The sequence below is a fragment of the Benincasa hispida genome, chromosome 1 (assembly GCF_009727055.1).
Source record: "Benincasa hispida cultivar B227 chromosome 1, ASM972705v1, whole genome shotgun sequence".
NCBI lineage: Eukaryota > Viridiplantae > Streptophyta > Magnoliopsida > Cucurbitales > Cucurbitaceae > Benincasa > Benincasa hispida.
Window position 1 is genome coordinate 26,532,042 of NC_052349.1, and position 62,864 is coordinate 26,594,905.

Genomic DNA, 62,864 nt, shown 5'->3' on the forward strand with positions numbered 1-62,864 from the left:
GGCAAGTACTCCGTTTGTTCGCTATCTCGCATGCCCCAGTGAGCGTATCATGGGATTAGCCAGTCCACTCGTGTCTCACCATGATTGTCATGATCTTTGATCCGTGACATATGTCTTACCTTCTCATGTAGGATCAAGTCTATTTGGAGACCAGTCAACAAGGTTTTGGGTTGTTTGAGCAAGTTCTAATATGTAAGAATGCTCTAAATACTGTTTCAGTCTAGTTTAAGATCATTTAGATTTGTCTCTAATGTTTGGAAGTCATCATTTTTAGATTTGGCATAGTTTCGGGATTGTTCGGATATTTTGAAGAAAGGAACTAAGTCTGTCTTGGTGAATTTTAGGCGTTATACTTCTCTTGAGACCTTTTTGGATTAAATTTAGATGTTGTAAATTAGTTATCCACTCATAAGTGTATTTTATTTTTAATTTGAACTTGGTTCGAGACATTCAAATTTTGGCTTAAGGTTGCTTTAGGTAAGTTTGCTCATTTTGAATAATATTTGAGATGTTAACTAAGGCTTTAATTTAAGTTCTAAACTTGGGACATTGTGTCTCTTATTTTAGGAATCTTTTGGATAGTTTAGGAGTGCTTTAATACACGTAAGATATGTGAAATTCTACCGTGGAGTTTGCGTGTTGTTTGATATCATGTTGTGTGCTTTACGTGTATTATAATTTTACTTTATGATTTAAATACCTTAACTCTTTTTTTTTTTTTTTTTTTTTTTAATGTTTTGTATTCTAGATGCTTAAACATGTTGAAAATGTAGTGATGTTTATTTTATATGGTGTAAGAATAAACAATCATTAAGAACAAAACGTTGTATACTTTATAAACATGATCGAAATTTAGTTTAATTCCTACAATCTCGCACATAGAATATTTCCGTAGTCTTATGGCATAAACATTATGCATTCTAGAGGAAAAGAATAACAATTCAAGGCTAGGATTATTGAGTGCATTTGGAGTGTTCACTTTTGTGGTCACTAATACCTGATACTTTTCACACAAAGATCTCATCCAGTGTAGAGATAGACCAATAAGTTTAACTTCAGTTTGAACATTGGAGTAGTCAATTTATAAAGAATGCAAAAACTTTTCATGCAAAAGTTACCATCAATAAGAAAATAAAAACCAAATGACAACATGACAAGGTTTCTCACTTAAGAAAAGTTTATTTCTTCATAACAACATGCAACTTAATTATTAAGCCTCGGCTCACCTCTCGGGTTTCTTTTTCTGAGAGCTTTTTGTGATGACATGGAAGAAATCTCATCTCCACTAATGTATAAGTCATTTTTAACCAATTGTGAGTTCTAAAAACTTGATCATATACTTCTTATTCGATATTTTTGTTTTTCTTGTGGGGAATATTTCTAGTGTGAGTATTTAAACTTTGAAGCCATAGACTGAAGACATTTGATATGTGTTAAAAATAAAGAATAGGGAAGAGAAGAACAACAAGATTACATGGAAACCCTAGTACAGGGAGAAAAACCACGATATAAAAACTTTTCTTATTCTTTTAAATTTGATACACTGAATACATAGGGACACACTGTATAAATAGACAGTAGGAAACCCTAGGGGTCTACACAATTACATAAATTCCCCTAGATTAATTACCCTATTTTCAACACTCCCCCTCAAGTTGGAGCATAAATATCGACAAGGCCCAACTTGCTTACACAATAATTAAAATTTTGTCTCAGTAACCCTTTTGTAAGTACATCAGCAACTTATTGGTTTGAAGGAATATAAAGGATCCATATGTTTCCACTGTCCAACCTCTCCTTAATGTAGTGTCTATCTATCTCTACATGTTTAGCTCTGTCATGTTGAACTGGGTTGTTTGCAATACTGATGGTAGCTTTATTATCACAAAACAATTTCATCGGAAGCTCATTATCTTGCTGGAGATCTGACAATACTTTCTTCAACCAGATTTCTTCACAAATTCCTAGACTCATGGCCCGATACTCAGCCTCAACACTACTTCTAGCAACAACTTCTTGTTTCTTACTTCTTCAGGTGACTCGATTTTCCCAGACAAACATACAATACCCAGACATCGATTTTCTATCAACAATAGACCCTGCCCAGTCAGAATTAGTGTAGGCTTCAACAGATCGTTTATCGGTTTTCCTGAACATTAAACTTTACTAAGAGTTCCTTTCAGATACCGAAGAATAAATTCAATTGCTATCATATGATCCTCACAAGGAGCTTGCATAAACTGACTTACAGCACTTACTGCATAAGAAATATCAGGTCTTGTGTGAGATATGTATATCAACTTCCCAACTAACCGCTGATACCTTTCTTTATTAATAGGAATTCTATCATTTTTATCACCGAGTTTCACATTGTATTCTACTGGTGTGTCAACAGATTTACACCCAGTCATACCTGTTTCTTTTAGCAAGTCCAGAGTATATTTTCTTTGAGAAACTGATATACCTTCTTTTGAGCGAGCCACTTTCATTTCCAGAAAGTATTTTAGCTTCCCAAGGTCTTTAATTTCAAACTCTCTGGCCATCTCTGTTTTTAGCCTCATGACCTCTACATCATCATCCCCAGATAAAACAATATCATCAATGTAGACAATAAGAACAACTATCTTCCTTGATGTTGATCTTTTTATAAAAGGAGTGTGATCAGAATGCCCCTGAACATACCCCTGTGCTTTCACAAAAGTTGTGAACCTATCAAACCAGGCCCTTGGAGATTGTTTCAATCCATATAGTGACTTCCTCAATGTACACACCTTGTTTTTTAATTGACTCTCGAATTCGGGAGGGGGACTCAAATAGACTTCCTCCTCAAATTCCCCATTCAAAAACACATTTTTAACATCAAGTTGGTGTAGAGGCCAATCTGTATTCACAGCGACTGATAAGAGCACTCGGGTAGTGTTAAGTTTAGCCATAGGTGAAAAAGTTTCAGAATAATCTACTCCATAGATTTGAGTAAAGCCTCTTGCAACGAGTCTAGCCTTGTACCAGTCAATCGTCCCATCTGACTTGTACTTTATAGTAAACACCCATTTACATCCAACTATCTTGTGCCCTTCAGGCAAATTCACCGGTTCCCAGGTTCAATTCTTTTTTAGAGCTCTTATTTCTTCCATAACAGTAGACGGCCATTCTGGTTTTTTCATTACAACATTTATGTCATCTGGAACCACCCCAGTGTCCAAACTAGTAGTGAATGCTTTGAACTTGGATGCCAGATTACTATACGTCATGTAACTATGCATAGGGTGTTTATTATATGAACGAGTACCTTTCCTCAGAGCTATAGGAAGATCAAGTGATGCATCACGTTCTTTCACCTCTCCAGGCCCTTCACCATAATTGACTATCTGTGTATCAGAAACTTCAGTAGTATCTTCCACATCATCATTAGCAAGAATCATTTCATTCTCTGCAGTTTCCCCCTCAGTCATTCTTTTAGTATTACTGCTACCTTCTTTCTTGTCTTGCCTGCCTTCATTAGTCTCCATATATATATCAACATTATTAGGAATATACGTACCTGAACCTGATGGCAGGTCTAACTCCGGCACTGGAGCCGACAGTTCTGGTTCAACAGGTGACACTGCTTCTTTCCTGTAGTAAGTTTTCCAAGGAACTTGATTGGTAGGAAGGACCAAACTATCATGCTCAGAATTAGGGTTAGACAAGGTTTGAATGGACACTGACTCTAAAGGAATAGCATAAGATGACCAGTTAGTCTCTTTTTTTATGTTCTCCCTCTGAAGATGACTAACAGGAAAAAACGACTAATCCTCGAGGAAGATAACATCTATGGAGACATAGTATTTTCAAGACGACGGGTGATAGCACTTATATCTATGTTGATGGAATGGATATCCAACAAAGACAAAATTCTGAGCATGAGGAGTAAATTTCGTGCAGTTTGGACCATGGGAGTGAACAAAAGCAACACAACCAAAAACCCGAAGAGAAACATCAGAGATCAATCGAGTAGTTGGAAAGAACTCATTAAACAATTCTAAAGAAGTATGAAGATTAAAGATACGAGAGCACATCCGATTAATGAGGTGGGCAGCAATGAGAACTGCATCTCCTCAGAGGTACGATGGAAGAGTAGTGGATAACATAAGAGACCGGGCTACTTCAACCAGATGCCGATTTTTACGCTCAGCTACTCCATTTTGTTGCAGAGTGTAAGCATACGAGCTCTAATGGACAATACCTTTAGAAACAAGGAAATCGCTGAAGAAGTCATTAAAAAATTCTCGCCCATTATCACTTCTTAAAATCCCAATCTTTGTTTTAAATTGAGTTTCGATATTTGTATAAAACTGTTTGAAAACAGAGGACACTTCATATTTATCAGTAAGAAGAAAAATCCAGATGAGGGGGGTGTGATCATATATAAATGTAACAAACCACCGTTTTCCGGTGGAAGTAGTAACCGGTAAGGGACCCCATACATCATTATGAACAAGAGAAAATGGACTCGAGGGTTTGTAAGGCTGAGAATGGAAAGAAACACGATGTTGCTTGGCACGAATACACACATCACAATTAAAAGAAGAAGTACTAACATTACGAAATTAATGAGGAAATAAATACTTCATATATTGAAAATTCGGATGTCCTAAGCGGAAATTCCATAACATAACATCATGTTCAGAAACAGAAAAATTTAAAGACATAAACCCAGTTTGGTGATCATTCCTAGAGGAAGCTTCGTCAGAAAGAAAGTATAGTGCCCTATCGTGCCGGGCAGTGCCAATCGTCATCCCCGATTTTAGATCCTGAAACAAAATGGAATCTAGTGAGAAAATCGCCTTACACTTCAAATCTCTTGTTATTTTATTGAAAAATAACAAATTATACGATATTTTAGGCATATGTAAGGTACCACGTAGAATTAAACCATTAAACGTAGAGATATTGCCTTTTCCCGCAACATGGTAAAAAAAGCGTATGCAATTCGAATACGCTCATTACCAGCACTTGGGTTATATGACATAAATAACTCTAAGGAACTCGTAAGATGATCGGTGGCCCCTGAATCCACAATCCATGGTTTTTTACCATTTATACTAATCAGGCCAAAAGAAGGGAAATTATCTGACTGTGCAATTGCATTCACCCCAACCGTGCTCAAGTTGTGCTTACTATCACCGGAAGATTGCTTCTGAGTCTGTTCATCTACTGATGCACTTACCAGGGTACGACTAGTATTAGATTTGTCATGAGACTGTCGTCGCCTGCTGTTTGGAGGCTTCCCGTGTAATTTCCAACACTGATTCTTTGTATGCCAAAGCTTCTTACAATGTTCACAAATAGGTGAGGTTTTTTTTTATCACCATCAGCACCAGACAACTTGGCAAAAAAGGTGGCTACGTCAATAGAAGGAATGGGATTATTTATGGCACACGACCGATCCTCTTCCAGCCGTATTTCAGAGCAGACTTTTCTGAGTGAAGGAGTCGGGCGCTGGCCCAATATCCGACTACGAACACGATCAAATTTAGGGTTTAATCCAGCCAAGAACACATAAACACAATCTACCTCCTCAATCTTCAAGTATTGGGCCCCATCTTATGGACAGTTCCAGGCAATCTCTCTACACAAGTCCATCTCTTGCCACAACATTAATAGTTTGTTAAAATAAGAAGTAACATCCATGGACCCTTGTTTTCATTCATGGACCTATTTGTGGAGTGTATATAGCCGAGAGGCATTCTGTCATTTAGAGTATAGATTTTGCGCTGCCTCCCAGATATCCTTGGCGGTTACAGCATATAGCAGTTGTCTTCCTATATGGGGTTCCATACTATTTACCAAAACAGAATGTAACAACGAATCTTCTCCTTTCCAAATTTGTTTTTGTGGATCACCTGGGGCCGACTTTGGAATTTTCCCTGTCAAATATCCAAACTTGTGACGCCCTTCCAAGGCCATTCGAATTGATTGAGACTAGAAGAAATAGTTCTGGCCATTTAATTGTTTCTCTACGATAAATCCTGCAGAACTACCCATCGAACCAGATAAGTAGGAAACATTAGGCACAATAGTTAACGAGTTTACCGGATTTTCTGAATAAACCAGTTGAGAATTTGCACCAAACATTGTATCCAAATTAGAAATCTGTTGTTATAGATAAGCCAACCGTTGTCTCACATCGTCTGGGTAACGGGCTGAACTACAAGTGGCTGAAAACGGTGCTGGTCGGCTGTGCTGTTCAAGACTTCGGGGCGGTGAATGTGGAAGGATTGGACGGCAAAAAAACCATCGGATCGGAGCAAAAGTCGAAGGGTCGGGTCTGCCCATCGCTGGTCTGCCCTTGTTCAACCCGGAATGACCCGATCTACCCTTGTTCAACCCGGAACGGCTCGATTTTCTCCAGACGTACTGATTCTACTTAGATCGGATCGATGAGCTCGTTCTTCGTGTCCAAGGCTGCCGATTCTGCCCAGATCGTGGTCGATTCTCCCACCATAGGTCGTCTGTTCTTCGCGGCCAGCTCCGATCGTAATCGGACACTCCACCCGCTGGTCGATTCTTCTCAGACCGTTGTTCATCTGCTTTTCTCAGCCAGCTTCGATCGTGACCGAACGATCCACATGCGACTTCTGAGTTCGACTCGTTTCTGCATGGAGAAGCCCAATTGGCGCGATCTGATGTGGTGGCTCCCACTGACGGCGACTCTCTGATGATTTCAACTGGACAACAGAAAGTAACTCTAGTAGGGTAGCTTGAAAACACTCTTTTACAGCTGATCGGATAGTCGTTTTCATGTCAAAACTCGAAGACCCATCAGCAGAAGAAGATTGGGGTTGATTTTCTTCCATAATGGCTAGGGTTTCGTCACCTTGCTCTGATATCATGTTAAAAATAAAGAATAGGGAAGAGAAGAACAACAAGATTACGTGGAAACCCTAGTATAGGGAGAAAAACCACGATATAAAAACTTTTCTTATTTTTTTAAATCTGATACACTGAATACATAGGAACACACTGTATAAATAGACAGTAGGAAACCCTAAGGGTCTACATAATTACATAAATACCCCTAGGTTAATTACCCTATTTTCAACAATATGTAGTAAACAATTTGCTTTAGCAGGTATATGATAACTTGTAGAAATACAAGTTATTTATGCCACCTTATCTATATATTGCGGCCAAAAGTTAGTAAATATGCGTCGATTGTATGAAAATTAGCCTAGTATTACAATAATTATAAATGTTTGCAATTACACCCACTAACACCATAAAGATGGAAGACAAGCTGAATTTTACTCTGTTTTATAGGAGACCAAGTCGCCACTTGCACTCAAGGCTCACGAGAAACTGATCAACGCATATCTGTCACATTGCGCTCGTCAGTCAATAATGAAGAGACGATTACTGCAATGACGGCACAATGCGATAGTCGATCTAAAGCTGTGTTTCAACCGCATGCGGTAATAAAAACAACACCGCATGCGAATCCATGATCGAAAGATGCAGCTGAGCAATACAAAAGCGGAGGATTGAGATACGTGTACAACTAACGGTTGTGCAGAATTGACTGTCTGATGCATAACAGAAGGAAAATATCCCTCCATCTTCGAAATTACCATGACAATCAAGTGGGGACACAAGGCCGGAGTCAAAGATCTGCACCTATAAATACCCCATTGATTTTAGAGAAAAAGAATGCTACGGGATACGGGTAAATGTTGCAAAACTGTTGAGAGAAAAGGCTGAGCTGAGTGCTTGAGTGAAGAAAATCTGGGAAGAAGACGAGATAAGGTCGAGAGGTGAATCTTAGATCTAACCTGCCAAACACCGGATTGAAAGCTTTGCGCAAAAGATCCCTGCTACCGGTGGAGCAAGCCTGAGAGGAAGCTCTTCCTACCATCAAATCCATCCTATCCGGCAAGCAGATCTCCATCGAATCAGTGCCAAGACATTGGCACTTGTTTGTATCTATTCTATCTCTTTCATCGTTGTATTTCACTTTCTCATTCTTTTTTCATTCACACCATGTATCAAACGCTTAATAGACGTATTTAAATGTTTCGATAGCCTTCATTTACCATTTTTTTGTCATTTCCGTTCACCATCAATCACTTTCTTCATGATATCTTCTAATTACTTGATAAGCAATATGAATTAACTAAGTACTTAATATGTGTTAAAGATATAAAAACGTTTAGCTAAGGCATGCTAGACGACATCTTTACCTGTGAGAGCAGATGTGAAGATGCCATTCTGATCTATCGAGAGAAGGTCAGAAGAATGCGTTAACTAAAGCGAGTAGTACTTCCAGACATGGAAGCAACCTTGCGTTCATTACGTTAGTCTCTGTTTCACCACAGACATGTGGGAGCGCGGCCGATCACTGAAAGGTGTACGCCAAGAAAAGAGTGGAACAACATTTGTAGCTTCAACGCAATTGAGAACTTGCGTTGTTTATATTATTTGTCTTTCTCTTTCTATTCTGTTCATAAGACTTGCCGCTGCATTCCACGTCTTTGCACAACTTTCACAACCAGCCTTGACCCTAGCATCTTGTATATGAAGCTTGTATCTTGTATCATCTAGCTTAGGTTTATTGTATTTCATTTTATTATCGCATCTTTACCACTTTACTTTATTTTATCGCAATTTATATACCTGTACAAACACATTTTTAAAGATTGAAAACCTGGTCGCATATATCATGAACATACCACAATAACCTAAACCAGTCCCCGTGTTCGACCTTGGATCACACCGAGAAACTTGCGGTAGAATTACACTGGTTCTATCGTAAGGAAACTTGTGACAACGCATGGCATACTACGTGAACACCCATCATTAACGCATATCTAGTGGTAGTATCATATCATTTCGAGCATAGAACATCATCAATCATACCTATCAAATACTTTGTCGACAAGTTTATGGTACGGGGAACTGGTAACGAGGACATTAGCTTGTACCATCCATCCATTGTTGTAATGTGCAAAATTTTCGTCAACAAATTTATGGCGCCGTTGCCGGGGAACTGGTTACGGGAACATGGACTTGTATCATTGTATATCTTAATTTTTGTCAACAGTATACATTTAACATATGGGATGTTGGGGGCCAAAAGACGATAAGATCATATTGGACGAACTATTTTGAGCAGACGGATGGACTGTGGGTAGATGACAGTTCTGATCTTAGAAGATTGGATGATTGCAAATCAGAACTTGATAATCTTTTGAAAGAAGAGGTTTCAATGTAAATGACTTTGATATCTCTGGTACTTGTAAATCTTGTCACAAATTATTTTGTTTTCAACTTAAATGACTTTGACAAATGACATGTTTTGTTATATTTTCTTATTTATTGACTATCAGATTCAGGAATTTGATGTATGTATGTTAATATATGCTGTTGTCCTTTTTTCAGTATCTTTATATTTTAGTTTTGTTTCATGATCTGTTTTCAGTAGCTTTTAACGAGAGCCGACTTTAGTAGCTTACAAATTGTATATGTAAACAATGTTCTCTACCTTTCCATGTGTATTTGTATATAATCTCGCATTTATGATGACACAACTCACTCTATGTGAATAATCTCCTCTGTTTCTCCAATTAGTAGCTTATGAATTGTGTACTAATATCGAAGAAGATGAAGTTAGGAAGAAGAAGAATGATCACACAGTTAAGGGTTTCTCCAAAGTCTATATCTATGGTGCAAAGGGGGTAATTTTTCTTTATTGCTTGAATTTTAGAGATTACAAATTTCATACACACTCTTCATCTCACCAACTTCTTTTGTATGAAGGGAAATGAAGAAGAGGCAGCTAGCACCAAGGTTGTTGATTACAACAAAATCGATGTGTTATTTTTAACGTCCTTTGCACTAATACATGGGAGAAGGTGTTTAGATCTAATGATGATTGAATATCTAATTAAGACTAGAGCTAGTATAACATTGTCTTATATACAGTGCTTAACATCTCTGAACCTTTTGACTCATGGATATGCTTTAATTATAGTTGGATTAAAGTTTTCTTGTTTGTTTATCTTAGCTTGGTATTGTACATTTTGGATTAAATTTTGCATAGTGATTGCTGCCAATAAATAGATTCTATCACACTGGATGTGTTCTTGACAATTGAATAGGAAGGTTTTGAAGAAATTTGATTGAATAGTGGAAGTTTTTTGTTACATCATCTTGTGTGTATGTTATTGTTATGTTAGAATTGGTTGTATTCAAAGACTAAATTGGTGTATTCATATTTATTGAAGCACATTTTCATTTTTATTGTTAGGTACTAGAGTTTGAACAACTCTTTAGGAGATCAAATTAGTCGTATTCATATTGCAAATATGGTGTTCAGACAATAAAGACAAATGTGATTGGCACATTGAATATATTGGGACTTGCCAAGAAAGTTGAAGCAAGATTAGAACAATAACTTTCATGGCTTTGGATTAATCATAGTAATGAACTGCTTTAATATGTTTATATTGTCTTTTAGTGAAGGTTAGATGTTTCTGTAGCCTTAAGTTTCTATATTATAGTGAACCGAAAGAATAGAAGAAACCTCAAGTTTCAAACCTCAAAGAATCCTTTTTGTACATATTTTTTACTCTATTCAAGCTTCCATCGTGATGATGCATTTAGATTGATTGTTGTTGGCTTCTTTTTTCTTGTAGCTTGAAGTGTTTATTTACACCGTTCAATTTGAATTCAGAAGAAAGCAGCGAATGTTGGTCCTGTTTTGGTGAGCTTTAGTTGTTAAAAACTCTTTTTAGACCCTTTTGGATTAGATTTAGGTTCTCTAAATTAGTCATTAACTCATGGATATGCTTTAATTATAGTTTAGTCTTGATTCGAGGTGTATGAATTAAGGTTTAAGGTTGTATTGGGTAAGATTACCCATTCTGAATACTTCATGAGTCTCTGAATTAGGTTTTGAACTAAGTTCTAACATTGGGACTTTGGTTTTTATTATTTCAAGAGCCTTTCGATTATTTTAGAAGTGTTTTTTAGATAAGTAGAATTCTAGACTACTCAACGCATTTTAACGTGTTTTTGGAGTACTTTAAGTAGTACTTTTCTTAAAGTGTTTATAGGAAAGATTTTCACATAAAAACAATTCTTGTAGGTCATTTTAAACTCATTCGTAATTACTCTAAGGCTCACTTGTATTTTATATGCTTGAATTACATTTGATTTTGATATTTATTTTATATTACCATCATAGTTTTATATTTGACAAGCTTGCATCTATTTGTTATGTCATTAATTTTTCTATTACTCTTCATTGAGGGTAATATTATGTTCTATTTTTTTTACTTATTTGTTCAAATTGTTGTTTTATCTACTTTGTAGGTGGGAAAATAGTCTCTAGGTTCCAAAAATTGACACTAGAGAAACTTGGAAAGACATCGTTGAAAACTCCTAATTTATTTTCAGCTTATTTTTAGTCATTTTAACCACTTTTGTAATTAATTTATTTTGAATTCTATTCTTGTATGCAACTTAGCATGTATACTCTACTTGTTCAATGTAGAATATATAAGTATACTTCATGGTTGATACGTAGGAATTTGCTGTCGAAACCATATGGAGCTGATTTGGATGAAAAATATATTTTATCTTGGTTTTGGAGTTAAATTATCATCCATTTTTTTTTGTGACTTATTGAGGATTTGTGAAAGCAATTAAGATTTTATTTTGTGCATGTACAGGTAAAAGAGAAATATTATTGATTTGCACGTGCGTAAGCAATAAACACATACATACATACATACATACATACATACATACATATATATAATTTTTTTAATGACAAAACAATGATACTTTTAATATTAGACAATTACTGATAAAAAGTAGGTGAAAAATCAACATTGAAGATAATATTCAATGTCGGTTGAAAACTAATTTTTAATGTCAGTTGAAAACCGACATTGAAAATTGTATTCAATAGCGGTTGAAAACTGGTATTGAAGATAACTGGCATTGAAATCTTGATCCTCTACAATGTCAGTTTAAAATCGACATTAAAGAAAACCAACATTAAAGACCTTTTATAACACGACTTTCAATGTCGATTTTCAATCAATATTATACTCCTATAATGTCAGTTTTAAACCAACATTAAAATACAATTTTGTAGTAATGGCCTCAACACTCCCAACCTAGTGCCTATGGCCCATTTTGGTGCCCATTGACATGTTTTTTACTATTTTGGAGTTTGGTGAGCCTGTTTGGAACCCAATACCTATAATACTATTATATATATAATAGTTTATATATATATATATATATATATATATATATTCTAGACCTAAATTAATCATTTTGGATTTAAGGGTATTTTTAGATAATTATGGAATGATTTAAGGGCTACTTTGCAAAAATCTTGAATTTGGAAAAATAAGAGTTAATAAAGATATAAGGTGGATTTGGGGATAATTATGAATTAATTTAGGGTTATTTAAGCTTGGAAAAAATTATAAGGGATGATCTGATGAGCTTGAACTATTTTTCAGGTCAAATTAAGGTTGGGGAAGCTTATAACCCAAAGAGTTCTAGCGAATGAACCTTCCTGAAAGAAAACCCTATTTTGTCTATGTTTAAGAGCGTTCATGAAATTACTTGTGTTCGTGAGTTATTCCAAGGTTGATACAGATAAATATGATTTTATCATCATGCATTTAGTTACAAATTTAAATTCAACCTCTTGTTTGATTGTTCATGCAAATTTTTTTTTTGAGAAGTAATGGTTTGAAAAAGAGGTTTTCAAACAAATTGGATCTAGTACCTTCAATGAGATACTTGAGCTCTGTGTGCACATATGACAACTGCTATACGTCGAGCTGGTTCCGTAGTAGTAAAGACTGAGTGTTTTGAGTTGAGTCCACCTCAGTGACTAAGTGTGTTGAGTTGGTTCTGTTGGAATTGATGCTCTAAATCTTGTACGGTTCTATAGTTTGTAATTGTAATGTACAAACATTTTATTTATGTAATAAAATATGTGATATTTTATTTTAAAATTAGTTGTATTAACCACATATCCATAAACTAACATCCAGAGTTATCTTGTAACTTAAACATGTATGTAGAGACATACGAGTGGATCCTGTTTAAGTGATAACCTAAATGGTCTATAGTAGATAAATAAGACTAGATACATTATCCTGGTGACACTACGAGTATGAACCACTTTGTAAGTGTTACAATTGTTGTAAAGTGCTACAAATGATATGATCCTAATCATTCATGTGGAGACATGGAAGTGGGGATATTCTATATAAATAAGTTTGTATAAAACCGGACCACGAAGTGTTTAGTCTCATTATATAACATTGTTCATAATAGAGACTTATATTTCACTAGGATGACTATAGGTAACATGACTTGAATCTTGAGTGAGTTTGAACTCTTGCTTGTGCAGGCGGTCTTTTGATTTGTATGGGTGAGAAGGGCCAGATCGCCGACTCAACAAGCCTACCATTTTGGGGATTCGTCTGATTGGGGAGTTGGGAACACAACTATACAAGAAGGAATTCACTCCTTACCAATTGTTGGGGCAAATAGATAAATTGCTCTCTTAAGGGTTGATTCTAGGGCTTAAACAATGTGGCGCCAAACCCTCTCATAGTCTGAGAGGGGTATGATCATAGTTGGACTATGATTTATTATTCATTAGAGGGATCAGTGGTACTTAAGGGGTTAGATGTAACTACAGGGGCAAAATGGTAATTTTGGCCTAGCTGTACTTGCAAACAATTTGTGAAGGGTCATCGTACTGTTGATTGATTATATTCAATGGACACAAAAATATATCTGTAGTGCGAAGAGTACAACTGTTAGTCTTTAGTGAAGTGCCCGAAAATTAATGGATGGTAAATAATTTAATTAAAGAGTTTAATTAATTACTCGCATACCGTTGGAGCTTCAAATTACAGATTCATGAGGTTCTCTCAGTGGCTCAATGGGATTTAATGAGAATTAGTTTTTGGATTAATTTGAATTGTTCAAATTAATTGAGGGATATAATTAATTAATTTTAATTATATATGATATAATTACTATAACGTATTTTATACATTATAATATTAAGTATGTACGAGAGGAAATAAATGTTTGAATATGATTCAAATATTTATATGAGTTGGATTCATCTAGTTGAATATAATATAAATGTGATTTATATTAAAAGCCATTAACGAGAGAAATTAAACTATAGGTTTTATTGTATTATATACAATATTTGATATAACATATAGTTTAATATATATAATATGATAAAATTGTTATCATACACTCACACACACACACACACATATATATATATTAAAGTTTGTTATTAAAATTAAAATTAATTTATTATTTTATTTTATTTTTAATAATTATAGTTTTAGGGAGGGAGTTGAGTTGTAACTCCCTCCCTGTTTTTCTCTCAAAACGTGTAGGAGTGGAGTTGCTTCTTCAGTCTTCTTCTTCCTGTAACAAAATACATAGAATAGTTCGATGATTAAAGAGATCACAGAGGAGAAATTTTTTTCCTTCCTCCCTCTCAATCCAAAATCACCAGAGCCTATATCTCCTGGATTCTCGCTAGAGAATACCGAGGACATTCTTGTGGCGGTGCCCAATTGGCCATACAATTTGTACGAGTTTTTCATAGAGAATTGAAAAAATGTCTTCAAAGGTAAAGGTTTCTGAAACCCAAATTTATTCTTTTGTTTTTTCACTTTTTTCATGCTGTATTATTTTGAAATTAAATGCATAATTGTATATGTTTCTCTATAAAATCGAATTTTGTAAAAATAGGGTTTGGGATAATCTATTATTTCCGCTCAAGGACCCTTCATTGGGATTTTCAATTGGTACCAGAGCTAGGTTTTGATCCTAAATTCCTTTTTTTTTTATGAATTAATTTCACAGTTTTGGTGGGTTTTAGAATGTGCATTCTATGATTATTTCATGTGATGAATTAATGTTGAATGTGGTATTGTATTGATGGATGTTTTCGGGTATGGACATTAGTTTTATGGCTTTCTTTATGAATTTAGTTCTTTAAAGGCCCATGTTTTGGGGCATATGTTTTTGCTATCAAGTCTGTAATTATTTGTTGAGCCGTTCACGATGGTTCCTGACCGAAATCTGGAGAAAACGAGGCAGAAAACAGTGGTTTTTCGAAGAATATTGAAGCAGTAGTGGGTGACTGTATTGTAGTGTCGCAATATTGTGGCCTAGCATTGCGACGCTGTGATGCGGCAGACAGAAGGAAATTTTTGTAGCGTTGCAACGCTGGGCACAGTGTTGCAACGCTTCGAGATGAAAGTTTCATGCGGTTCAGCTCCGGTTCACGTGTGGTTCATGGTTTTCCGGTCCAGTTTAGTTTTTGGGTTCTTTGGTTCGAGTGTTTTAGGTTCATCTGGACTGGTTCTTGGTCCGGTTTGAGCGGTTCAAGACTCGATTCACCTATTTTTTTTTTTTTTTTTTTTTTTTGTAATAGTTAGCTTTTAAAATGCAAAATAGATGTTCAATCCTAGTCCATCAACTACTGTTTTAATGTACATGTGATGTATGTTTTATTCTTATATATATGTCAAATTGTATGTCATATAGAATTAAAACCCACCATAGGTTATGCATTTATTTTCATGCATAAGTTATATTATAAGTGTTATAATATATGTTTATGCATGATTTAATTAATATAGCATGTCCATGCATCATATAGTATAAATGTTATAATATATGCATGCATCATTAATAGCATATTCATGCATCATTTATATTATAATTGTATAATATATGGTTCAATGTATGTATGGATGTATGCTATTGTATGTTTCATTATTTTATTATATAAATGTTATATATATGTTAATAATGAAATGGAATTGCATGAAGCAGGACACTACTTTAGGTTAATTTATAAATGTTAAAATTTACTAAAGAATGTCAAAGCATGCAATATATGGTTTTAATTGTTTCATTTCTTTATAATTGTTATAACTAAATGAAATTAGAATTAAAATCAATAATTTAGAGTTGCATGCAAACCTTAGGTTAAAATCAGGTTTTAAAATTGTTTTAAAACATGATTGAGATAGACTTAAGATCACGTTTTTTAATGAGATTAGAAATTTAACTTTAATCTTTTAATTAATTTAATAGGATTAAACTGATCTTAGTTAAAAGATTAAATATTGTAACAAATGTATCTAGAAAGGACCTTTTATCTAAAGCTAATTCTGTCTAGGTTGGGGTATTTAAGTTGACGGAAACGTAACACCCCTACTTGGGAACTTACCTAGAAAGGTAAATTAGATAGATTTGTTACAAGCATGAAGGTTTGATTAAAGTTTATTAAAGAGTTTAATGGACCTTAATCAAAATTGTTTAACTATCCAAAGGAAAGTGTTGTTTTGGGGCAAATTAAACGATCACTTAGATAAAACCAGTCATTGGATTTTCCTAAGTTAATTAACCCTAGGTAAAACACTCAGTGGAGGAAAATGGGGTATATGATACATCATTTCATCATCTTCACGTTTCTTCTTAAAGTTCACACTGTGAGATCTATATTCGATCTCGAGGCCCTATGGGTGTTTCCCTATGGGTGACATTTATATAGATCAATATCAAGGTGAATGGAGAGAGTGTTTATAGTAAGTGGGAGTGGGACGTGTGACAACACATCCCCCGGTCTCTCTAATTAGTTTGAAGTAAAATTTCATGCATGACCTCGTGGCATCGTGGGTGTCCTCCTAAAAGATGACATTTTTGCATGACGTTTTATTCAAACTTCAACAATGGATAGGGTTGCTTTAGTTTCATGTCCCAATTTGTTTTCCCCTAACGATTGGCTCATTGGGACAGAACTCTAGGCCCTAAAATGAGGGGTTACACTTACAAGAATTGTTAAGCAAGTTTAATAATTTCTTAACCGAACAATGGTGATTGATCATTATAGTAACAAGGTGTTGTTTTGTCAATTAGTTGAGAATGTCTCATTTCAGTGAAAGGGCACTTGATCACTCTACGGTGACTTTTGTCCTGACTCACTGAAACATCAGTACAAAATAGATGTCTCTTAAAGTACATTAGACTATTTTGCTAAAAATGATTGGTTGTCTTGTTGGTTTAATGTAAATAAACTAATAATAAATAATTTGTATGATTTTAGCATTTTTATTTCAATATGACTTCCTCTACCTTAAATCTTCTCGTTGCTGACAAATTAACGGGCAAAAACTGTGTTTCATGGAAAAACATAATCAACACAATACTTATAATCGATGACCTTCAATTTATCCTAATGAAGGAATGTCCTCCCATTCTAGCTCCAAATGTTGCTCGAAATGTATTAGAAACATACGAGCATTGGACACGGACAAACGAAAAGGTACGAGCATATATTTTGGCAAGTCTTTTTGAATTCTTGGCCAAGAAGCATGAGCTGATGCTCACAGCTCTGAGATCATGGAGTCCCTATGGGGTATGTTCGAACAACCGTCCGCACAGTTCAGGCATGATGCTCTCAAACACATCTTCAATGTCCATATGAAAGAATGGGTGTCTTTTCAAGAAAATGTTCTCAACATGATGGTCTACTTCAACATGGCGGAGATGAATGGGTCTGTTGTTGATGAAGCCAGCCAGGTTAGCTTCATTTTGGAATCTTTATGTGAAAGTTTCCTATACTTCCATAGCAATGCATTTTTGAACAAGATTGACTATAACCTAACCACCCTCCTCAATGAGCTACAGACCTTCCAGTCCTTGATGAAAAATAAGGGACAGAAGGGTGACGCAAATGTTGTTTCATCCTCTAAGAAGTTCCACAGAGGTTCGACCTTTGGGACAAAATCTATACTTTCTTCCTCTAGTGCCAAAAAGTGGAAGAAGATGAAAGGTGGAAAGGGGAAAGCTAACCCACCAGCTACTGCTCAAAGGGTAAGAAGGCGAAGTTTGTAAAAGGAATTTATTTCCATTACAACCAAGAGGGACATTAGAAGAGGAATTGTCCCAAGTACTTGGCAGAAAAGAAGAAGGCCAAAAGCAAGGTAAATGTGATTTTCTTGTTTTGGAAACATGTTTAGTGGAGAATGATGATTCTGCCTGAATTATAGATTCTGGCGCCACTAACCACATTTATACTTCGTTTCAGGGAATTAGTTCCTGGCGGCAACTAGATACTGGTGAGATGACGATGCAGGTTGGAATTGGGCACGTCATCTCAATTGTGGCAGTGGAAGATCTCCAGTTGACTTTACAGAATAAATTCATTTTACTATAAAATGTGTATGTAGTTCTTGGTTTAAAAAGGAACCTAATTTCTATAAAGTGTTTGCTTGAATAGTCTTATTGTATCAACTTCAATGTAAATAAAGTGTTTATTTCCAAAAATGGTGTTGATATATGTTATGAAAAACTGGAAAACAACCTTTATGTGCTAAGACCGTTAACAACTAAGGCACTCTAGAACACTGAAATGTTTAAAACTACGGTAATTAAACATAAAAAAACTTAAAATTTCTCCTAAAGAAAATGTCCAACTTTGACACCTAAGATTAGGACACATCAATCTCAATAGGATTGAGAGGTTGGTGAAGAATGAACTTCTAAGTGAGTTAGAATTTTTTTTTTTACCTGTGTGTAGGTCATGTCTTGAAGGAAAAATGACTAAAAGACCCTTTACTGGAAAAGATCATAGGGCCAAAGAACCTCTAGAGTTGGTACATTCAAACCTCTATGGTTCGACGGATATTAAGGCAAGGGAGATGTTTTGAATATTTCATCACTTTTACTGATGATTATTCAAGATATGGGTATGTTTGTTTAATACAACACAAGTCTGAATCTTTTGAAAAGTTCAAAGAATTCAAGGCTGAAGTTGAAAATGTATTAAATAGAAAAATTAAGACATTTAGATCTGATCGAGGTGGAGAGTTTTTGGATCTAACATTCCAAAACCATTTGATAGAACATGGAATTGTATTCCAACTCCCAGCATCTGATACACCTCAATAAAATAGTGTATCAGAAAGGAGAAATCGGACTCTGTTGGACATGGTTTGGTCTATGATGAATTATGCTTCTTTACCTGACTTGTATTGGGGTTATGCAATAGAGACTGCAAAATATATTTTGAACTATGTTCCATTCAAAAGTGTTACTGGAACACCTTTGGAGTTATCGAATGGTCGTAAAGAAAGTTTACAACATTTCAGAACCTGGGGTTGCCCAACACATGTGCTTGAGGCAAATCCTAAGAAACTTAAACCTTGTTAAAAATTTTGCCTATTTTTAGGGTACCCTAAAAGAACGAGAGGTGGTTTCTTCTTCGATCTTAAAGAAAACAAAGTGTTTGTTTCGACAAATGCTACTTTTCTTGACGAAAACCACATAAGGGAGCACAAGCCTCGCAGTAAAGTTGTGTTGAATGAACTTTCCAAAGAAACTACTTAACCTTCAATAATAGTTGTTGATGAACCCAACACCTCAACAAGAGTTGTTGAAATAGGATCATCCAGTAGGTCAAATCCACCTCAAGTGTTTAGGGAACCTTGACGCAATGGGAGGGTTACGAACCCACCTGTTCGTTATATGGGTTTAACGAAAATCTTAGCTATGGTAGTTGACGGAGATGTTGAGGATCTATTGTCTTACAAGAAGGCAATGGAGGATGTTGTTAAAGATGAGTGGATCAAAACTATGAATCTCGAAATGGAGTCAATGTACTTCAATTCAGTATGTGATCTTGTATACCTGATGGAGTAAAACCTAGAAGTTGCAAATAGATCTACAAGAGAAAACAGGGTGATGATGGGAAGGTGCAAACCTTCAAGGCTAGACTAGTGGCAAAGGGTTATACCCAGGTTGAGGGAGCCGACTACGAGGAGACCTTCTCACCTGTTGCCATGTTAGAGTCTATCCGGATCCTCCTGTCCATTGCTCATATTATTACTATGAGATTTGGAAAATGGACGTCAAGACTGCCTTTCTAAATGGCAATCTTGATGAGACCATTTACATGGAGCAGTCCGAGGGATTCATAACCCAAGGTCAAAAGCAAAAGGTTGTAGACTTAATAGATCTATTTATGGACTGAATCGAGCTTCTCGATCTTGGAATATAAGGTTTGATAATGTGATCAAATCTTATGACTTTGATCAAAATGTTGATGAGCTTTGTGTATACAAGAAGATCGTCAGCAGTTCACTAGCTTTCTTAGTGTCATATGTAGACGATATCCTACTCATTGAAATTGATGTAGGTCTACCTGACTGAAGTTAAGAACTGGCTGGTGACCCAATTCCAAATGAAGGATTTGGGAAAGGCTTAGTTTGTTCTAGGAATTCAGATCTTTAGAGATCAAAATAACAAAATGATAGCTCTGTTCAAGCATCCTACATTGAAAAAATGCTTGTCAAGTATTCCATGCAAAACTCTAAGACAGGCTTACTATCTTTTAGGCATGGAGTGATATTTTCTAAGGAGCAATGTCCTAAGACACCTCAAGAGGTTGAGGAAATAAGATGGATCCCCTATGCATCGGCTGTTGGCAGCTTGATGTATGCAATGTTATATACGACACCTGACATCTACTATACGGTGGAGATAATCAGTAGTTATCAGTCTAATCCAGAATATGATCACTGGACCACCGTTAAGAACATCCTCAAGTATCTATAGAGAAAGAGGGATTACATACTCGTGTATGGTTCTAAGGATATGATCCTTACTAGATACATGGACTCATTTTCAGACTGATAAGGATTCTAAGAAATCTACATCAGGATCAGTGTTCACTCTTAACGGAGGAGCAGTAGTCTGGAGGAGCACCAAGTAAAGGTGCATTGCTGACTCCAATATAGAAAGAGTTCACTCTTAATGTAGCGGCTTGTGAAGCTGCTAAGGAAGCTGTTTGGCTCAAGAAATTCTTGACTGATCTGGAAGTCGTTCAAGACATGTCAAAGTCCATCACACTTTATTGTGATAATAGTGGTGCTATGGCTAATTCTTGAGAACATAGAAGTCACAAGCGTGGCAAACACATCGAGTGGAAGTATCATCTCATCCGAGAGATTGTGCAACATGATGTTGCTGATCCAATTACAAAGGCCCTCACGGCTAAGGTGTTTGAGGGTCAACTACAGAGTATAGGTCTATGGGACATGCCATGTTTAGACTAAGGCAAGTGGGAGACTTTGTAATAGGCAGTTTGTGCCCTAGTTTATTGCTTTGTGTACTTTGTATTATAGTTTGACTTTTACACTGTACACCCCACTAGCTTTTGGTCAAGTGGGAGATTGTTAGGATTGATGCCCTAAGTCTTGTAAGGTCCTATAGTTTGTAATTGTAATGTACAAATATTTTATTTATGTAATAAAATATGTGATGTTTTATTTCAAAATTAGTTGCATTAACCACAAATCAATAAACTAATATCCAAGGTTATCTTGTAGCTTAAACATATATGTGGAGACATACGGGTGGATTATGTTTAAGTGATAGCATAAATGATCTATAGTAGATGGATAAGGCTGGATATCTTATCCTGGTGACACTACGAGTATAGCCTGCTTTGTAGGTGTTACAATTGTTGTAAAGTGATACAAATGATATGATCCTGATCATTCATGTGGAGACATGTGAGTGGAGATATTCTATACAAAGGAGTTTGTATAAGATCGACCATGAAGTATTTGGTCTCATTATATAATGTCGTTCATAATAGAGACTTACATTTCACCAGTATGACCATAAGTAATATGACCTGAATCTTGAATGAGTTGTGAACTCTTGCTTGTGAGGGCGATACTTTGATTTGAATGGGTGAGAGTGGTCAGATCGCCGACTCAACAAGCCTACCATTTTTGGGATTCATCTGATTGAGGAGCTAGGAACACAGCTACATAAGAAGGAATTCAGTCCTTCCTCAATGTCGGGGCAAATAGATAAATTACTCCCTTAAGAACTGATTTTGGGGCTTGAACAATGTGGCGCCACATCCTCTCTTGGCCGAGAGGGCTTTGATCATAGTTAGACTATGATTTATTGTTCATTAGAGGCAGTAACACTTAAAGAGTTAGATGTAGCTACAGGGGCAAAATGGTAATTTTGGTCTAGCTAAATTTACAAGTAATTTGTGAAGGGTCATCGTATTATTGATTGGTTATATCTAATGGACACAGAAATATATCTGTAGTGCGAAGAGTGCAGTTGTTGGTCTTTAGTGGAGTGCCTGATAGTTAACGGATGGTGAATAATTTAATTAAAGAGTTTCATTAATTATTCGTGTACTATTGGAGCTTCAAGCTACAAGTCCATGAAGTCCTTTTGATAGCTCAACGGGATTTATTGAGAATCAGTTTTTGGATTAATTTGAATTGTTCAAATTAATTGAGGGAATTAATTATATATGATATTATTAATTAATTAATATATATATATATATCAAAGTTTGTTATTAAAATTAAAATTAATTTTATTAACTACTATTTTCGGGAGGGAGTTGTAACTACCTCCCATTTTTCTCTCAAAATGTGTAGGAGGGAGTGTACTTCTTCAGTAGCAAAATACATATAATAGTTCTGTGATTAAAGAGATCCTAGAGAAGAAATTTTTTCTTACCTCCTTCCTCTCAATCTTTCCTCTTCCCACTCAATCCAAAATCACCAAAGCCCACACCTTCTAGATTCTCATAAGAGAATACCGAGGTCATTCTTGTGGTCAGAGAATTGAAGAAACGTCTTCAAAGGTAAGGGTTTTTGAAACCCAAATTTAGTTTTCTGTTTTTCACTTTTTGCATGTTGTATTATTTTGAAATTAAATGCATAATTGTGTATGTTTCTCTGTAAAATCGAATTCTATAAAAATAGGGTTTGGGATGATCCATTGCTTTTGCTCAAGGACCCTTCATTGGGATCCTTCAGGTTCCACCTCAGTGCCTGGGTGTGTTGAGTTGGTTCCACCCAAGGATGTTTAGGTACAGGTTCAATGACTAATTTATCATGCGTTTTATTAAGTTTCATGTAATTCTTTGTTATAAAAAGTTTATCATGTGTTTGGATGAGTATCTATTAAAATAATATGCGTTAAAAGGTATTTCTTTCTTTCATACATTTGAAAAGAGTTTCTGATTAAAGTGTTAAAGCATGCGTTGTTTCAAATGTGCTCTGAAACAAAAAGATTATTTCATAAAATGTCACTTACTGGGCTTTCCAGCTTACATTTTCCAAATGTTTTGTCCCTTTCCCCCCTCCCCATATAACAGAAGAGAAAATTTATAGGTGATATGCGAAGTCGAGGTCTGCCATACCACAAAGTTAGTTATTTATCTTATGGGGTTTGGTTGTATGTAGTTGGTTTGGAGTTTGTAAAACAATTTGTACGAACATTAAGTTATTATTAATAAAGTAATATTTTAAGTTAAGTTGTTTGCTTGGTGTTAGGAGTTGTTGAACAAGTCAAAGCAGATAGTAGATATCACAAAAAAGGTGGTATTTGTTGCCTTCACGCCTCATTCTATGTGAAAGAGGTAAACTAGGAGGGGGTGTGACAAGTTGTATCAGAGCCAGTATCAGGGAAACCTGAGGGTTATGATTGGAAGGTAGAGCCAATAATTCACAAAAACTTGGGAAAGGTAAGGAAACCAGTTAAGTTTATAAAAACTTAAGGAGTCTGTTAAGTTATAAAATATTAGGGTGTTAGATTTTGAGGAAAAATTTGTGGGTCGAGCGAGTTAAGAATAGAAGTTCAAGGAATTAAGAAGTTAAGATTAAAACAAGGTTATGAAAACCAAGAGTTATACGTTAAGGAAACCTGGTGATCTGTTCATGGTCGAGAAAGTTTTTGGAGAGCCTAGGGTTGAGTCAGGAAGTTAGAATGCAATAAGGAAGTCAGCATGTGGTTATTGCATGGGTTAGGTAGAAGTATTCCTAAAGGTGTCAGTTAGCAAATGGTAGGAATCATATCTCAAATTGGCAGACCCAGCAGGCAAGCCAATATTGGAACTCGCAATGCTACCAGAAAACCTGGTAAGGAGGATAGGGATGAATCAAGTCATTCTCAGGTTAGAAGAACAATTCCTTAATCATATTGTTTGAAGGTATGAAACCAAAAATGGTTGGGACTAAAGAGCCTAGAAACACTATTGATAGACTAAGAAATAGGGAGTTTGGCTTTAGGAAATAAGTAAGGTGTTATGTGATCGGGGCAAATATAAATAACACAACACCTTGGTGGGAGGCTAAAATGAAGCCTAGCTCGGAATAAGTTTATCATACCATATAGGATGGTTAGAAGATCTCCGAATCTAGTTTTTGAGCCCATGGAGAGAACCTCGCATGATATGGTCAGAGATCTTCGGATATAATTTATGAGCCTATGATGAGAACAACCTAACTTCGAGGTTGAAATATGGCTTAACTTAGAGTGGAAAAAAGGGGAGACAAAGCTTTGAGGCTGAAACATGGCTTAGCTCGAAGTCGGATGTATAGGGAACCTCCAAAGCTAAAATATGGGTTAGCTTAGAGGCGAAAGAAAATGACTTTGAGGCTGAAATATGGCTTAACTTGGAGCCATGAAAGTGTCGGGCTCTAAAGCTAAATTATGGGTTAACCCAGAAACTTAGTTGAGCTTTATGTGCACGTAGGACGGGGATGAGCTGTTTGTGTTGGGATTAATCCATCCTGGGATGATTTTTTAGGGTTGGTAAGTTACAAATTTATGAGGATATCCAATTGGTCTTACTTATCTTTGGACAACTTTAGCTGAATTTCCAAGACGAAATTCTTTTAAAGGGGTAGTAATTTGTAAGTCCTCTTTTCCTTATTAGATACATTAAAGAATTTACCCAAGAAAGTAAAGTTAAAATACAAAGATTGAAATTAATTTGGAAGCAAAAATTGGGGAATGTGGTGGATTTTTGTTAAAATAGATTAAAGGGAAGAAAGAATTGGAAAAGAATTAATTTGGTTAAGTCCCTTCATCACGCAAAACAAGTAGGTGGTGGAGAGCTTTTAAGCAGATGCTTGCATGAAGAAGATGGAGGTGGCTAAAGATTGGTCAAGTGATGCATGGAGAAGTAGGAGGTAGAAAGGAACTAATTTGTTGAAAGACGCCTTAACCATGGAAAGTAGGAGGTGGAAGGCTTAGGTGAGGGCTGAGAACACCTCAAAGAGGATCTGAAAGTTGGTGTTGCATGTTGAAGCCATGAGAAAGGGGGAAGTAGGAGTTGGCAGCATGTTCGCAAGGGTGGTGCATGTTAGATTGTGTATATAAGGATGAGAGATGGAATTGGTTCTTCCAAACCACTTGTGCAAATTCAGAATTTCTTAAGCTAAAATGAAAAATAATGAGTGAGGATGACTATCATAGGCTGCCATGAAGATTAAAGGCTAGGAAGATTGAAAATTTTGAAAAAAATCCGAAGGTGGTCAGTGATAAGGGCAAAACTGGGCAAAGCTGATTTGAAGGGCTTTTTGAGGCATTTTTGATGGGTTTTAAATTTCCAAAAATTTAAGTTAGTAAGTTAAACGGTCTCTCCTGAGTTCTATAAAAACTATTTGATTGGGTATGGTTGGATTTGATCAAATAAATTTTGAGAGGTGATTGGAAAATCAGGATCGAGGAAGACAGCTCAAGGGTGCCAACCTAGCTGCCCAGCCCATGCACACGCCTGCCCTCACGCATGCCATAGCCTATTTACACTTCAGATTACACTAAATAAATAAAAGTTGAGCTAATGACTTAAGATAGAGATAAATGAGGGAAATTGAAAATTTATAATAAAGACTAGTTTCCAACAATTGAAATGCTAAAGTATGGTTAGTGTGGGAAAAATATTAATAGATGTTTTGGGATTCAAATATTTAATAAGTTAAGGGTAAATGGTAAATTATGTGAGTTGTTGGGAAAAAGGAAGTTTATTTTGAAAATTTATATTAGGGTGGAATTATTCCAGGATTAAATTAGGTGAGGTAAATATGATAAAATTAGAATATAAAGTTACACTTAAAAAGCTGAATTTGAATAAGTGTGGTATAATTGGCGATTAGTAACATACAAATGAAGTTTGGAATTATTGATAAGTTAGGAAAAAGGATTTAAGTTAATTGAATTTAATTATTAAGTATTTTAATTTAAGATGCTTCAAAGTTAAGATTAAGAAAGAAATGTTTAAAATTTGAATTAATTAAATAAGTACGGAGGGAAATTGTTAATTATAAAATGTAAAGAAGTTATCAATTAAATGGAAATTTGAAGAAAAAAAATAACATAATGATAATAATAGTTATAATTAGAGATGTCCAATTTCCCTGGGATTCCCCGATTAAGCGAGGAATGAGAGAGGGAGTGGGGAAAAAAAAATTTTCGTGAGCTAAACATTCTCCGGCCCTGATTAACTTTTATATATTTATTTAGTATAGTTATCTAATATTATGTTATATGTTTAAATTGAATGTTTAAATTTAGATTATATATGTAAATAATTTGATTTATATTTATTTATTTCTACTGAAAAAAATTAATTAGCTTTTTAAGCTAAAATTTGAGTAATTTATCTTTAATTCAAATTGTCATATAAAACTAACCATAATAAACAATTTAGTGATAAAGTTAATTATTTAATTAAAAATTTCTCATATTAGTGATTTAAATTAATTAGCTTTTTACAACAAAAAAAAAGTAACGGGTAAAAATTTTACGCGGGGAATCCCACCCCGATCCCCGTGGGGAGTTTCACAGGGATGAGGAATAAAATGGGGAGTGCGGACGGGGATGGGGAATGGTATCCCGAGTCCGCCTCGCCCCATGGACATCTCTAGCTATAATCTTTATATGTAAATAAAGTTTTTATGAAATATCAAATGAAATTGGAAAATTTGAAGTTAGGAGTTTATAGTGGATTTATATATTATATAGACCATCTAATTTGTTATAAAACTAGGGAAAGGAATTTTTAAAAAGGAAGTAAAAGAAAAATAGAATGAGGAGGAAGTTGAAATAAAGAACCGAAAATTTATATTGGTGGGAGAAGTGGGAAAAAAAATTAAACATAAATGCCAATACGTGCGCAGCTCAACTCAACTCACATAGGGCTCGTACTATTAACTTTGAACTTAACTAATTTCGTATATATTGGTTTTACATCTCAAAAGGCGGTGGAGAAAGAAGTAACTAGAATGAAGACACATAATTATAAAGGTAAGGAATTTATAAGGTCTCTCTGAAGTTTTGTTGAGAGTAATTAAGCTCTTATTCACCAAAAACATCGTATTTAAACTCTGGAAACTGTCGCCTGAAAACAGAGGTTTCGAGGAGTGTTTGATCGATTCTGGGAGTTTAGGACAATTTAGTCGTCTAAAATTTGAGGTTAGTTAATTCTAATGATGGGTAAAAGGTTTATATATATTAATTAAGCTTTAAGTGGCCAAAAAAATGATGAATTTAAGTCTAAAAAGCTCACGGGAAAAATAGAGGCTGAATTTGGAAATTCTGGGCTGGAGGTTGAAGATGAATCCTTCCGTCATTAAAAGTTGAAAATTCAAATTTAGGTTAATTTATGTATTTTCAAGCATGATTAGGGGTACAATTGGTATTATTATGATACTTTAAACCTAAAATTAGAGAAAATTGGAAATTGAGATCCTAAATTAATTTTGAAGTTGATTAAGAGATTAATTTGTTAAATAAATTTTAATTAGGGTTAATGGAGAAAATTTATAAAATTGGACCAGTAAGGTTCAGAGAAACATTAATGATAATTGACATTGGCATTTTTAAGACACTTAAAACCTAGAATCGGGTTTATTTGGGAAGTTACGTTAATTTGAATTTTGTTAAGGGAACTTAATTGTGAGTAAATTCTAAATTTAGTAAAATTAAAGTTAAATTTGAAAGGGAAAGGCTAAAATGGTCAAGATTAAGGTTTAAGGAAAATTAAAGTGGAGTTAGTTCTTATTGGAGATTAAGTTTGGGATCTTAAGTTAATTTTAAAGTAATTAAAGGATCGATTTGTAAAGTAAAATCTTAAATTGGACCAGATGAGGGTTTTGGAAAGTTTAAGTGAATTGGTTTTATTTGAAGATTAATTTTCAAATAAATTGGATTATGGTCTTTTAGAGAATAATTAGGGAGTTGTCAATTAAATTTCAGGATTATCAAGAATCCGTAGAACTAAAAATCTATGGATCAACGGGTTGATTGTGAGTGATTTGATTTTCAAGTATTTCAAATTATGAACTATATGCATATAGTATTTTAGTTAGTATTTTTTATGAATGAACTCAATGAATATGATGTATTTTTATGAATCTTGAACGTGCGATTTATATAAACATGTTTTATCTAAGGATTCCAAAAGAGTTTGATCTATGATGTAGTATGATTTCATGGTGGTTTTAAAGGAAGTAGATTTCAAGCCATTGGCTTAGGTACCAGGGAATGTTAGTCTACTTTGTGGATATTTGACGAGGATTGTCAACACGCTCTGACTGGAATTGTCAGTATACTCGAGTATGTCTAGTGAAAATTATCGACATGTGCACAAGAGATGGGTTAAATTGGATATAGAGTTTAGTGAGATTTTTCCTAGATTCTGAAATTTATATGAACTATTCTATAGTTTATTTGAGAAGACTTATGATCATGCTATTATATTAATTTGCATATGTTTCCAAGATTTCCTATTATGAGTTGATATGTTTTATTCTAAAGGATTATTTGATGTTGAACATTCTTTGAAAGGTTATTAAATGTTTAAAGATCTGGTTATTGAATTAATCTTGCTTAATAAATGTTGTCCAGAAAGTATTTCCAAAAGAAAAGCCCATGTTCATATTAAAGTACCACTCACTAGGCTTTCCAGCTTAAGTTTTCCAAATGTTTTGTTTTTCTCCCATGTAGCGAAGGAGTTCCGGTTGTCGCTGAAGGCCGAAGTCTGTCACAGGATTGGGTTCATTACATAGTTTAGTGTCTTGGGTTCAGGGTTAGTATCAGCGAAATCCAATTCAATCAAGTTATGAATGTTGAACTAGATCAGAGTCCTATTAAAATTCTTTGTAAAGATATTTGAGTTAGTTGTTTAATAATAGATTATTATTTGTTGGGTTGATAGCTTGAAAATTAGTTAGGTAGAATAGGTTAGATTGGATAATAAATATCACAAAAGGGTGGTATTTGTTGTTCTCACACCTCACACCTCCTTCTAGATGAAAGAGGTAAACTTGGGAGGGAGTATGACACCCATAGCCTTGCGCACGCTCGACACCCTGCCAGTGCTCACACGCACGTCCCACACTCTGGACGTATGCTCATGCTTGCTCAGCAGTGCCGACGCTCAACACACCCATGTGTGTGTGCCCCCATTCACCTATTGTATCCAACATGCCTCAACACACCCAGTGCCTATGGCCTATTTTGATCCCATTGACATGTTTTTTACTATTTTGGAGTTTGGTGAGTTATTTTGGAATCCAATTAAGATTTTCTTGATATTTTAGCTCTAAATTAATAATTTTGGATTTAAGGGTATTTTTGGGTAATTATGGAATAATTTAGGGGCTACTTTACAAATACACTGAATTTGGAAAAATGAGAGTTAATAAGAATATAAGGTGGATTGAGGATAATTATGGATTAATTAGGAGCTATTTAAGCTTGGGAAAAATTATGAGGGATGCCTTGATAAGCATGGACTATTTTTCAGGTCAAATTAAGGTTGGAGAAACTTATAACCCAATAAGTTTAGGGGTGGCAATGGGACAGGGACAATGATGCATTCTTCATCCCCATATCCATAGGGATTTTTAATCCCCGTCCCCACCCTTTTCTCATTTGGTGGAATCGGGGTCGAGGTCAGGGAGTCCCCATTCGAGGATCAGGTGCCCAAGGGAAAAATTATGTCTTTTATTTTTATTTTTAATCATTTTTATTTAAAATCAATATATTTTTAATATATTTGGGGTGGGGTCAAGGTCAGGACTATCCTTGCCCCGTCTCTGGTTCGAGGACCCGTTTTGGGTTCCCGATTTGACCCCATCCTCAATCAAACTAGGGATTCCTTGCTCCGATCAAGGTGGGCATTTGTGAGGATCTAACCCAGTAGGGATTTTGCCAACCTTAAGGAAGTTCTAGCCAACAATGATGAGCGACCCTTCCTAAAAGAAAAATCCTATTTTGTCTATGTTTAAAAGTGTTTTATGAAATTAGTTATGTTTATGAGTTGTTCCAAGGTTTATACATATATATATGATTTTATCATCATCCATTGAGTCATGGATTTAAATTCAAACTCTTGTATGATTATTCATGCGATGTTTTTGAAAAGTAATGGTTTGAGAAAGAGGTTTTTAACCTATTAGATCTGGTACCCTGAAGAGATATTTGAGCTCTGTGTGCACATACAATAACTGCTATGCGTCAAGTTGGTTTCGCAGTAGAAGATACTGAGTGTGTTGAATTGGTTCCACCTCAGTGACTGAGTGTGTAAGTTGGTTCAACCTCAGTGCATGGGCGTGTTGAGTTGGTTGACCCAGGGATGTTTGGGTACATATTTGATGATGGATTTATCATGCATTTTATTAAGTTTCATGTGATTCTTTATTATAAAAAGTTTATCATGTGTTTGGATGAGTTTCTATTAAAATAACATGCGTTAAAAAAGTATTTCTTTTTTTCATACATTTGAAAAGAGTTACTGATTAGAGATTTAAAGTATGCATTGTTTCAAATGTGTTTTGAAACAAAAAAGTTGTTTCATAAAATGTCACTCACTGGGCTTCCTAACTTACGTTTTTCAAATATTTTGTTTTTCTGCATCAGGTAATGGAAGAGAAAAGTTATGGATGTCATGCGAAGTCGAAGTCTACCATACCATAGAGTTGGTTATTTGTCTTAGTACTTTGGGGTTTGGTTGAATGTAGTTGGTTTCGAGTTTGTAAAGTAGTTTGTATGAACATTTAGTTATTATTAATAAAGTAATATTTTAAGTTAAGTTGTTGTTTGCTTGGTGTTAAGAGTTGTTGAACAGGTCAAGACGGATAGTAGATATTACAAAGGATGGTATTTGCTGTATTCACGCCTCCTTCTAGGTGAAAGAGGTAAATCTGGGAAGTGATGTGACACTGATAGTTGTTATCAATGAATATCCCTGATAGCTTTCAATTTGAGAAATGTGATATTAGTTGCTATCACTAATAACATTCATAGTTGCTATCAATGATAGCTTTTAATTTGAGAAATGTGATATCAGTTCACAGATAACTTTAAATTTGAGAAATATTAGGAAAAGAAAACGGTCGTCTCTTCCCTTCTCTTGTAATCTCTGCTATCTGAGTCTCTCCCATCTGAACCCTGAAACCCATCTTCTCTGTCACGCGCGCACCATTCGCCACCCTTCGCTCGTGCTCACGCCGTCGTCACCGTCCTTGACGGCACAAGCCCTCTCTCTCGTCTCTTCCATCTAAAGGCCGCTCCCTTCTTCTCAATCTCTATCACGAAACCCAAAAGAATGAAAAACGTGAAATTAGCTTCTCAAAACCCAAACCAAATCTTGAAACTTCTCGCAAAGCTTCGTGAAGGTGATGAATAACCCAAGAACCGAGGAAATCGGAAAAAAGAAGAAGAACCAAAATTTCGAACAATGCAAGTGATGAGGGCCGCAGAATCGGAAATGGGAAAAAAAGAAAAGGAAGAAGAAGATGTTGTACATTGAGAAAAAGGAAAAAACGAGAAAGGGAAGAAGAGAGGGAATGAAAAAGCGTGCACGAGGGCAAACTTGTAATTTTCAAAAGAATTAAAAATTGATCGTTCAATTTGCAAATATCTTAAAGAAGCCATATCTTTAATTTTTTTCACCTGATTTTGCTATCTCTTATAATTTCTCTTATTTTTATGCAAATTTTTTAATATACTTGAAAATGTTTAGGCTAAACTTGAAATTTTTGAAAAGTTATTATATTTTATAGTCTCTAATGTTTTTTTTTTTCTTAAGGTTATGATACCATTTTGATTTTTATACTTTAAAGTTTGTTTAACTTTAGTCTCTGTACTTTCAAATGTCTATTTTTTAGTTCATGACCTTTCAACAAATCTTATATTTAGTCTCTAAGAGTTATACTTTATCAAAATTGGTTAAATAATAATCATAGTTTTTATGCAATAAAATACATTATCTAAAATATTCCTAAAATTTATAGTAAAAATGTTAATAAATAATAAACAAAATTTTAAAAAACCAACAACAATCTAGTAGTAGATTACAGAGAGGAAATTTAAAATTGATTGAAAATACAACAATACTAAATTTAAGATTTATTGAAAATACAAGAACTAAAGTTGAACATTTTAAATTATAGGGACGAAACTTGAACAAGTATCAAATTACATGACTAAAAAGAACCTTTTTTATTATTAAGAAAATTCAGTTTTCATTGTTTAAAAAGTTTCAACGAAGTCCATTGAGTTTTGGTGAATGTTAAAGTTTGTTGATGATAAACTTGCCTTATATTTCTATGTAACCCCTTTCCTAGCATAATACCTAGTGATTTTATAGAAATAGGAGGAAAAGTGGTAGGAGGAGTGTTTGGCTCACCAACACAAATCGAATTGAGTTGGTAAAAATTACAATTCAATGTTTAGTCCACCAACTTTAAATCTTGGTGGAGTCGAGTTGACTTTTTTTACCAACTCAGCTCAATGCACTCCAACTCACCCTAACTCTACCTCCAACTCACCCCAACTCACCCAACTCTTCTCCCTTTAATGTTCTCAATGGCTCCACCTATTGGCCACCATGGACGACTACCACTACCACACTCCAGTGACGCACTTCGACAACCAACTCTAGGCTTCCACAATCACCTTCGACAACAATTTTGGTAGCCAACTCTGACCACCACCTTCGCATAAGCAACTCTAATGACCATCTTCGCACTACTAACTCCGATGATCAACTCTAGGTTTCGGTAACTACCTCCAACGATAACTCTGACAACATACTCCAACGACTACCTTCGTGCAGCCAACCACGATGACCAACTTCAGTCTCCGACACCACCTCTGATGACCAATAACTCTAGGCTTCGGTAACCACATTCGACGACAAATTCCAACGAAAACCACCTTCGATTATCAACTCCGGTTACAATCCCCTTTGATAACCAACACTAACATTCATCTTAGGTGACCAACTTTGATGAAAACTACCTCTGATGAACCATTAATTACAACCCTAGTTTTGTGAACATGTAAATAGACCATTAATGACAACCTTATTTTTTTTGTAGGTTCAACTTGTACGTTGTACGACCGTTAAAGTATATTGTAGGGTTGTTGCTATATAAATAATAGTATTTTGTCTGCGTCAACATTTATGGTTGAGTTAAAATTAATTGAGGGGTTAAAAGTTGAACATTAAGGATTAGAGAAAATGTTCATTTCATTGGAATATGACATCTTCAGGGATGTAGATAAAATTGTTATGCAATTGAATATTCAAATTGCATGGTAAAAATATGTTATGTTTTTCAAGAAGAAAAACAAAAAAATTGTTCAATTTTTAAGTTTCTTCGATATTCATGATTGAGGGTTAAATAGTTATGAAAAGTTTTCATTTATTTGGAATATGTTTAGTGTTTAGGAATGGAAAAAAAAAACATATGTTATATAATTGAATGTTCAAAATTTGAATTCAAAATTCATGTTTAGCATATGTTTACTTTGTAATAATTTGTTGTGTTTTAAGAATGGGAAAAAGTTTAAGCATTTTTTAACATTAAAAAATTTTAGGAAAATATGTATGTGATTGGAAAAAAAAAAAGAAAAAAGAAAAAATCAATTTTGTTAAAAAAAAAAAAACTACACTAGATACCCCTCAACTCAACTCAAGTCAATACCAAAAACACATACTTTTGTGACTCACTTCAACTCAATACTCCAAATACATACATTTCAACTCAACTCTGCACGACAAACAAAGACAATAGCTTTCTAAGTAATAATTAACAATTCAACTCTACACGTCAAATGTTTCCCAAGAGTATTTATTTATACTACAAAATTTTGAGAGAAACGATAAAACTATTGAGTTTGATATGGATGACTTCTCATCTAAAATTTCACCAATTTAATAAGTATTATGTCGTCATCTAAAATTTTGTAATCTTATCTTCAACCAATTTTAACATTCATCAACCGTAAATAACTAAATTGAAAAATGTAACAAAAGGGACGAAACAAAAATAAAAAATAAAAAAATCCCAAATAGTGTTATAGAGATGGCTAAAACAATTCTCTTTTCATTTTAATTTCTCTCCTTCTCACTTCTCTTTACTCTCTTTGGTTTCTAGCAAAAGATGGGTATTGCAGGTTCTAACAATGGCTAATGACAAATCAAAGAAGAAAGCCCTAGAAGCAGGTGCAGACATATTTGTCTCTCTCTCACTATTCCTATTAGATTTGGGGATTTTAATGGGTGTGACATTTTGATCAACAGGGATTGACTCCATTGCAGCTGAGATCCGGAGGAGCAGACAGTAAAAGTAGTAGGATCCATGGTAGCATTGGTGAAGAAGATGAAGAAAAATAACTGGAGTTTGTTTTCTTTTTAGTACAACAAAAACTTCCGATCTCAAGGGAGAGACTAGATGATAATTAGTAATGTTACTTTGATGGGAAAGTACAGATGGTTTCAGTTGGTCCGAGGAGGAGAAGGATAAAAACATACACAAAAACAAAGATGATAAGACATCACATCTATCAAACCAGACCAAACTAGGTAGGAATAAAGAAAGGGGGAAAGTTTTAGAGAGGATCATACATTTGAAAACTGAAGCAGCAGTTTTAGAGAGGACTGCCATTTTGATGCTGATGAGAATCAGCCACTTCCATAATGAAGACAAGTAAATGCCATTTTATAAAGACAGACAAAGGATCACAACAGAAAAACTATGCCACTGATATTTGAAACTGTGTCAACATTTCTATTCCTCAAGCTATTTTAGTTCTCAATTCAACCCTCAAACTAATAGTTAGATTAAGTTTATTCCTCCATTTAAGTTGTAACCATGTTACATGCTTAACGAGCATCAAAATTTCCATTCGTCCTATTTGTAAAAGAATCAACTTGAAACATTTTAAGGCTAAAATGATAGGGGAGGGAAGAACCACAGAAACAAAAAAGAATAACAAAGTTAAAAAGACAGAGACTAAGTTGCATTGTGGAATAATCGTTGCCGCTACATCCTTGTATCATCTGGACGTTAATTAATATCAGGAGACTGGAAAAACTGGCTCTTGAATTTCTCATTTGGTTATTAATGAATAATCTCAGAATTACAAAGACTCACCCTAATGATCTAGCATCTCCTATATCCCTTGATTTTTGCCACTAAATGGGTATATTGCCCTTTCTCGACCATGTGTGTTATAACTTTGTGAGCCTCAGAAAGCCTTCCTGCATTTCGCAAATAACTTACAAGGGTACTATATACAAGAAAATTTGGTCTGCAACCTCGGGATTCCATTTCAGCGAGCATAGAGTAAGCCTCCTCGAACTTACCCACCATACAAAGACCACGAATCATGGAATTATACGTAAATACATTAGGGAGCTGGCCCTTCATTATCATTTCATCAAATAATTCCCTAGCTTTCTCATGCTCCCCAGCTTCTGTATAGCTTGTGATCATCACGGTGTAGCAAACAACATCAGGAATGCAGCCATTGTTTACTAGTTCATCGAAAAAATATTTGCAAGCATCCAAATTTCCAGCCCTACTAAGTCCATTTATAAGCGTTGTGAAGTGAAAAACATTCGGATCAAAGCCCACTTCCCTCATGTGGTTCAAAAGATTTAGAGCTGCAAGGGGTTTATCTCCTTTGCCAAGAACATAAAGAAGAATGTTATAAGTATGAAAATCAGGGGAAAACCCATTGCTGGCCATTTCATCAAGCAATCTGTGAAACTGATCCAATTTCCCCAATTTGCACCTTGCAAACAATAGCACATTATATGTAAGAATGTCTGGGCTGTGACCATCAAGCAGCATTTGGTGATACACCCATTCAATCAACTTGTACTGTTTTACAACAAGTAGTCCATGAAGAATGGCGTTATAAGAATGTTTAAATGGCCTGAAATTAAATGTTTTTGATTTGATAAACCTCTCAACAACTTTCCTAGCCAAGCCAGCATCACCACAAGTACATATCAATATCATAAATGTCCTTGCAGTAACAGGGTACCCTTTCTCAGTCATCTCATCAAGTAACCTCCACATAGCCTTGAACTCTTCACATTCAGCAAATATTTTCATGATCAAATGATACGATTTCACAGTGTGTCTATAATTCTCGACCTTACCAGTCCATACGAAAAACTTATACCCCAATTTAGCACATTGAGTTTTGTTTAGAACACTTGTACTTTTCAAAATTCCCTTCAAAACTTCCCCAACAAGTACCCCTGAGACCTGTAATTGCAGTTCATCCAAAGCCAAAAATGTGTCAAATCCAGGACCATCCTGTTTGAGAATCTCAATAACTTTTTCAGCATCAGTTTTCGCATCCTCTAGAAAACCCCTTCTCAATGAGAAAACATCCGGTCTACCACTCTCAATATCACTAGAATCTGAATTTTCATCAGCAAAGTAACCAAACTCTGATCCCTCCATCCCCTTCTTATGGGGTTCCACAACAAACTCAAATCGATCATCACTACCAAAGTTCCGATTCCAAATTGTTCGACCCACAATAAAAGAAGTTGTAAATAATCTGCAGACTATCCGCGAACTCACAAGGGATAAAGAGTTCATGATTAATACCCATTATCGCTAAAGACTCATAATACTTAAGGAAATCAAGTAATCGAATAACAGAGCAAAAATGGGCAAATGGGAAAGCGCCGAAGCGTTTGTTTTCCCAAATTGGAAGGCACCCATTTACCATGAACACCCCCAATCTTGCAATAGGTTATGAATCCAATAGAAAATTTTCATTTGAGAAAGAATTTGCCCTTTGAATTTCAAGGTAACATCAGAAAATTTGAAGTTGGAATAAAGACTTATCTGGGATTTTTCGATTGTGTAGAGATCTTTGTAGTTGAGGCTTGAAAACAAGATCGAAGTTCCTTCTTCAGATTGAGGGGAAGAGAGAAAACAGGAGAAGAGATGCTACTTGGTTGCTAGGGTAACATGAACTGAAACACAAAGCAACTCTCGAGACTTGTCGATTGTCGTTTCTCTACCCAGATCGTCTTCACTTCCCACCGTTCGACATGTCGAACATAAATTTATTATAAAAATATTTGGAAAAAAGTAAAACAAAATGAAAATTTAGCTTTATCTTACGTTAGTAACAACATTAAAAAACGAGATGAAGATATCAACTTTAACCTCCTTTCCTTTCTTTTATATCTTCCATGACTGCATGACATGAGATTTTACGGAAGAAGATAGATGACGGACAATTTTGCATTGAAAAAAAAAGAAAAAGAAAAAGAAAGAAGAGGAGTCTATCGGATGAATGACTCTTTTTAATGGGCTCTAATGAAACGTCGGTATCTTTTTAAAAGTGAATGAAAAGTTACATTCTACTTGCATTAGTATCCTTTGAATTTACCAATTCAACCTTGAAAACCATTCGTGCACTTGCAACTAAGAACACCACTTGATGCTCCATGCTTGATGCATAATACACGATGCTCCATGCTCTGTACTCTATGTTTAGAGATGTCCAATTTTTTCACGGGAATGGGACTCTACAGGACCTTACCTCGGACGGGGCGAGGATTTCCGATTAGGTGGAGAATGGGCGAGGGAGTGGGGGAAAAAGTTCCCTGTGAGCTAAAACGAGGACAAGGATGGGGAATACATTCCCCGTCCCCATCCCCATTCCTCGTCCTCGCCTCGATTAGCTTCTACATATTTATTTAGTATAGTTATCTATAATTATGTTATTATTATTATTACATAAATATTATATTTTAATTTCAAATTTGATTATTTATTGGGAAATATAATGAATATGTTTAGATTGAATTTTAAATTTAGATTACATATGTGAATAATTTGATTTATATTTATTCCTTTCTACTAAAAAAATAAATTAGCTTTTTTAGGTCAAAATTTGATTAATTTATCTTTACATTTAAATTATCATATAAAACTAACCATAGTAAACAATTTAGTGATAAAGTTAATTATTTAATTAAAATTACTCACATTAGTGATTTAAATTAATTGCCTTTTTAACAAAAAAAAAAAAAAAATGTAACAAGAAAAAATTCTTTGTAGGGAGCCTGATCCCTGCGAATTCCCCTCGGGGAATCCACGCTTCGATCCCTGTGGGAAATTTCACGTGGATGGATAATGAAATAAAGAGTGGGGACGGGGATGGGGAATGGCATCCCCGGCCTGCCCGTCCCATGGACATCTCCATCTACGCTCTATGTTATACGCTCTATGCTCGATTCAATGCTCGATGCTCGATGTATGACACACGATGCTCCATGCTTGATGCACGATACACGATACACGATGCTTCATGCTCTATTGTTCTACGTTCTATATTGTATGCTCTATGCTCGATGCTCGATGTACAATGCACGATAAATGATGCTTCATGCTCTATGCTTTACGCTCTATGTTGTACGCTTGATGCTCGATGCTCAATACAAAGAAATGCAAAGAAAAATAGGAAGAAGTAGAAATGCAGAAAAAACGAAAAAAAAAAAAAGAAATGTAGAAAAAAAGTAAAAAAATAGAAGAAGAAATGAAAAAAAGAACTGCAAAAAAAAAAAAAAAGAAGAAAGTAAGAGAAAGTAATTCAGGAAAAAAAAAAAAAAGAAAAGAAAAGAAAAGAAAAATGTTGCAAAACGAATAAAAGAGAAGAAGAATGCATTTGGAGTTAAAGTGGTAATTGTTGGGATGTATGCCCTAAAGCCTTGTAGTTATATGTAATTTGAATCAATGGTCGATTAATTTTATATGCAATAATCCATTATACAAAGATCCAAGATTATCTGATGTGACTTAAATGTGTATGTGGAGACATACAGGTGGATCATGTTTAAATGATAATCTAAATGGTTTGTAGTGTCTGGATAAGGTTGGGTGTCTTATCTTGGTACCACTATTGATACGACTTGCTTGGTAGTTGTTATAATTGTTGTAAAGTGTTACAAATGTTTCATCCTAATCATTAATATGGAGGCATGTGAGTGAGGGTATCCTATACAAAGAGTTTGTATAAGATCAGACCACGAAATGCATAGTCTCTCTTTATAACACCATTGCTTGAAGAGACTTACATTTCACTATGATGACCATAGGTAACTTGACTTGAATCATGAGTGAGTTGTGAACTCCTGCCAATGAGGGTGGTACTTTGATTTGTATGGGTAAGAGTAATCAGATTCATCGAGTCAATATGGCTACAATTATGAGGATTCGTTTGATTGGGGAGCTGAGAACACAGCTACACAAGAAGGAATTCCCTATTCCCTATTTTTAGGGTAAGTAGATAAATTTCTTTTTTAAGGGCTGATTCCAGGGCTCGAACAATAAGGCTTTACCCTTTTCTATCTTGAGAAGGGTTCAGTTATTGTTGCACTATGACTAATTGTTGATTAGAGGGATCAGTAGTACTTAAGGAGTTAAATGTAACTACTGGGGTAAAACGGTAATTTTAACCAACTGTACTTACATCAATTTGTGAAGGGTCATGTACTATTAATTGATTATATCCAATGAATATAGAAATATATATATAGTGCGAAAAATGCAGCTGTCGGTCTTTAGTGGAGTGACTGACAATTAATAAAGGTTGATTAATTTAATTAAAGAGTTAAATTAATTAATCAAGTATCATTAGAGCTCTAATCTATAAGTCCATAAGACCCACTTGTTAGCTCAATAAGGACTAATGAGAATCAAATTAATTTTGGTTTAATTTGAATTGTTCAAATTAAATAAAGAGAATTAATTGTATAAGATACAATTAAATAATGTATGTTAATACATTATAAAATAAGCATGTTATTGATACAACTAAATCGTCAAATTAAACATGTTATTGATACAATTACAGATACCTACAACATGCATAGCTTCAAGTGAGAAACATACGAGTATTAACGATTTAGTTGTCAATTAAATTTACAAGAATGCTCATCCTAGAAATTAAATCAAGGAATATAAAACAAACATAAACAGAGAATTCAAGAACATTACAACAAAAAAAAAATCTCATTAAACCATTGAAAGTGCCCAACAAACCTTAAAACAACGTTTGGACCTTTAGTCGTGTTGGGGTTGATGCCCTAAATCTCGTAGGGTCATATAGTTTGTAAATCTTGTATGAACAAACTAGTATGTGATCAATAATATTTGATCTTTTATTCACTTTATCTATGAAATATGTGATATTTTAGTTGCATTAACCACAAACCAATAAACTAACATCCTCGGTTATCGTTGTAACTTAAACTTGTATGTGGAGACATACAGGTGGATCATGTAAGTGATAACCTAAATAGTCTGTAGGATATGGATAAGGCTGGGTACCTTATTCTGGTAACACTACGAGTATGACCCGCTTTGTAGATGTTACAAATATTGTAAGTGCTACAAATGATCTGATTCTACACAAAGGAGTTTGTAGAAGATCGGACCACGAAATGTTTATTCTCGTTATATAACGTCGTTCATAATAAAGACTTTCATTTCACTAGGATGACAATAGGTAACATGACCTTAATCCTGAATGAGTTGTGAACTCCTGCCTATGAGGGTGGTCCTTTGATTTGTATGGGTGAAAGTGGTCAGATCACCGACTCAACAAGCCTACCATTTTGAGGATTCGTCTGATTGGGGTGTTGAGAACTCAGCTACACAAGATAAATTGCTCCTTTAAGGGCTGATTCTGGGTCTTGAACAATGTGGCGCCACACCTTCTCTTGGCTCGAGAGGGGTTTAGTCATAGTAGGAATATGATCTATTGTTCATTAGAGGAATCAGTGGTACTTAAGAAGTTAGAGGTAACTACAGGGGTAAAGCGGTAATTTGACTCAGCTGTACTTATGACAATTTGTGAAGGTTCATCATATTGTTGATTGGTTATATCCAGTAGACACAAAAATATATCTGTAGCGCGAAGAGTGCAACTGTCGGTCTTTAGTGGAATGCTCAACAGTTAACGGATAGTGGATAATGTTGATTTAAAGAGTTTAATTAATTATTCATGTAATGTTAGAGCTTCAAGCTATAGATCCATAAGGTCCCCTTGGTAGCTTAAAAGGATTTAGTTGAGAATCGATTTTTGGGTTAATTTGAATTGTTCAAATTAATAGGGAATTTAATTAAATTGATTCAATTATATATAATATAATTGACATAATGTATTTGATACATTATAGTTTAACATGGAGGAAATAAATCTATGAATGAGATTCATAGTTGTTGAATTTAATATAAATATGATTTATATTAAATGTCATAAAATAGAGAAAAAGAATTATAGTTTATATTGTATTTGATACAATATTAAAAGTATAGTTTATAAATATAATATGATAAGTTAGTTATCATATTTATTTATATTATTAATTATTTGGATAATTAATCCTTTTTCTTTCTAACCACCTTAGTTGGAGGTTAGTTGGTTTTTTTTTTATGACAAATGGAATAAATAAATTATGATTTTATTATTCCAAATCAGAGTTACACGTTGTATGATAGAGCTTGTATTCTACACGATTGAAGAAAACTCTATGTGATAGTCTATTCTTCTTCAATCGTCTTCCTCTTCCCAACTCACAAACTTCATCCTAACCAAAATAGTCAGAGTCCACCACTCCTAGGTTCACCCTGAGAACTGAGGTCACCAAGTGGTAGTGTCCTTCACTTTTGGTTCGAGTGTTCTTGCTACTGTTTGATACAAATTGAAAGAGTTAAACAACATGAAGCGGAAGTATCAAGGATCTATAAGCTTTCTAATTCACTAATTTTAGCAAAAACTAAAGCATGCTCTTCTCAAAAAGTGGGTTTTCAGAACATACCTTTGATGAACTCTCCAAGAAAACGTATGTTTAGCTGTTGTCTTCATTTGTTATCAACGTGAACCACCTCAAAGCCTTCCCTACTATGCTCTTGAAGCTTTAGGCAGAGTTGTAGGACTAGAGAACAGCTTGAAGATGTGTAGAAACCAGAAAAACTTACAGCAACACAACTGAAGAAGACAACTTCTTCTTCAGAAAAATTTCTCTCGAAATTCTGTATTCTCTCTCTCTTTTTTTTTTCCTCCAACAACTCCACTCTTCTTTATATATAATAGATGAACGTGCAAAGAGATGGAGTGCATGGCTTGCAGCTCATGCTTGGAGAATCAAAATAGAGAGGATAATGCATTTTGTGTGAGCATAAAGATGATGGTAATGGAGAAAACTCTTTTTCCATTTTGCGAACCATGTAAACGAATTTTCATTTTCTTTTTAAAACAAAAAATTATTTTAAATCATTTTAATTCAAAATTTGTTTTTCTTAAATTAATTTAAAATTTTAATTTAATATCAAATATTAAATTATTTTTTCACAATAATCATCTTTATATATTTAAATCATATTTAAATATTTATTCTCTTGTTCCGTTTAATTTGAACGTTTCAAATTAATTTCTCAAGCTACCCTAAAGCTTATCCATTTACGAACTAGTAGGGGGACCTCGCGAACCTACAGATCATGGGCTCCAACGATTCGAGATTAATCGTCTAAACTCATTAGACCGATCTAACCCCCATTCGTTAACTAATGGGTCACTCCACTATCTGTCTCTTATACACATCTAGATGTGTATAAGAGACCGGGGCTCCGATTGTTCAAGACCTGGAGTCAGTACTTAAGAGAACAACCTATCTGCTAACCCTAAATAGAGTAGGAGTGAATTTCATCTTGTAAGACTATGTCCCCAACTATTGAGTAGTGTTGTTGGACTACTCTCACCGTTTGCAGATCAAAGGATAATCCAGAACAAATAGGAGTTCATAGCTAGCTCAGGATTAAGATCGAGTTAACCTAAGTTATATAAATGAAATAGTCAGTTTTAACAGTAAACGGTCATTATAAAGAAAAGTGACTATTTTCGTGGTCCAGTCTATATGCAAACTCATTGCATAGGATGCCCCCACTCTCATGTCTCAACATGAACAATTTATGGATCACATCGTTTGTAGTACCTTACAACTTCTTATAATAACTACAGAGTGGGTCGCATCCAATAATGTTTACCAGGATGAGATGTCCAATTTCATCCATATACTTATTAGACCATTTAGGCTATATACTGCCAACTTGATCCTATTTATGTGACTACATAAAGTTACAGCATTCAGACTATAGCCAAGGATGTGTTTATTGGATTTTCATAATAAGATGCAAAATCAACAAGTCGTTATTATTGATAAAATAGAATGTTTAACACGAGCTGTGAGTTCTAGAACATTCCCAACAATCTCCCACTTGGACTAAAACTCTAGTGAGAACAAATATATACAATATAATGTTGAGATACATAATAGAAAAAATATAATAAACTAGGGCATCTACAATACCATAAACATTCTCCCACTTGCCCTAGATTACACTACTCGGAGTCCTAGTCCCACTAAGTAGCCCTTGAAAACTTTAGCCGAGAGGGCCTTGGTGAATGGATCAGCAAAGTTGTCTTCAGAGGCTATCTTTGTGACGAGCACATCTTCTCTATGTACAATCTCCCGGATGATATGGTACTTTCGTTCAGTGTGTTTTCCACACTTGTGACTCCTGGGTTCCTTTGAGTTAGCAACAGCACCACTATTGTCACAATACAGTGTGATAGGCAGGTGCATATTTAGAACGACTTCCAAATCAGCTAAGAATTTGCGTAGCCATACTGCTTCCTTAGCAGCTTCGCATGCAGCCACATATTCCGCTTCCATGGTGCAGTCAAAGATACAACTTTACTTGATGGTTCTCCAAACTATAGCTCCTCCGTTAAGAGTGAAAACTGATCCTGAAGTAGATTTCCTGGAATCTACATTAGTCTGAAAATTAGAATCAGTGTATCTTATAAGGATCAAATCCTTAGGTCCATACACTAGCATATGGTCCCTCGTTCTCCTAAGATACTTGAGGATATTTTTTATAGAGGTCCAATGACTGTGTCTAGGATTAGATTGGAACCTGCTGACAATTTCAACTGTAAAATATATGTCAGGACGTGTACACAACATAGCGTACATCAAACTCCCAATTGCAGAAGCATATGGAATTATGTTCATCTCCTCAAACTCTTGAGGTGTCTTAGGACATTTATGACTGTGAACACCCATTTGCCCCCGACGGTTTTGTGACCTCTAGGAAGAACAACTAGATCCCCTGTCTTGTTGGTGAGTGCCCACATTTCTTCCATGACTGCAGCTCACCATTCAGGAATTTTCAGAGCCTTGTACACATTTCTCGGAATAGTCACAGTGTCCAGACTAGTGGTGAAGGCCTTGAATCTTATTGACAAGCTACTGTAAGATAAGAAGCTTTTCATAGAGTACTTAGTGCAGGACCTTGTTCCCTTTCACAGGGCAATTTGTAAGTCTAGGGTGGCATCAATTTCACTAGTCTTGTTACCCTTTTCCTCTGTATTCATCTGCTGCACATTTTCAGTCTCCTGAACATCATCAGGGGGGAAATTCATTACTCTCATCCTCCCTAATTTTGTCAAGAGTCTCTGTATCGTCAGTGTTCACTGCATTACTTTTAACAGAGTTATTATTATTAAGAATATGGTTACCTTGAGTTGGCTCTGGTTCTAACTCTTGAACACTTTCCGGTGGAATAGCAGGGGAAACTATTTCCTTTCGTAGATTCTTCCGATAGTAGGTTATCCAAGGAACTTGTTTTGTAGGAAGGATAAGATTGTCAGGAATGGAAGGGCCAGGATTAGTGTTATGAATTGGTTCAAGAAACAAGTCTATAGGAATGGAATAAGTGGATGGCGTGTTAGTCTCTTCACTCGAAGTCTCCCCCTGAAGAGGACTAACAGGAAAGAAAGGTTTAACTTCTTGAAAGGTAGCATCCATGGTGATAAAGTACTTTCGAGAAGATGGTTGATAACATTTGTAACCCGTTGATGGAGCGGATACACAACAAAGACACATTTTTTAGCCCTATGGACGAATTTACTGTGGAAACCATGATTATGAACAAACAGCGTACACCCAAACACCCGAAGAGGAACATCTGGGAAAAGTCGGGTAGAAAAGAAGGATTCTTTGAAATGGGCTAAGGGAGTCTGGAACTTGAGAACATAAGAAGGCATTCGATTAATGAGATGAGCTGCAGTGAGTACAGCATCGCCCCATAGGTACGAGGGTATAGATGCAGGAATCATGAGTGCCCGAGCAACCTCAATAAGGTGACAGTTTTTCCGTTCGGCCATCCCATTTTGTTATGGGGTATAGACATAGGAATTCTGGTGGATGATACCTTTAGAATTTAAAAACTCACGAAGGGACTGATTAACGAACTCACGACCATTGTCACTCCGAAGGATAGCAATTTTGGTATTGAACTGGGTTTCGACCTGTCTCTTATACACATCTAGATGTGTATAAGAGACGGGTATAGACATAGGAATTCTGGTGGATGATACCTTTAGAATTTAAAAACTCATGGAGGGACTGATTAACGAACTCACGGCCATTGTCACTCCGAAGGATAACAATTTTGGTATTGAACTGGGTTTCGACCGTGGTGTAGAATTGCTGAAAGACTATAGTCACTTCAAACTTATCCGTCAGAAAGAACACCTATGTAAGACGAGTGTGATCATCTATGAAGGTGACAAACCACCGTTTACCCGACACGGTTGTGATATTAGATGGGCCTCACACATCACTATGTATCAGGTGGAAAGGTTGGGAAGGTTTATAAGGCTGGGAAGTAAAAGACACCCGAGGTTGTTTTGCACGAATACACACATCGCAAGATAAAGATGAAATATTAACATTACGAAAAAAATGGGGAAATAAATACTTCATAGAATGAAAATTCTGATGTCCAAGACTAAAATGCCATAACAGGAAATCAGTTTCAGAAATAGTAAGGGAAAATAGTAAACAATGCTAGATAAACTCCTAGATGAAGCATCCTCCGAGAGGAAGTAGAGCCCCCTACTATGCCAGGCAGTGCCAATCGTCTTCCCCGAGCTCAGGTCCTAAAACAAAACATTATCCGGTGAGAAAACGACATTACAATTCAGATCTCTGGTTATTTTACTGCCAGATAGTAGATTATAAGATATCCCTTGAATAGGAAATAAGTGACCTTTCCAACAACGAAAGCAAAGGACCATCTGTAATACGTATTCTCTTGTTTCCCGCACTTGGATAATACGAGAGAAATTGATCAGATGATCCAGTTAGGTGGTCCGTTGCTCCTGAGTTAAGGATCTACGATTCATCCCCTTCGACTAAGAAGCTAAAGGACCGAGAAGTACTTGATTGCACGACATTGCTGGTTCCAACCATGCTTGACTCTACCTGGTTGGTGGCTGATAATGTACCATCCCTTGTTTCACTGACAATGGCCCGACCGGTTTTTGACTTATCATTTGCAGACCATCGCTTGCCATTCAGTGGGCGACCGTGTAAGTTCCAGCATTGATCTTTGGTGTGCCACGGTTTCTTACAGTGCTCATAGATTGGTGGGGATTTTTCGTTCTATTTGTCACTCTTTGGTCCGGAAGACTTAGCTCCAAATGCAGCAGAATCTAAGTGGTTGTTGCTAGTGCCATTCATAGCTCTACTTCCATTCGAGATGGTATTGGTCTCTGTCCCAAGATCCGACTTCGGACACTATTAAATTTAGGGTTTAAGCCAGCTAGAAAATCATACACTCGGTCTGCCTCCTCAATCTTTGAGTACTGAACTCTGTCAACAGGACAATTCCACACGACTTCGTGGCACAAGTCCATTTCTTGCCACAGCAGGGACAATTTATTGAAATAAGATGTTACGTCAAAAGTCCCTTGTTTGCACTCATGAATATGTTTCCTCAAGGTATAAAGACGTGAGGCATTTTGCCTCTGTGAATAGAGCTTCTGGACAGCTTCCCAAATATCCCAAGCGGAGGCTGAGTATAGAAGTGGCTTCCCGATCTGGGGTTCCATGCTATTTATCAGAATTGAGCGAAGAAGAGAGTCCTCTCTTTTTCATATACGTTCCTGGGGATCACCGGGGTTTGGTTTTGGTATTTCTCCAGTTAGATACCCAAACTTGTGACGTCCCTCAAGGACCATTCTTACCGATTGGGACCAAGAAAAGTAATTCTCGCCGTTAAGTTTCTCACCAATAGACATCCCTGCAGAGTTTCCCACAGAACTAGACATAATATTTGCAACAGGTAAATTAGAATAAGCATTTACCGATGTTTCTGAGCATAAAGAGAAGTCTGTATGTGGATGAAAACAACTTGTAGGATTTGTCGTGGATCTAAAGGTCAATATTTGCTGCTGCAAGTTGACCAACTACTGTTCAAAACCAACGGTTTCACCAGAATTTGCCATAGGTTGGTTTTGCACATAAATCCCTAGAAAGGTAGCTTCATTTTGACTCGAGGACGGACCAAAAAAAGGGTTGGGAACTGACTTACCATACTGGTTCGGATGAACCGAATTCGGCTAGACTCGGTTTAGTTGAATCGGGTTTGGTTGAACCGGTTGGTTCGGCTGGACCGGCTGAGAAGATTGGGTCATCCACAGACGATCTGGAACGTATGCTAGGGCTGGCGGCTGACTTGAAAACGCAGGCTTGAGATCAGTTGAAGACCACCAGTCACGAACGGTGGTGTCAGGCTGTGCAAAAACTCCCGAGGCTGATGGTTTAGGGTTTAGTGTTTCTCGTGCATCGGTGGGATCTGAGGCAGAATCTGGTGGAGATCAGATGGGTCGATCGCTGGTCTGATGGGATCCGTGTAATCGGTTGGTTCGTGCATCGTGGAGGAGCTCGGATCTGTGTGTCGATCGGGTCTAAGAGCTCCGGAGGTCGAGTCTACAAAGGTAATCCACTAACTACAAATTTGAGGATCAAGTTGGGTCTGGCTGGAGGTTGGATCAGACATGGATTTGAGGAGTTGAGGCAAAGTGGCGTGTAAATAATGCTCAACGACTTTTCTTATTGCTGCAGCAACTTCAGCGTTCATGGATCCCTTCGTTCCAATGGAGGTTTCTGTTGGAGTCTCTGGTTTGTTCTCATCAATGACGGCCAGGGCTTCGTCGCCATGCTCTGATACCATATTGAAAAGAGAAGTGAAGAAAAGAAACAATATTTACGTGGAAACCCTAGATTAGGGAGAAAAACCACGATAGGAGACATTTTATTCTTTTAATTTTTTTGATACCTAGTTCCCAACACAGGACATGTATAAATAACCAAACAGAGAGAAACCCTAGACATAGACACTGAGAAAAAGACTAAAATGCCCTTAGGGCTAAAACACCATTTCAACACTAGAACATACTGAGCATCACCCAAATCTTTCATTTGAAACTATGATTCTAACCATCTCTTTACGTCAGCAAGAAAGCTTGTCTCATTCGGAGCAAGATATCATCAACATACAGAACTAAGAATGCTACAGTTTTGTTGACTATCTTCTTGTATACACAGGGTTCATCAACGTTCTATTCAAAGCCATAAGATTTGATCTCAGTGTCAAATCTTATATTCCAGGATTTGGATGTTTGTTTCAATCCATAAATGGATCGATTAAGCTTACAGACTTTCTGTTCCTGTCTTGTTTCGACAAACCCCTCTGGTTGAGACATAAAAATTCTTTCATCAAGATAACCATTCAAAAAAGCTTTCTTGACATCCATTTGCCATATTTCATAGTCATAATATGTGGAAATGACAAGAATTATTCTTATTGATTTAATCATGGCAACAAGAGAAAAAGTTTCTCCATAATCAACTTCTTCTCTTTGAGTAAAACCCTTTACCACGAGCCTGGCTTTATAGGTCTGTACCTTATCAGTTTGTCTTGTTTTCTCTTGTAGATCCACTTACAACCTATAGCTGTAACACCTTGTGGTTGATCTACAAGTTCCCAGACTGAGTTGAAGTACATAGACTCCATTTCATTGTCTATGGGTTTTATCCATTGTTCTCTGTCAATGTTTTCCATTTCCTTCTTAAAGGTTAATGGATCCTCTAAACCATCATCTTGTATGATGTTTTGAGTTTTTGTTAAACCCATGTAACATTCAGGTTGTTGAATAAACCTCCCACTATAACGAGGCATCCCCAACTCTTAGGATGGACGTGACGAGACAACAACCGTTGTTGATGGACCAACTTGATCAACAACTCTTATTGATTTATCTGTAGTATCTTTAGATAGTTCTTGCAATATTAGTTTATTGCGAGGTAGATGATTCTTAATATGATCATCTTCCAAGAAAGTTGCATTTTTCGATACAAACACTTTATCTTCTTGGGGATCATAAAAGTATCCTCCTCTAGGCATAATTTCGAACGTGTTTCCAATTTTTTAGGATTCTATATCAACACGTGTGCTGGACAACCCCAGATGCGGAAATGATGTAAACTTGCTTTGCATCCTTTCCACAATTGATATGGTATTTCTGAAATACTTTGGGATGGAACAACGATCAGAATATAAACTGCAGTACCCAAAAGGATTGAGGTAATTGAGCATAACTCATCATAGACCGAACCATATCCAACAAGGTTTGATTTCTCCTTTTTGCGATACCATTTTGTTGTGGTGTTCCAGGTGCTGTGAGTTGAGATTGAATTCCATGATCTACTAGATAGTTTTGGAATTGCAAATCTATATACTCACCACCTCGATCAGATCGAAGTGTTTTAATTCTTTTACTTAACTGATTTTCAGTCTCAACCTTAAATTCTTTGAACTTTTCAAAAGTTTCAGACTTGTGACTGATTAAGTAAATATAGCCATATCGAGAGTAATCGTCAATAAAACTGACGAAGTACTGATATCATCCTCGAGCTTTAACATTTATCAAACCATAAAGATCTGAATGTATAAGTTCAAGAGGTTCTTTGGCACGAAGACCTTTGTCAGAAAAAGATCTTTTCGTCATTTTTCCCTCAAGACATGATTCACATGGAGGTAGGGAACTGTCTTCTAACTGATTTAGATGACCATTTTTTACCAATCTCTCAATCTTGTTGAGATTAATGTGACCAAGCCTAAGGTTCCAAAGATAGGCGTTAGGAGAAATTTTCTGCTTTTTATTATGATTTCAGCCGTTTTAAACATCTCTATATTTAAAATAGCTTTTGCTTCCGTTGGTTGTAATATGTATAACTTATTTGCAAGTCTAGCAGAACAAATATGAACACGGCTTGAATAAACAAACACTTCATTATATTCAAAAGATACACTATACATATTCTCTAAAAGACAAGAAATGGAGATCATATTTCTTTTCATCTTAGGTACAAAGAACACATTCTTGAGTAAGATAAAAGAATCTCCAAAAAAAACAACTTCACATCTCCCACTGCTTTAGCTGAAATGACTTCACCTGTGCCCACCTTGAAAGTCATCTCATATTCAGAAAGTCTTCTCCAAGAACTAGTTTCCTGTAGAAAAGTACAAATATGATTAGCGGCCTGAATATAATATCTAGGTAAGGTGAGAATTTTCCACTATACATGTTTCAACAACTAGTAAATCATATTTACCTTGTTTATTCTTTTCTGCTTTCTTTTCAGCCAGATATTTTGGGCAATTACGCTTCCAATGCCTAACCTCTCTACAATGGAAACATTTTCCCTTGGGAGTTTTGTTTTTGTTTTTCTTCGCAGCGGTTTTCTTTTTCCCTTTTCCTTTCTTTTTCATCTATACGGTTTTATCTTTAGAAGAAGAAGAAGGACCAACTTTCTTATCATCAACGGGTTTCATACCAGACGTAGACCCTTTGTAAAACTTTTTCAGTTTAAAAATAACATTTATTTCCTTTTCCTTAAGTTTCATCATCATCGATTGATAAGTTTGCAATTCATTCAACAACGTCGTTAAGTTATAAGTGATTTTGTTCATGACAGCATTTGTCCTGAATGGAAGATAGTTCTCAGGAAGAGATTCCAGTATCATGCTCACTTGACTTGTTTCGTCTATCATAGCCCCGTGAGCTTCTGCGATGTTAAAATGGATCATCATGTCAAGAACATGTTCTCTTACATTGGTTCCATCCTTCATACGTGTCACATACATATATTTAATAGCTTCATGTCTAACAGACGATGGCGGTTGCCCGAACACCTCCTGTAATGATGCCATGATCTCACGAGCTGTGGGCATGACCTCATGTTTCTTCTTGAGTACATCAGATATACTCACAAAGATATAGGCCCGAGCTTTTTCGTTCGCCCTTACCCACCTATCATAAACATCCCGAACATTTTGGGTCGCCATTGAACTGGGAACTGGAGGACACTCCTCCGTTAACACAGACCTTAAGTCATCTACTACTAATATTATATTGATATTTGATTTCCAATTGGAGTAACCCTCTCCATTAAATTTGTCAGAAGCAAGCAGTTGTATAATCGAGTTCGACATTGCTAAAACATTTTAAATAAATTCTATTAAATATGCATCTAAATACATTTTAGCAAAACTAATAAAGTACCCAATAAATCTTTATTTATTTGCAATGACACTGAAGTGATTTAGAACAAGTGCTACCATGAGGCAGTCAAGAATTCCTTCACAAAAGCAAGACAGTTCTTGACCAAATACTATTATCTAGAATAACTCATATCCCAATAGTTTTTTTTTTTTATCGTTTTCGGTCAAGATCTTTACTAACACTTAGTAATTCTTGTAAGTGTGACTCGCCATTTTCAGATCTTATAGGACGATATGAATATGCCTCCGAGAGAGAAGACAATATCTAAGACGAAACTATAAGACCCTATTCATTTTACTGAAGCTTGGGTTGTTCCGAATCCTATGTTACAACCTTTCATAGGGATCGTCACGGTTAACGACTAGCTAGTGCCGCATAAAAACGACAGCAGGCACAACATAGGAATCTCACGGTTCAAACTAATGAAGGAGACCATAGGACAACTATAATGACTCGACCCCCTAGGACTTAAGTTAGGCTGTTACTAAACACATGTATGCATGGAACTTAAAACGACACTCTGTTATGGTGAAATAAATGCTAATTAAACAAGGTAAATTTAAAAGACTTTGCATTTAATTTCAAATATTAAAAACAACGGTAGGGTACCCATAAATCATAAATGATAATAAATAAATCTGGAAGTGATTCTAAATAGTAAGTTTTAAACATCAACACTAAAAGCTAAGAAAAACATGAAAAGAAGTTTAAATCTCATGAGCGGAAGCATAAAACTGGTCCCAGTGGCTCGTTCACGAATTCCGTTTGTCATTCACCAACGCGTCCCTACTCTTACCTGAAACATAAACATGAGAAAGGGCGAGTATAAAATACTCAGTAAGTAACCCCACTATTGGGGTCAGGCTAGGCATCTATGTCCTCTAGATGCCTACCTCTAGTGGAATATATAAACTGCTCTAGTCCTCATAGGACACATACATACATGAAAAACTTATTTCTATCCTACTGTAGTTAAGTATGCCCACTATCTCTAGTAAGTCCTGTAGGACCCATAACCTCTGGTGAATCCCGAAGGAAACACAATCTCTTACATACGCATGGTTATGCATACACCTCTTTCGTGTACACATAACCCACTTAATGTGTACCTCTTTCATACATATGGTTACGTATACATCTCTTTCGTATATACATAACCCACTGAATGTGTACCTCTTTCATACATATGGTTATGTATACACCTCTTTCATATACACATAATCCACTGAGTATGTACCTCTTTTGTACACCCCAGATCCTCTCTGTAAATGTAGGGATGCGTACCTCTTTCATACACATGGTTATGTATACACCTCTTTCGTATATACATAACCCACTGAGTATGTACCTCTTTCGTACACCCCAGATCCTCTCTATAAATGTAGGGATGCGTACCTCTTTTGTACACATAGTTATGTATATACCTCTTTCGTATACACATAACCCACTGAGTATGTACCTCTTTCGTACACCCTAAATCCTCTCTATAAATGTAGGGATGCGTACCTCTTTCGTACACATGGTTATGTATACACCTCTTTTGTATACACATAACCCACTGAGTATGTACCTCTTTCGTACACCCCAGTACCCTCTAGGTATGTATCACTTTCATACACACCAACCCTAGTACATCTCTTTCATGTACTAGCGCCCTTCGACGTGTATCATTTTCATACAATTACATAGTCTGGAAAGGAAAAGATATTGCATCTAACTTCATATTACATATAACGTTCACATAATCATGAATTCTCTAAAATCTCCTAATCAAGGTCTTGATCATGTTAATTAACCTCAACATACGTAATTAATCTAGTATTAATGAATCCACTCTAGTACATCACTTTCATACACTATCTCATGTAAACAATAAAACATTTGAAATTTCATAATACATCATATAACTTACACACTTTCATAATAAATCACATAAATAAGAACATTAACAAAATGCTCCAACTTTTACCTAACTTTAAGACATTCCCATAGTAGTGTCGCTTAACTCATAATTTAGGGTCATGCTCAATCGTCCTTTAATATATCTTATAAAATTCTAAATCATGCTCATACATTAACATGCTTCAGACATATTATCACATGCTCATATATCTTTTCTAAACAGTCCATTAAATCTCAGAACAGTCAAAATTATCATGGTAACTAGTCTTACAATCCCCAACATAAATCATAAATTTATCGGCACAAAGGCGATTCCAGTAGTAAGATTACTTACCTCAACTTGGTAAAAAAACGCAAAACAAAATCTCCTTAGAACTTTTTTAGCACACTTGAATCAATCTAAAGTTATGCCTTGGTCCAAGAAAAATTCCAATACTCGATTTAATTAGCCAATCTGATCATGAATTAAATCCAAAATCAATAACTTAATTTTCCCACTATTACTCTCAATTCAAAAGAATAACTATCCAACAACTTACAAAACTTGTCGATCTTCACCAATTTTCTGCAAAACAAAATGGTATCTAGCTTGATGGTCAATGCCTCAAAACTTTCAAACCTTGAATCTCAGTTTCAAACCAAAGAGAGGTTTCTAATTTAACCCAAAACCAAAGGGGTGAACTTCATTTCCAAAATTATAAGGAAAAATAAGTCTTATCCAAGGTTTTCCTCAAAATTCCGACAAAGATCAGGACAATGGCGGCCGACGACGCGTTGACTTGTGCCTGCCATAGATAGGCAGTGTATGTTGCTATCGAACAACATAAATTGTTTAGGCTAGCAGCTGGTAGTGAGGGTCTTACATGAGGAGGGTTTACGAGAGTGGGAAAGAAGGGGAATTTCTAGTTTACAGATTTTATTCAGCAGTGATTACGAACAAACCAGAGCATCAAAATACAATCCAACCATTCAAAATGAAACTCTATATGTCTCATATAGGCTGATCAATTTTGAGCACGATCCAACGGTTTAAACTTTGGCAATCAACAATTTTGTGAAAGCTGTCGCTGAAAAATCGAATTGCTTTCTCCCTCAATTTTTGACCTCTTTTCACTCTCATTTAATTTCGAAAAAAAAAAAAATCAATTCTTTTATTTTTTCCAAATTTTGAAACGATAAATAAAATTTTTTATCACAATATCTTCAAAATCTCCAAAGATTCTATTAAATTTAGAAATCACTTAACTTTTCAAATTATCCTAATTTAGGCTTCAAAAACCAAAATTAAAGTGCATAAGATCCATCAATTTGATACAAATTAAATTCTTCCAAATATTTAAATTAATTCAAAACCACATGAAATTAATTATCTCTTTTATTTATTTTAAAGTTGGCCCTAAAATCCAAAATCAAAGGGAAGCAAAATTCAATATTTTCAAGATAATTAGTTCGAATATCTAATCAATTAAATTCAATTTAACCAATAAAATTTTTTCAATTATTTCAATTTAACCCCAATTTTCCAAATGAAAGGGAAATTTAAACTCAATAATTTTAGATAATTAACTTAAATTTTCCTAAAATTCGAGATGTTACAACAACGTTGACACATTTCCTTCACCCACTTACTATGAACCACTTCCCTCACTCACCTTGTTATTGACCCAAGCAAACAATTTCTGTATGGAGCAGTCGAGGTAAAATCGACAAGAAGCCGAGCATGAATCTCACCATGTGAACTCTTGAGGATGTGAGAGCTAATAACTATATATCAAATATATTGTTAATCTCCCACTGAAGTATTCTAAATGTTTGGGTAATTTACTTAGGCATGATGGCTAATTTCATACAACCTAAGTCTACGTGGTTTATCCAAATATAACTCTTATAATTGTGTTTAACCTACAATGTCTAGGTAATAAACCATTTTGTTACCTCACATCCTCACGCAAGCTCATAAAATTAGTTAATAACTCTCAATTGTTCGGTCATAATCCCCAGGTAGGAGGTGTTCCGTGAATCGTCAACTTAAGTACCCCAGCTTAGTAGGTATTTATGAACCGATCTGAGTTAACCGTATTCTATAAGGCAACAATCTATTTTAGCGATTAAAATTAGTTGTTAACCTAAATAGACATGCAACTGTTCTTTGTTATGGATTTTAAACATCTAACCAATTTTATAATAACTTACAAAATTTAGACATGCTTAACATCCACAACATTTAACAAAGGTATCTAATATAACTATTATATTAAACATAACCCTAACATGCATACTACATATTATAACAATTATAACATACTATCAATGCATGTAACATGCTTCCTATGGTGGGGTTTTAAATCTACATGGCATACTGTATGCATATACGTGAATTTATTTAATTATCACATACATCTCATGCATAAACAATTAAATACTAACTGTTATGGTTTTCGTTTTGGCATAAACAAGCAAACATACAGCTAATTATTACAAACAGTTTCATAACCGTCTTTGAATCGCTCGAACCGCTCCAAACCAACCCAAAACAACTTGAACCAGGCTGGAAGATTCTGAACCGGACCAACAAAGCCTGAACCAAACTAACCACAACCATTTGAGGCTGAACCGGATTGAACTTTGAGTAAACCGGTTACTCTCGGTCCAACCTCAATATACTGCTAAGGCTGATCGTGTAACACCTGGATGTAATCGCCTAGTGTCATCGCCTGAGGTTGAGGGGAAGTACATGATTGTATAATGTTTCCTGAAAGTTGAGCGATCGTTTAACTCTATCGCAAAGGACTAGACGATCGTTTAGTTTCATCGCAGTACAATCGCTTAGCTCCATCGCATAATACTAAGCGATCGCATAACACCATCACCCAGCGCATTTAAGTCGTCGTTTAGTATCTGCCGCAGCTAAAACGATCGCATAGCTCCATCGTATAGAACATCATCGTGTCGCATAGCATTTATCTATACGATCGCTTCGCTCCGCGACCAAACGAACGCTCAGTGCTATCGCGTAGCACTTTATCACATCGTTTAGCGTGCATCATTGCTGAATGATCGTATAGCGCCATCGTTTAGTAAAATCAACGTATCGTCTAGTTCCCACGACAAAAACTAAACGATCGCGTAATGCTATCGTATACCAAATGAATGCATCGTTTAACTCCCGCAAGTACACGATCGTTTAGCGTTCAACATCACAACGACTACCACATATTACAAAACGATCGTCTAGCTTTTCTTCTCATCGTGTAACGTTCATAGCTAAAGATTGTCTAGCAACTAGACCTCAGCAACAAATTTAAGCAGAAGCTGAAAATCTCGAACAGCATCTCGACCTTCTTCGTTTGTTTCTTCAATTACATCTTAATTTCAACTCTAATGACTCCAAATAAATTACAGACTCTTGCTAACACATAAATGCTCATCGAACAAGAGTCAATTACAAATTTAATTAAGAAATTAAAGAGAATTAAAATGCCAAAACAGAGAAAACGATAGTAGTGCATCAGTTTCATATATCTCATGAAAAAACACCCACTTTGCCAAAATTAGACCAAATTGAAAGCTTCTGATACCAATTGAAAGAGTTAAACAACATACAGCAGAAGTATCAAGGATCTATAAGCTTTTTAATTCACTAATTTTAGAAAAAAACTAAAGCATGTTCTTCTCAAAAAGTGGGTTTTCAGAACATACCTTTGATGAACTCTCCAAGAAAACGTCTGTTTAGCTGCTGTCTTCACTTGCGATCAACGTGAACCACCTCAAAGCCTTTCCTACTATGTTCTTGGAGCTTTAGGCAGAGTTGTGGGACTCAAGAACAGCTTGAAGATGTGTAGAAATCAGAAAAACTCACAAAAGCACAACTGAAGAAGACAACTTCTTCTTCAGAAAAATTTCTCTCAAAATTCTGTATTCTCTCTTTTTTTTTTCTCTCCAACAACTCCACTCTTCTTTATATATATTAGATGAACATGCAATGAGATGGAGTGCATGTCTTGTAGCCCATGCTTAGAGAATCAATATAGAGAGGATAATACATTTTGTGTGAGCATAAAGATGATGGTAATGGAGAAAACTCTTTTTCGATTTTGTGAACCATGCAAACGAATTTCCATTTTCTTTTTAAAACAAAAAATGATTTTAAATCATTTTGATTCAACATTTGTTTTTCATAAATTAACTTAAAATTTTAATTAATTTAATATCAAATATTAAATTAATTTTTTCACAATAATCATCTTTATATATTTAAATCATATTTAAATATTTATTCTCTTATTTTATTTAATTTGAACGTTTCAAATTAATTTCTCAAGCTACCCTAAAGCTTATCCATTTACGAGCTAGTAGTGGAACCTCGCGGGCCTACAGATCATGGGCTCCAATGATTCGTGATTAATCGGCTAAACTCATTAATCTGATCTAACCCCCATTCGTTAACTAATGGGATACTCCACTATAACCCATAGTTGAACTCCTCTCACTGTAGATATACTATGTCCACTTAATAACCATAATTAGTAAATCGTCCTTCACAGGTTGTTCGTAATCATAGCTATGTCAAAAATACCGTTTTACCCCTGTGACTACATCTTGTTCCTTAAGTTTCTATTGATCCTCTAATGAACAATACTGATTCATAATCTCTATGAATCAAATCCTTTATCTATCATGAGAATGCGGGGCCCCGATTGTTCAAGACCTGGAGTCAGTGCTTAAGAGAACAATCTATCTGCTAACCCTAAATAGGGTAGGAGTGAATTCCATCTTGCAAGGCTATGTTCCCAGCTATTCATCCGGTCTTATCCCCAAAATGGTAAGCTTATTGAACAGTACTGTTGGACTACTCTCACCGTTTGCAGATCAAAGGATAATCCCGAACAAATAGGAGTTCATTGCTAGCTCAGGATTAAGATTGAGTTAACCTAGGTTATATAAATGAAATAGTCAGTTTTAACAGTAAACGGTCATTATAAAGAAAAATGACTATTTTCGTGGTCCAGTCTATATGCAAACTCATTGTATAGGATGCCCCCACTCTCATGTCTCAACATGAATTATTTTTGGATCACATCGTTTGTAGCACCTTGCAACTTCTTGTAATAATTACAAAGTAGGTCGCATCCAATAGTGTTACCAAGATGAGATATCCAATTTCATCCATATACTTATTAGACCATTTAGGCTATATACTGTCAACTTGATCCTGTTTATGTCACTATATAAAGTTACAGCATTCAGACTATAGTCAAGGATGCGTTTATTGGATTTTCATAATAAGATGCAAAATCAACAAGTCATTGTTATTGATAAAATAGAATGTTTAACACGAAGTGCGAGTTCTAGGACATTCCCAACTATAAGTATACTCGTATGCATGATTTAAATTACATAAAGCATGATCATGCATCATATAATATAAGAGTTATAATATATGCATGCATTATAGCATATCCATGCATCATTTATATTATAAGTGTTATAATATAAGGTTGTATGTATGTATGGAATGTATGCTATAGCTTAGTACATTACTTAATTATATAAAAGTTATATATTAGTAATGAATGAACATTGCATGAAGCATGACACTACCTTAGGTTAATTTATAATTGTTATAAATAGCTTATGTATGTCATTTTTGCAATGTTGATTGGTTTAATTGTTTCATGTCTTATAAAACTTATAATTAATGAAATTAGAATTAAAATAAATAATAAAGAGTTGCATACAAACCTTAGGCTTTAATCATTTTTTAAAAGTGTTTTAAAATTTGATTAAGATACACCTAAGATCACATTTCTAATAAGATTAGAAATCTAAGTTTAATCTTTTACATCGGTTTAATATGATTAAATTGATTCTAATAAAAGATTAAATATGTAACAAATGTATCTATAAGGGACCTTTTGGCTAAGGCTAGTTTTAGCTAGGCTAGGGTACTTAAGTCGATGGAAACGTCGCACCTCTACCTGGGAACATATCTGGGAAGGTGAATTAGATGGAGTTGTTACATGCATTCGAATTTGATGAAAGTCTGTTAAAGAGTTTAATAAGGCTTGAATCAAAGTTGTTTAATCATCAAAAGTAAGTGTTGTTTTTTAGCAAATTAAACAAATCCCTTAGATAAAATTAGTAGCTAGATTTTCTAAGTTAATGAACCTTAGGTAGAACATTTAGTGGGAGGTAAATGAAGTATATGATACTTCACTTAAACCGCTACAAGTTTCTCCTTAAAAGTTCACACCGTGAGATCTATCCTTGGTCTCGAGGCACCAAGGGTGGCCCCCTACGAGTGGCATTTGGGTAGGTCAATACCAAGGTGAATGGAGAGAATGTTCATAGTAAGTGGGACTGGGACGTGTGACAACATATCCTTCGGTCTCTCTCATTAGGTTGGATAAAGTTTTTGTGCATCATCTCATGGCATCGTGGGTGTCCCCCTAAAGGATGGCAATTTTGCACAACTCTTTATTTGATCTCTAGAAATGGATATAGTTGCTTTAGTTTATTGTTCTAATTGGCTTTTCCCTAAGGTTGGCTCATTAGAGCAGAACTCTAGGACCTAAAATGAGGAGTTACACTTACATAGAATTGCTATGAATGTTAACAAATTATGGACCGAACAATGGTGACTATAAGATTTAGTTACAAGGTGTTTTTTGGCTTTTTGCCCCTTAATCTCAAATTAATTAATTAATCAATATTTTGATGATAACAAATTCAATTTTTAATTACTGAAAATCTTAGTATTTTAATATATCCATAGTGTAGAGCTCGGAACAACGATTCCAACACCTCTTGAATCACTCAAATCGGAGCTAAAACGAAGACGATATGACCGAAATAAGTCTATGGAGAAAATATCGTGGTGGATGACGTGACATAACCAGACCATTTGCATGTAGACATGTGGCAGCATATTGGTTGAATGGTGGATCATTAAGAGATTAACATATTATTTTATGTTTGTGTCTAACGGCTAGTTTTTTACACATGGTATACTTTTTATTTTTGGATTGACTTTAAAAAGAATGAATTTAAAAAGAACATGAATTAGAAGGAAAATGAATTTAATATTATTTTATGTTTGTGTCTAACGGCTAGTTTTTGACACATGGTATGTTTTTTTTATTTTTTTGGATTAATTTTAAAAAGAAAATGAATTTTAAAAGAAAATGAATTTAATATTATATTTTGTTTGTATCTAACGACTAGTTTAGTTTAAATCTCCACCATTGATTTTTCTTTTCCAAAATTCAATGGTCCAAATTAATTGTGGTTTCTAAAAATTTTTCCATCTTTATATAAACTATCTTCCTCTCCAAATTTTAAACCAATAAATTTTACATTTCATAATCCTCCAAAACTCAAAAGTTCCATTGTTGCTCTCTCTAAGTTCCCAATTTTTCTTTTCATCTTATTCTTGAGAGAGTGTTATTGTATTGTAAGGATAAACTTGTTAAGTGCTTAAACTTGTAAATCCACTCTAGTGAACCTGTAAAAGGAGCGGTGGTGTAACGGTTGGGCTCTAATCTGTAGAAAGAGTCGGAAAGATTTTATTCAAATTTCAAAGAGGCGCTTGGGGAGTGGTGTAAGTCGAGTTTGACCGAACCACTATAAAAATTACGGTGTCTTCTTCTCTAACTCGTTCATTTTTATTTTTGCAATTAATTTAAGCAATTTATTGTATGTTTTAGTTTGTTCTTATTTATTTGCTAAAATTTGATAGAATTAAATTATCACATTTTTGTCATTTTATTTGTTGCATAATTTGAATTTTTCTTATTATTTATAAAAAGTGTATTAATTAGTTTAATTTGGTTAATTTAGAAAAAAAAGTTTAATTAAATCCTATTCACCCCCCTCTAGGGTTGCCATATCGATCCAACAATTGGTATCAGAGCGAGTTGTTCTTCTTAAAATATTTATTTCTTGATAAACTTAATTTTTTTTTAGCTATGACAACTTTAGGTTTTATCTTCTTGAAATAGTCAATCTATTACAAAGTCTCCTTTCTTTAATAGTACTAATTATAGTTATTGAAAAAATAGAATGAGATTTTTCTTGCTTTCTATTGATTATGATTTATGGAATATTGTTGAGGAAGTTTTTAAAATTCCAACAAAAGATGTTGATGGTGTTAGCACTATAAAACCTAAGGAAGAATGGTCAATAAAAGAAAAGAAAGCATGCTCTTTAAATGCCAAAGCTATTAATTGCTTATTTTGTGCTTTGAATGAAGTTGAGTATAATAGAGTGTCTATTTGCAAAACCGCTAAAGGGGGGTGAATAGGTTTAATTAAATTTTTTTTTTTTTCTAAATTAGCCAATTAAACTAATTAATACACTTTTTTATAAATAATAAGAAAATTTCAATTATGCAACAAATAAGAATCACAAAAATGTGATAATTTAATTCTATCAAATTTTAGCAAATAAATAAGAACAAACTAAAACATACAATAAATTGCTTAAATTAATTAAAAAAATAAAAAGGAAAGAGTTAGAGAAGAAGACATCGTAATTTTTATAGTGGTTCGGTCAAACTCAACTACTCCACTCCCAACGCCTCTTGGGAATTTGATAAAAATCTTTCCGACTCTTTCCACGGATTAGAGCCAACGTTACACCACCGCTCCTTTTAATGGGTTCAAGAGCAAACCCGATCTTTCCACGTTTAGGATCAAACCGTTACAATGTTGATTTTTGAAGCACAATACAACTCTCACTAGAGTGGATTTACAGTTTAAGCACTCAACAAGTTTATCCTCACAATACAATAACACTCTCTCCAAGAATAAGATGAAAAAGAAAAATTGGAACTTAGAGAGAGCAAAATGGAACTTTTGAGTTTTGGAGGATTATGAAATGTAAAATTTTTGGTTTAAAATTTGGAGAGGAAGATGATTTAAATAGGATGGAAAAATTTTTAGAAACCACAATTAATTTGGACCATTGGATTTTGGAAAAGAAAAATCAATGGTGGAGATTTAAACTAAACTAGTCGTTAGATACAAACAAAATATAATATTAAATTCCTTTTCTTTTGAAAATTCTTTTCTTTTTAAAATTAATCCAAAAAATAAAAGAAAACATACCATGTGTCAAACACTAGCCGTTAGACACAAACATAAAATAATATTAAATTTATTTTTCTTTTTAATTCATTTTATTTTTTAATTCATTAACCCAAAAATAAAAAACATACCATGTGTAAAAAACTAGCCGTTAGAAGA

The 62,864-nt window shown here is 35.1% G+C and overlaps 1 protein-coding gene across 1 annotated transcript; it reads right to left on the reverse strand.

Moving 5' to 3' along the window:
- Nucleotides 1–35,182: 35,182 nt before the first annotated feature.
- On the reverse strand, nucleotides 35,183–37,276 carry LOC120070214 (pentatricopeptide repeat-containing protein At3g60050-like). The gene has a single exon (XM_039022084.1). The coding sequence runs from the start codon at nucleotides 36,813–36,815 to the stop codon at nucleotides 35,358–35,360; it is 1,458 nt and encodes a 485-aa protein (XP_038878012.1). The 5' UTR covers nucleotides 36,816–37,276; the 3' UTR covers nucleotides 35,183–35,357.
- Between the last annotated feature and the right edge of the window lie 25,588 nt (nucleotides 37,277–62,864).

Excerpts from the sequence above, each read along its gene's own strand:
- LOC120070214 (XM_039022084.1), bottom strand. The coding sequence starts at position 36,815 with ATGAACTCTTTATCCCTTGTGAGTTCGCGGATAGTCTGCAGATTATTT.